General features: G+C 44.6%; 1 protein-coding gene across 5 annotated transcripts; it reads left to right on the top strand.

Annotated features, from left to right (window-relative positions):
• The first annotated feature begins 51065 nt into the window (after positions 1 to 51065).
• On the top strand, positions 51066 to 71634 carry LOC139530724 (fibronectin type III domain-containing protein 5b-like). 5 transcript variants are annotated; one of them, XR_011666109.1, is made up of 6 exons: positions 51066 to 51605; positions 62758 to 62873; positions 63456 to 63657; positions 69869 to 69976; positions 70331 to 70538; positions 71003 to 71112. XR_011666109.1 is itself a non-coding variant. In XM_071327380.1 (6 exons), exons 1-6 carry the CDS (start codon positions 51533 to 51535, stop codon positions 71092 to 71094), a joined length of 720 nt encoding a protein of 239 aa, XP_071183481.1. In that variant the 5' UTR covers positions 51066 to 51532; the 3' UTR covers positions 71095 to 71634. The 5 variants fall into 5 exon arrangements, 3 of the variants coding, with proteins under 3 accessions (XP_071183481.1, XP_071183482.1, XP_071183483.1); XM_071327380.1 differs by having other exon boundaries at positions 70331 to 70459; positions 71003 to 71634; XR_011666110.1 differs by having other exon boundaries at positions 51067 to 51605; positions 69869 to 69952.
• The last annotated feature ends 455 nt before the right edge of the window (positions 71635 to 72089 follow it).

The following is a 72089-nucleotide window of genomic DNA, read 5'->3' as shown; positions in this document are numbered from 1 at the left end:
TTGCTGTTCCCAGTCCATGTGGTCGTAATGCTGCTCCAGTTAAAACTGTTCTGCCTGCGGCTATGGAACCCTGACCTGTTTACCGGAGGTGCAAGTGTATGCAAGGGTATGCAAGTGTAGAGTAAATATGTACAAGCAGGCATGTAGACAGAGTGTTTACAGACATATTCAATCTCTCCCTATCCCAGTCTGCTGTCCCCACTTGCTTCAAGATGTCCACCATTGTTCCTGTACTTAAGAAAGTAAAGGTAACTGAACTAAATTACTATCGCCCCGTAGCACTCAGCTCTGTCCTCATGAAGTGCTTTGAGAGGCTAGTTAAGGATCATATCACTTCTACCTTACCTGACACCCTAGTCCCACTTCCATTTTCTTACTGCCCCAATAGATCCACAGACGATGCAATCGCCATCGCACTGCACACTGCCTTATCCAATCTGTACAAGAGGAATACCTATGTAAGAATGTTGTTCATTGACAATAGCTCAGCATTCAACACCATAGTATCCTCCAAGCTCATCATTAAGCTCGGGACCCAGGGTCTGAACCCCGCCCTGTCCAACTGGGTCCTGGACTTCCTGACGGGCCGCCCCCCAGGTGGTGGAGGTAGGAAACAACACCTTCACTTGGCTGATCCTCAACATTGGGGCGCCACAAGGGTGCGTGCTCTGCCCCCTCCTGTACTGCCTCTTCACACATGACTGCGTGGCCACTCACGCCTCCAACTCAATCATCAAGTTTGCAGACGACACAACTGTAGTTGGCATAATTACCAACGATGCAGAGACAGCCTACAGGGAGGAGGTGAGGGTCCTGGGAAAGTGGTGCCAGGAAAATAACCTCACTCAACATCAACAAAACAAAGGAGCTGATCGTGGACTTCAGGAAACAACAGAGGGACAAACTACCTGCCCTCCAGGACACCTACAGCACCCGATGTCACAGGAAGGCCAAAAAGATAATCAAGGACATCAACCACCCGAGCCACGGCCTGTTCACCCCGCTATCATCCAGAAGGCGAGGTCAGTACAGGTGCAACCAAGCTGGGACCGAGAGATTGAAAAACAGCTTCTCTCAAGGGCATCTGACTGTTAAATAGCCATCACTAGCCAGCTTCCACCCGGTTACGCAACCTTGCACCTGAGAGGCTGCTGCCCTATGAACATAGACATGGAATCATTGGCCACTTTAATAATGGAACACTAGTCACTTTAATAATGTTTACATACTGCTTTACTCATCTCATATGTATATACTGTATTCTATTCTACTGTATTTTAGTCAATGTCACTCTGACATTTCTCTATATAATATTTATATATTTCTTAATTCCATTCTTTTACTTTTAGATTTGTGTGTATTGTTGTGAATTGTTAGATACTACTGAGCTGTTGGAGCTAGGAACACAAGCATTTCAATGCACCCGCAATAACATGTGTGTGACCAATAAAATTTGATTTGATTTGATGTTTGGATGTGTGTCCTGATGTGAGGAAATGTTTAATTGTATGTGTGGATCTGCTGGCTCAATGTGCTATGATGGTGTGAGGTTAGCTGGTGTGTTGATTTACTGGTGTGTTGATATACTGGTGTGTTGATATACTGGTGTGTCAGCCTGGTCTCAGAGCACTTCCTTTTTTTTCTTCCATCCCGTCCCTAGGAGGGGTGCGTCACTTGAGACACTGAGTCACTGACGTGATCTTCCTGTCCGGGTTTGGCGCCCCCCTTCGGGTTCGTGCTGTGGGGGAGATCTTTGTGGGCTATACTCTGCCTCGTCTCAGGGTAGTAAGTTGGTGGTTTGAAGATATCCCTCTAGTGGTGTGGGGGCTGTGCTTTAGCAAAGTGGGTGAGGTTACATCCTGCCTGGTTGGCCCTGTCCGTGGGTATCGTCGGACGGGGCCAGTGTCTCCCAAGCCCTCCTGTCTCAGCCTCCAGTATTTATGCTGCAGTAGTTTATGTGTCGGGGGGCTAGGGTCAGTCTGTTATATCTTGAGAATTTCTCCTGTCTTATCCGGTGTCCTGTGTGGATTTAAGTATGCTCTCTCTAATTCTCTCCCTCTCCCTCCCCTTCCGGAGGACCTGAGCCCTTGGAGTCTAAGGACTACTTGGCCTGATGACTCCTTGCTGTCCCCAGTCCACCTGTTCGTGCTCCTGCTCCAGTTTCAACTGTTCTGCCTGCGGCTATGGAACCCTGACCTGTTCACCGGACGTGCTACTTTGTCGCAGACATGCTGTTTTCTACTGTCTCTCTCTACCGCACCTGCTGTCTCTAACTCAATGCTCGGCTATGAAAAGCCAACTGACATTTACTCCTGAGGTGCAGACCTGTTGCACCCTCTACAACCACTGTGATTATTATTATTATTTGACCCTGCTGATTATCTATGAACGTTTGAACATCTTGGCCATGTTCTGTTATAATCTCCACCCGGCACAGCCAGAAGAGGACTGGCCACCCCTCAGAGTCTGGTTCCTCTCTAAGTTTCTTCCTAGGTTCCTGCCTTTCTAGGGAGTTTTTCCTAGCCACTGTGCTTCTACATCTGCATTGCTTGCTGTTTGGGGTTTTAGGCTGGGTTTCTGTATAGCACTTTGTGACATCGACTGATGTAAAAAGGGCTTTATAAATAAATGTTATTCATTGATTGATAGTTGCCTGTGCAGCCTGCTAGAAGCATGAATTGTCAAACCAGGAGCCGGAGGCATGGTCAATCTTCAGTCTGAAATGGCTGTGATCCTTTGAACGTGTTGGAGGCGATGAAACAATGGCGCCCCATTCAATGAAGGGAAGCGAAGTGGGTGGAGGGGCGATTTGCACGTGGAGCTTGGAAAAAGAGGGCATGAATTGTTGACATAATTCTAATCCAAAATCAGCCTTCATTTATTGTTGTGACTCCAGTCAATGGATTCATTGGGCTGAGTGTAAAGGTGGGGAGGTGAAGCAACATCCACATTAGGAGAACATATTCTCCTGGCCAGACTAGACGGTTACATAACTCATAAGGGGATCATCTAAACTTTGACAAGGCTGAAATTATTTGGAATTATTACCTGTTTAATAATTCAACATTTCAAACCAAGGGCACCAACCGGCTTAAAAAGAGCCGTAAAATGTAGAACCACTCTCTGAGAGGAAGGTTTAGAAAGTTAATGAGATGTGCTCAGCCAGGCATGTACAGTACTCCGCAAGGGGTAACCCAAGGTAACTTCTTTAATGGCTCATCTGATATTAATGGTTCACTGTACATATGTGTGTGGAGAGAGAGAGATTCTTAAAAGAGTATGTGAGTTTCCAGGCGTCTTACATCTCCCAAAAGGCACTGCAGCAGAACAGCCGAGCCTTGTGGCGTCTCCAAGACACAGCTTGACTCCTCTGACGCACCCATACACAACAGACAGACACACACACTACTGTCACATACAGGAAACACATGCCTGTGTTAAACACACTACCCTCTACCCTGAGGAGGGGGGCTGGTTCTTTGAAGACCCACCATGGCATCTGACAAGACATACACACAGAGACACTGCTATATAAATATGTTCTTTCATGTTACTCTGTCAAATGACTTTGAAATGTACTATAAAATCCTTCAGTCACACACGGCATATAGCTTAGCAAGGTGTTCCACCTCAGTAGCCTTGGGTCAAGGGTTTGTAAGAACTAATGTACTGCTGATACAGAGTAAACCTCAAAGTCCAAAGGCCCAAAAAACACCTTTATCATAAGGAGCAGTAAGGAAGGCCATGGCGATGTGGAGCTAAAGAGGTTGTGTGGTTGGTTCCCCTGGTTTGATAGACTTACGAGGCCCATGATGCCTCCTGGCACTGATCACGTTATCCTGCTCAGCGGAGAATGACTCCGTACCTCGTAAAAAAAACACCCAGCGCTCCGCTTCAATAAACACCCCACACACTGTAAACGTGACGACTTCCGTCTTTTTTTACGACCTTGTAAAACACCAAGGTTTTATTCTCCTGGAGGACCAAATGTTTCCCAGGATCCCGAGCGGGCCCCCTTCATCTATAGAGAGCTGTGGCGCAAAAGCAAGGAGGAACGGTATTTGGAGGGAATTTCTGTTTGGATGGAACTACAGGGTAGGTCTGGTGAGCACCGCTCAGTTTAAAAGTTTTATTTTCCGCAGAGGCCTGTTGAGTGGAGCATAGGCATTCGTGATGTTAGATGTCAGGTTGAATTAAGATTGCTTTTGTGCAGCTTCCCATGGGCTGCACCACCCAGGCAAACAGGCAGATACTGCATTGTCCTCCACAGATAAAACATATATCCTCCAATCCGTTGTTGTTTACTCACTGTGAAAAGTGTCCTGTGATTTTCTTTTCTCTGTAAACCATGCACATCCCATAACCATTCTGCTGACTTCTTGGTGACATAATACAGACCAGCAGGCTAGATAAACCTTATATTCACACATCTTTCCACTTTTCCTTTATACATAGATGTTATTAGGTTACGTCAGTGTCTGGACTCTGTTACTCCTACTGACCCTGCTACGAGGTCAGAGGTTAGGGGGTAAGGGTGTCTTATCAGACACGATGGGATCAACCTGTCCTTTATTACAGTGGTCTGTCACCGATCATGACGTTCAAAGTACCCTTATCATACCCGAGGAGAAAAACTCCTGCCAATATTTTCCTGGTCAGACCATGTGATCAGCGAAAACTCCTGGCCCTGACAGGTAGACATGATGATAATCTGTGATTGGCCGAACTGTGTTGATTACAGCAGCTTCCTGTGAGGCGATGGCTCACTGGATCTCCACAGAGATGAAGGAACATAAACATTGGAGATGGTGGATGTGTTTTGCTACCTGGAAAGAGCTGTGGAGGAAGAGGCTAAAGAGGAAGAGGCTAAACTGCTCCTCCATTACTTCACAACAAGACAGGAGATATATTCTACTCACACTTCATGCCAAGGGGTAAAGAGAATGTGGAGGAGAACGTACGTGCTACTGCATACTTCATACACAGTACCTCACACATCCTTGGCATTTGCATATCAGTGTGTACACACACACACACGAGAGAGAGAGAGAGAGAGAGAGAGAGAGAGAGAGAGTGGGAGAGAGAGAGAGAGAGAGAGAGAGAGAGCGATAGAGAGAGACACTAACCCTTCTCAACTCACTTTCATCAGTGTCTGTACCTCTGATCCTGTGGAATCTTTGCGTCTGTGATCCTGGGTTGAGGAGCAGTTCTAATTGGTGCAGGCTGGGGATGGATATGTTCTCTGGGGCTGAGGGGTCGACTGGGTCACCCTTCATTAGTGAGGGAGCGGGACCGTTTCTAGTCTCCCTGTGGTGATTCTCCCATCTCCATCCACACAACCTTCATCTCTTATCATCTACCATGACTGACAGCAAGGATCCAATGCACGTACATGCGCATACATGTCTGCTTCATGTACTTGAAGTTAGTTACCAGGGCAGGAGCCATGCTTCGAAAGCTGCATTTCATGCAGAGTGACAATGATAAGAGGCAGTTGAGGAAGCTGCACTGTATATGATTTTAAATGCATTGAGATAGGCTGCTTAGTGCAGAGGCAATTACACCACATCCTACAGCAACCTGGTCTCAGAGCATTTCGTATGATTCTGTACGTAAATATGATACACTCCATTTAGTATGATATGTTACGTTTCGTATGGTATTTATTAATTTGTGGATGTCGTTCATCCATTTCATATGATATGTTACAAATTACAATTCGTATGATATGTTGCAAATTTGCAGTATGTTATGAATTCCAATTTGTTGTGGCTAACGTTAGCTAGGTGGCTAACGGTAGCATTAGCTAGGCTAGGGGTTAGGGTTAAGGTTAGGGTTAGGGTTAGGAGTTAGGTTAAAGGGTTAAGGTTAGGGGAAGGGTTAAGGTTAGGGTTAGTGGAAGGGTAAGCTAACATGCTAAGTAGTTGAAAAGTAGCTAAAAGGTAGTAAGTACTAGTTGAAAAGTTGCTAATTAGCTAAAATGCTAAAGTTGTACGTGATGAGATTCGAACACGCAACCAGGCTGCCCACAGAACAAAATTGTGTTATATCAGTATTTGTATCAGTAGGACAAGTACATTTCATTAGTCTATACCATCTTCTTGGGAACAACCAGAGCACTAGAGAAGTAGAAACACAGACCAAACCAACAGGGATCAAGCCTCTTTAAATTAAAGCAGACATATATCTTAGGGATTTTTCATCAATATTTCAAGAATGCTTATTAGCTGTGTCACTGCCTCGCTGAGCTGAGGAGCCAGAGTGATTATTTAACATGGATTCTCTTTCTGCTCCTCACAATACTCTATTCTGAATATTTCATCAAACAGACAACAATTAAAGAGGTGCAATATTCATTTTCTCTAGAGCGAAGATTAATCTCTCCACTTTCCTTCCCTCTCCTCTACCCTCTTTTTCTCCCCTCTCCTCTACCCTCTTTTTCTCCCCTCTCCCTCTCCCTTCCCCTCTCCTCTTCCCTCTCCTCTTCCCTCTCTCCTCTTCTCTTCTCTCCTCTCAGAGAATTCAAAGAGCCACATAGGCTTGGAAGAGATAAGTTCTCCCTACCACTTACTGGACCTAATTATAAAGTGTTACCAAATGCTCCTTTCACCTTGAACTGAAAGTGTACTTAGAGATAGGGTGGCAGACTTGTACTTACTTGTGCAGTCAGAGAACTTTCAGCAAAGCCCATATGAGGGAATTTATTACATTTCCTCCACAAAATGTTAAGCAGCACTCATGACTCAAATTGTGTGCGGAAAGACGAAGAAAGAGGAGCCATGCGCGTCTGACACAGAGTTAGAAAAACAGCCTGAGGATTCAGGTGTTGGGTAGGTAGTGACTGAAACGTAGGAATGAATGCCCCAGAACCTGTTTACAACATTCCTGCACGCTAAGGGAATAAGAGACATAGCTGAGCTAAACCCAGTGGATAACATCACTAACAATGTTAGATATTTACCTATTCATGTTAAATTAAAACATCCCCCCACCTCTCAGTCTGTCCTTTTTGAGGTGTGCTTTTGAATGTTTTCCCCCAGGCCTCTCTAAGTGATTTTGGACAAGTTGTTTCCATCAGTCAATATTCATCACCCAAAAAGACCTTTCATGTCTCAACCTTCTGCTGCTACAGTATGATTATTTTACATGAAAGATAAGTGGCTAAAATAGTGCTTCCAACGCCAGTACAGTTTCAGTTAACCTGTAGAAACGGCAAACACAACTGTCATGCCTCTAGCACAGGCAGCATCAGGCAGTCTCCCTTCACTGACTTGCCTGCCTGGAATAGATTGGAGCCTTAGTGGCAAAAGTGCAGAGGTGGCTGAAAGTGACTAGTTCAATGATTCCATATAAAAGCTAAGCTCTGGAGTGCTGTGTGTTATTGGGGTGCAGTGCTAATGGTCTGTTGCTGTGCTGTGGAGTGGAGGGGCTGGAGAGTTGGAGATGTGTCCCAGCTAGCACATTCGGTTCCTTGGAAGTTGTGGGAACATACGTTTTTGGTTTCCGATTGGTTCTGGGAACAAAGCCATACGTTTCCTGACCAGTAAAACTGAAAGTTTTTTATGTTCTGAGAACGGAAGAGAAAATTTGTCCTGTCCTGGAAACTTACATTTTTAGGTTGCAGGGAGGTTCCTAGAACATTTTACTATTGACCCCTGAATGTCTTCACACTCTTTTGCAATGAAGGTCTACAGTAGTCTCAACAACGTACTCTAGGCTAGCACCATTAGCTCTTTTGTCTAACTGTGTAATGTGTTGTGTTATTTATTTTGTCTTCCCAGTCAAATTCTGTCCTGCCCCCAGTGGAAACACTGAGCTCTTCTCCAACACAATCCATCTATCCTGTTTTTTGGTGTGTTTTTTTGGTACTTTTCACCCCTTTTTCTCCCTAATTTTATGATATTCAATTGGTAGTTAGAGTCTTGTCCCATTGCGGCAACTTCCGTATGGACTCGGGAGAGGCGAAGGTCGAGAGCCATACGTCCTCCAAAACACGACTCTGCCTAGCCGTACTGCTTCTTGACACACTGCTCTCTTAACCCGGAAGCCAGCCGCACCAATGTGTCGGAGGAAACACCATTCAAATGGCGCCCGAGATCAGCGTGCTTGCGCCCACGTGCCACAAAGAGTCGATAGAGCACGATGGGACAAGGACATCCTGGCCGGCCAAACCCTCCCCTAACCCGGACGACGCTGGGCCAATTGTGCGCCGCCTCATGGGTCTACCGGTCGCGGCCGACGACACAGCCTGGGATTGAACATGGGTCTGTAGTGACGCCTCTAGCACTGAGATGCTCGGGAGGCGATGAGCCTGTCCTGCACTGAAACCTATGAACACCTCAACCCCTGTCCTGCACTGACGTCAAGCTTCTGAACACCTTAACTCATGCCTCATACAATCACTGATTCAATCACTGCTGTGATCCCTTCCCAACACTGTGTGGAGGCTACTGAGGGGAGGACGGCTCATAATAATGTCTGGAAGGGAGCTGAACACACTTAACAAGATAGAGGAAAGAGACAGTTTTGTTGACGCTGAGAACAGAATTTTATATTTTTAAATAACATTCTTAGAATGTTCTTTGAATGTTACTAATGTTTTCTTGTGGTTTTGTTTTTATGCTTTTTTTGTTTTACTTTAAATAGAACCATGAGGAAACCTGTAAGAAACATTATGCTGAAGTACCAGACCTGCTATTTTCAACTCTTAATGATCGGCTATGAAAAGCCAACTGAAAATTATTCATGATTATTATTTGACCATGCTTGTCACTTATGAATATTTTGAACATCTTGGCATAGTTCTGTTATAATCTCCACCCGGCACAGCCAGAAGAGGACTGGCCACCCCTCATAGCCTGGTTCCTCTCTAGGTTTCTTCCTAGGTTTTGGCCTTTCTAGGGAGTTTTTCCTAGCCACCGTGCTTCTACACCTGCATTGCTTGCTGTTTGGGGTTTTAGGCTGGGTTTCTGTACAGCACTTCGAGATATTAGCTGATGTACGAAGGGCTATATAAAATAAACTTGATTTGATTTGATACTGAAATTCCCACAGAAGAACATTGTTTCTTAACGTTCTATGAACGCTCTGAGAACATTACTTTAAATAGAACCATGACGAAACATGTAGGAAACTTTATGCTGAAGTATTGAAATCCCCACAGATGAATGTTGTTAACGTTGTCTGAACTATTTGAGAACATTGCCAATGTCAAATCAGGTGGAGAACGTTCCTAGAACAGTACCAAAAATGAAATGAAATGTAACCATGTTTGAAGTAATGATATAGCAAGAAAAATATTTTGTCAAGTTCGTTGAATTTGTTGAAAATGATTCCAAAGCCAGTAAAGAACAAGAAGGCCCGCACACTGCTGAAGCTCCAAATTCACCGCTTTATTGACAACGTTTCCATCCAAAACGGATCTTCGTCAGGTCAAACAAATGTTCCAAAGCCAAGCAACTATCCTGCACCATTCCCAGAACGTTGTGGGAAGGTTGTATGCAAAATAACCATAGGACAACCACGCTCTCACCAAGCTCTAAGAAACATATGGTTCTCAGAACGTTATGTGCTACCTGGGGTCTCAGTGGTGGGTAAAATTGTCTAATAAAAGGCTCATTCTCTTTCCCCCTCTGTTTCAGTCCGCCTCATCTATCAATGGAGACAATCACAGAGACGATGTCAGGCCGTCGTAGCGGGACCCAAGAGCCTCCACGGTCTTGGCTAGGAAAACAAATATTATGCCATAGCTGGAAAGAACATGATGTATACTTTTATTGTTGTTTTAACAAAAGGTTTATTGTGTCGTGACCCTGCTTTCACATTAGGTCCAGTTAGGTGTTGTATTTGGACAAGGAGCAGCTTGGTACGGTGTGTGGATCACATGAATTTACTGTGTGCAGTGTGTAGAGTAGATCAGAGGCCGGGGCTCTATTCTCTCAGTAAGATCTCAAGGGTCTGAATCCTATATAGAAAACGTTCTGTGTGATAATTCAAGAACTGTATGTAGCCAAGAGAGATGAGAGTGTGTGTCTGGTACAATATGGTGGGGTGAAGGACTCAAATCAGGCTGGTTATTACTGTGGCGATGAGGAGCTATGACCCTCTGATGGCTGTTTATGGCTCTGGGCCATGCATCTCAAACAGCCTTGACCATTTCATCAGCCCACACACTCCAGAAAAGGACTCTCACGGTCACTGGAGGGCTGTGGAACCTAATGACATGATGAGATAATGTACAGCCACTGTAATATAATTATATAAACATTTCATCCACACTCATAACTTACTAGAACTCTATACTGGACAACAGGCATACGCCCACATAATGGGACTGTATGAAATGACGGTCACACTTTATGTGGATAGTCCAGATTTTCCATCTGTAGACTCTACAGATGGTCATACTATCAACAAACTATCTGTTGATAAGCAACTGCTTCCTAAGGTTACGGGTAGGGTTATGTTTAGAATGAGGATTAAGGTAAGCGTTAACGTTAGGGTTAGGGCTAGGGTTAGGGTTCAAATCAAATGTTATTTGTCACATGCTTCATAAACAACAGGTGTAAGCTAACAGTGAAATGCTTAATTACAGGCCGTTCACAACATTTCAAAGAGAAATAAGACAAGGAATAAATACACAATGTGTAATGATAACTTGGCTATATACACAGGGTAGCAGTACTGAGTCAACGTGCAGGGGTACGAGATCATTGAGATAGATATGTACATATACAGTGCATTCGAAAAGTATTCAGACCCAATTACTTTTTTCACATTTTATTACGTTACAGGCTTATTCTAAAATAGATTCAATTGTTTTTTTACTCGTCAAACTACACACAATACCCCATAATGACATAGAAAAAAACAGTTTTTTAAAACATTTTTGTGCATTTATCATTTAAAAAACACAGAAATGTTACATTAACATAAGTATTCAGACCCTTTACTCAGTACTTTGTTGAAGCTCCATTGGCAGCAATTACAGCCTCAAGTCTTCTTGGGTATGACGCTACAAGCTTGAAACACCTGTATTTGGGGAGTTTCTCCCATTCTTCTCTGCAGATCCTCTCAAGCTCTGTCAGGTTGGATGGGGAGCGTTGCTACACAGCTATTTTCAGGTCTATCCAGAGATGTTAGATCAGGTTCAAATCCAGGCTCTGGCTGAGCCACTCAAGGACATTCAGGACTTGTCCCGAAGCCACTCCTGCGTTGTCTTGGCTGTGTGCTTAGGGTTGTTGTCCTGTTGGAAGGTGAACCTTCGCCCCAGTCTGAGGTCCTGAGCGCTTTGGAGCAGGTTTTCATCAAGGATCTCTCTGTACTTTGCGCCGTTCATCTTTCCCTCGATCCTGACTAGTCTCCAAGTCTCTGCCGCTGAAAAACATCCCCACAGCATAATGCTGCCTCCACCGTGCTTCACCGTAGGGATGGTCCCAGGTTTCCTCCAGACGTGATACTTGGCATTCAGGCCAAAGAGTTCAATCTTGGTTTCATCAGATCAGAGAATCTTGTTTCTCATGGTCTGAGAGTCTTTAGGTGCCTTTTGCCAAACTCCAAGCAGGCTGTCATGTGCCTTTTTCTGAGGAGTGGCTTCCGTCTGGCCACTCTACCATAATGGCCTGATTGCTGCAGAGATGGTTGTCCTTCTGGAAGGTTCTCCCATCTCCACAAAGGAACTCTGGAGCTCTGTCAGAGTGACCATCACGTTTTTGGTCACCTCCCTGACTAAGGCCCTTCTCCCCCGATTGCTCAGTTTGGCCAGCTCTAAAAAGAGTCTTGGTGGTTCCAAAGTTCTTCCATTTAAGAATGCCACTGTGTTCTTGGGGACCTTCAATGCTGCAGAAATGTTTTGGTACCCTTCCCCAGATCTATGCCTTGACACAATCCTGTCTCGGAGAAATTCCTTCAACCTCATGGCTTGGTTGTTACATTTACATTTACATTTAAGTCATTTAGCAGACGCTCTTATCCAGAGCGACTTACAAATTGGTGCATTCACCTTATGCTCTAACATGCACTGTCAACTGTGGGACATTATATAGACAGGTGTGTGCCTTTCCAAATCATGACCAATCCTTTGAATTTACCACAGGTGGACTCCAATCAAGTTGTAGAAACATCTCAAAGATTATCAATGGAAACAGAATGCACCTGAGCTCAATTTCGATTCTCATAGCAAAGGGACCTACAGTGGGGCAAAAAAGTATTTAGTCAGCCACCAATTGTGCAAGTTCTCCCACTTAAAAAGATGAGAGAGGCCTGTCATTTTCATCATAGGTACACTTCAACTATGACAGACAAAATGAGGGGAAAAAATCCAGAAAATCACATTGTAGGATTTTTAATGAATTTATTTGCAAATTATGGTGGAAAATAAGTATTTGGTCAATAACAAAAGTTTATCTCAATACTTTGTTATATACCCTTTGTTGGCAATGACAGAGCTCAAACGTTTTCTGTAAGTCTTCACAAGGTTTTCACACTGTTGCTGGTATTTTGGCCCATTCCTCCATGCAGATCTCCTCTAGAGCAGTGATGTTTTGGGGCTGTTGCTGGGCAACACGGACTTTCAACTCCCCCCAAAGATGTTCTATGGGGTTGAGATCTGGAGACTGGCTAGGCCACTCCAGGACCTTGAAATGCTTCTTACGAAGACACTCCTTCGTTGCCCGGGCGGTGTGTTTGGGATCATTGTCATGCTGAAAGACCCAGCCACGTTTCATCTTCAATGCCCTTGCTGATGGAAGGAGGTTTTCACTCAAAATCTCACGATACATGGCCCCATTCATTCTTTCCTTTACACGGATCAGTCGTCCTGGTCCCTTTGCAGAAAAACAGCCCCAAAGCATGATGTTTCCACCCCCATGCTTCACAGTAGGTATGGTGTTCTTTGGATGCAACTCAGCATTCTTTGTCCTCCAAACACGACGAGTTGAGTTTTTACCAAAAAGTTCTATTTTGGTTTCATCTGACCATATGACATTCTCCCAATCTTCTTCTGGATCATCCAAATACTATCTCTCCTCTCTCTCCCGATGAAATCCTGCGACTATGAGGTCGGGCTGCCCAACAACCTGCCTGCTCGACCCCATCCTCCTCCCTTCTCCAGACCATCTCTGGAGACATTCTCCCATTCCTCACTCCCCTCATCAACTCATCCCTGATCACTGGCTGCGTCCCCTCTGACATCAAAATGTCACTACCCTCCTCTTGAAACCAACACCCGACTCCTCTGACATCAAAAACTACAGACCGGTATCCCTTCTTTTTTTTCTTTCCAAAACACTTGAGCGTCTCTGAAGAACTCTCTCGTTATCTCTCTCAGATCTTCTTGACCCTAACCAGCCAGGCTTCAAGACGAGTCACTCAACCAAGACTGCACTTCTCTGTAGCTCAACCTTGACAAGATGGAGCTGCTCTTCCCAGCAGGGAAGGCCTGCCCGCTCAAAACCTCTCTATCGCGGTTGACAACTCCACAGTGTCCCCTCCCAGAGTGTAAAGAACCTGCTCTGACTTTGCTGATAGCTCCTTTATTGAGTAAAAATGTACTTACTATGACTGCGATAGGTGGTTGTCCCACCTAGCTATCTGAAGAAGATAGGACTGACTGCTAAATGACTAAAATGTAATGTAAAATGCTTCAAAAACAGTAAGTGTAGAGTAACAGTGAAATGCTTACTTACGGACCCTTCCCAACAATGCAAAGAGAAAAGACACACACACACACACACACACACACACACACACACACACACACACACACACACACACACACACACACACACACACACACACACACACACACACACACACACACACACACACACAGCATGATGTCTCTGAACTCCTCTGGCTCTTAGATGTGGTTTTGCTGAGCAGCTGTTATAGTTTTATAGTGATGAAAGAGGGATGACAGTGGGATGGATGGATTGAAGATTGAAGAGGAGGAGTGGTGAGGGAGAGCAGACATTGGCCTAATGAGCCATCTGTAGTGGCCCTGTGTGTACCCCATCATCAAACATCAAGCCAACACATCCACACACCAGTATAGCTCCACATACTAGTATAGCTCCACACACCAGTATAGCTCCACACACCGGTATAGCTCCACACACCCAACCTGGTCTCATAGACTAGACGTAACATAGCACATGTAAATCCGGTACACTCAAATTAGTATAATATGTTACATTTGGTAGCACGTCCGGTTACAAGTTAGATAAGATAGATGGTTACTTAAGGCAAAAACGAAAGTAGGGTGGATGGTTGGTCGGGGTGGATGGGTAGGTGTATTACGCGAACTTCTAACAACCCAAAGGGTGTGAGTTTGAATCTCATCACGGACAACTTGAGCATTTTAGCTAATTAGCAACTTTTCAACTACTTCTAGCTACTTTGCAACTACTTAGCATATTAGCTAACCCTTCCCCTAACCCTTTCAGCTAATCCTTCCCCAAACCTTAACCTTGACCCTTTTAGCTAACCCTTCCCCTAACCCTTTAACCTAACTCCTAAACTTAACCCTAACCTTAACCCTAACCCAGCTAACGTTAGCCACCTAGCCAGAATTCGTAACATATCATACGTTTTGTAAATTCGTAACATATAGTATGTTTGCAATTCATAACATATCATATGAAATGGGTGATGGACATCGACAAATGATTACATACCATACGAAAAGCAACATATTATACGAAATGGAGTGTCTCGGATTTAAGTACAGAATAATAGGAATCAATCAATCAATCAAATGTATTTACTAAGCCCTTTTAACATCAGCCAATGTCACAAAGTGCTATACAGAAACCCAGCCTAAAACCCCAAACAGCAAGCAATGCAGATGTAGAAGCACGGTGGCCAGGAAAAACTAGTAGGGCAGGAACCTAGGAAGAAACCTAGAAAGGAACCAGGCCCTGAGAGGTGTCCATTCCTCTTCTGGCTGTGCCAGGTTGAGATTATAACAGTACATGGCCAAGATGTTCAAACGTTCATAGATGATCAGCAGGGTCAAATAATAATAATAATCACAGTGGTTGTAGAGGGTGCAACAGGTCAGCACCTCAGGAGTAAATGTCAGTTGGCTTTTCATAGCCGAGCATTGAGTTAGAGACAGCAGGTGTGGTAGAGAGAGACAGTCGAAAACAGCATGTCTGCGACAAAGTAGCACGTCCGGTGAACAGGTCAGGGTTCCATAGCTGCAGGCAGAACAGTTGAAACTGGAGCAGCAGCACGACCAGGTGGACTGGGGACAGCAAGGAGTCATCAGGCCAGGTAGTCCTGAGGCATGGTCTCGGGGCTCTGGTCCTCCAGGAGGGGAGGGGAGGGAGAGGGAGAGAGAGAGAATTAGAAGGAACATACTTAAATCCACACAGGACACTGGATAAGACAGGAGAAATACTCCAGATATAACAGACTGACCCTAGCTCCCCGACACAAACTGTTGCAGCATAAATACTGGAGACTGAGACAGGAGGGCTTGGGAGACACTGGCCCCGTCCGACGATACCCACGGACAGGGCCAACCAGGCAGGATATAACCTCACCCACTTTGCCAAATCACAACCCCCACACCACTAGAGGGATATCTTCAAACCACCAACTTACTACCCTGACACAAGGCAGAGTATAGACAATAAAGATCTCCCCCACAGCACGAACCCGAAGGGGGGCGCCAAACCCGGACAGGAAGATCACATCAGTGACTCAGTGACTCAGGTGACGCACCCCTCCTAGGGACAGGATGGAAGAAAAAAAAGGAAGTGCTCTGAGACCAGGCTGACACACCAGTATGTCAACACACCAGTATATCAACACACCAGTAAATCAACACACCAGCTAACCTCACACCATCATAGCATATTGAGCCAGCAGATCCACACATATAGTTCACTAGCCTCTCAAAGCACTTCATGATGACAGAAGTGAGTGCTACGGGGCGATAGTCATTTAGTTCAGTTACCTTTACTTTCTTGGGTACAGAAACAATGGTGGCCATATTGAAGCAAGTGGGGACAGCAGACTGGGATAGGGAGAGATTGAATATGTCCGTAAACACTCCATCTACATGCCCGCTTGTACATATTTACTCAACACTTGCATACCCTCACATTGCGCTCATTGTTCTCATTGGGTTCACAGTTGGAGAGGAAGCTTAAAAGGGAGATAATGAGAGGATAGAATAGAATGACTGACAGAGATGATCATATGCAGAGAGAGAGAGAGAGAGAGAGAGAGAGAGAGAGAGAGAGAGAGAGAGAGAGAGAGAGAGAGAGAGAGAGAGAGAGAGAGAGAGAGAGAGAGCATAATGGAGAGAGTAGGGACGTAATTGAACTTCGTGCTGTCAGTGAATTAGCGCAGTGAGTGTTAGAGCCGTGGAGAACATTCCTACATTGCAGTGTTTAACACACTCCAGAGGCCAGGGGTATATGACGACAATGGACTCTGACCATACATTAGTGTCTGAGGGTATATCATGGTGGTCAATCTATCTGTGTAAGTACACCACAGGGACACTCATATTGCATGCTATTCAATTCCATCTATCACTTGTGGGTGTACTCCTGTCAGTGGAGTCTGGGCTGTGGGGTGACTGGTTAGTGCAGAGTTTCTCTGTTCATTTGCTATACCGCCAAAGCTTATCATAGGTCCAATTTGTAGCAATAGTCGTTGTGCAGTTGGCAGTAATACCTATAACTACGTGGTATCTGTGACGAAAGGTGTTAAAACAACACACAGTCACAGTTCTGCAATGAATATGTGGATGCTATCCATCAGCTCTCAATTCCCAGATGGAGAGAGAATTTAGTAGCTTCTTGGAGTAGCCGTCTGTGAATAGAACAGACACCATTTGCTGGAGCAAACCTCTGTCTCCCTGCACAGCCTAATCCCAATGCTTGATGGCATTGTTTTCAAAGCCCTCCTAGTAGTGCCAATAGCCATGCAGAATTGTCCATGGTGCATACAGAGATTCCAGTGCCCAACGCACAAAAGCTCCCTAAACATTGGTATGTAATTCCAGACAATGTGTCAGAAAAGAATTCTACAGTCGCTTTTCCTTCAGCTCTGGCCAGTAGGAGAACAAGTGGAGAGAAGTAGGAGGCAGGAAGCTGAGAAAGTTAATAATGATTATCAATCAGCGACCTGTTGTAATGCTATAGGCACCACCAGCACCATGTGATGCTATAGGCACCACCAGAACCATGTAATGCTATAGGCACCACCAGCACCATGTGATGCTATAGGCACCACCAGAACCATGTAATGCTATAGGCACCACCAGAACCATGTGATGCTGTAGGCACAACCAGCACCATGTGATGCAATAGGCAAAACCAGCACCGTGTGATGCTATAGGCACTACCAGCACCGTGTGATGCTATAGGCACTACCAGCACCGTGTGATGCTATAGGCACTACCAGCACCTTGTGATGCTATAGGCACTACCAGCACCGTGTGATGCTATAGGCACTACCAGCACCGTGTGATGCTATAGGCACTACCAGCACCGTGTGATGCTATAGGCACTACCAGCACCGTGTGATGCTATAGGCACTACCAGCACCGTGTGATGCTATAGGCACTACCAGCACCGTGTGATGCTATAGGCACTACCAGCACCGTGTGATGCTATAGGCAGGGCAAACCCGTTTTGGTGATTTCTGGTACAGTATATCATCAAAACAACTTAATCACAGCACTCTTTTACCTGATTAACTTCTTGCGACTACAGGGGGTGCTGTTCCGAATTAGCATTTTGTCGTCTCCAAATTAAACTGCCTAGTACTCAATTCTTGCTCGTACAATATGCATATTATTAATTATATTGGATAGAAAACACCTTCTAGTTTCATACAACGTTGAAATTATGTCTGTGGGTGACCCAGAAAAATTTCTACAGCGAAATCCATGACAGACAGTGAAAGGTCTGAGAGCGAAGCTCTGGTTTCAGATCAGTTTTTAAGGTCTCTGTCTATCCTATGGCACGACACGAACTGCACCCGCCTTCCCCTGGATGTCAGTAACCAATGAGAAGTGGAATGGGCCTTCTAGGTAGCTCTCAGAGGTTATAAAACACCAAGGAGTGAGAGTAGCCCCCCTTTCGACGCAAGCCCTTACGCAGGATGGGACCTCCGGACGCCATTTTCACAGGCTCGGTTATCAACTTGAAATGTATCCGTCTGTAATTTAATTCGATATAGGACTTAGAAACATCATAAGGTAGTTAATTTAAACCGTTTTATAGCAATTTATATCCGTTTAGTGCGATTCTGAGGAATTTCTTTGTCGTGCACTTTCTAGCTTTGGGAACGTTTCGCGGTCTCGGTCGTTGTTAGTGGACATTTCGAAGGACAGAGGACATCTATCGACCAAAAGACGTTTATAACATAGAAAGGATACATTGCCCAAGAATATGATGGAAGATCAGCTCAAAGTAAGCAATATTTAATATGATAAACCGTGTTTCTGTCGAAATATTTTAAACGCATACATCGCCATTTTGTTTTGTATAGCTTCACTTGGCCAACCCTGTATTGAAAAGTAAGGATAATTTTAAAAATGTAAATCAGCGGTTGCATTAAGAACTAATTTGTCTTTCGATTCCTGTCAACCCTGTATTTTTTAGTCAAGTATATGATTAGCTTTTAATTAAACTAGATCACTCTGATAGATGACGTCAGACATATTGAGGCTTGATTTCCTAGTATTTTCATTGTGTAACCACGGTTTTGTATGGCTAAATATGCACCTTTTCGAACAAACTGTATATGTATGTTGTAAAATGATGTTACAGGAGTGTCATCGGAAGAATTCTGAGAAGGTTAGTGAAAAAATTAATATCTTTTGGCGGTGATTACGTTATAGCGCTCTTTGGCTGGAATCGATGCTCTGGTAACGTTTTCACATGTAGTATGCTAACTTATCGATTTATTGTGTTTTCGCTGTAAAACGCTTAGAAAATCTGAAATATTGTCTGGAATCACAAGATCTGGGTCTTTCCATTGCTATGCTTTGTCTATTCTTATGAAATGTTTTATGATGAGTAAATTGGTCATACACGTTGCTCTATCTAGTAATTCTAGTCGATTTGCGATGGTCGGTGCAATTGTAAACTGTGATTTCTACCTGAAATATGCACTTTTTTCTAACAAAAACTATCCTATACCATGAATATGTTATCAGACTGTCATCTGAAGAGGTTTTTTCTTGGTTAGTGGATATCAATATCTTAGTTGAGCCGAATTGGTGATAGCACCTGAAGGAGTAAGAAACTGATGGAGTTAGAATAGTGGTGTATTTTGCTAACGTGTTTAGCTAATAGATTTACATATTTTGTCTTCCCTGTAAAACATTTTAAAAATCTGAAATGGTGGCTTTATTCACAAGATCTGTATCTTTCATCTGGTGTCTTGGACTTGTGATTTAATGATATTTAGATGCTACTATCTACTTCTGAAGCTATGCTATCTATGCTAATCAGTGTGTGGGGGGTGGGGGGTGATCCCGGATACGGGGTTGAGGTTCGGTAAAGGTTAAAGGGTAGGAATCATGAGTTTTTTCTCACCAATGTAACAACACAGGTGGTCAAATAAGTAGTAATTTAGCTGTAGTCACAATCTGATTACCTATAAATGCAGACATAGTTATGTTTTTGGGTTATTACATATTTAGTAACATATTTCTGGATATCTTCTAAACTACCCACAATGCACTATTTCTCAACGTCTTATGGAGGATCTACTCTATGCTACCGAGTTCGTATGCTAGCTCGGTAGCTAGCTCAAGCTGGCTAACGTTAGCCACACCTCATGCTCTTCATGGACTATTGATACACCATCCAAAGTGGAAATAATAACTTCACCATGCTCAAAGGGATATTCAATGCCTGCTTTTTTTTTTACCCATCTACCAATAGGTGCCCCTTGCGAGGCATTGGAAAACCTCCCTGGTCTTTGTGGTTGAATCTGACAAAAGACATTTCAGCTTTTTAGGTTTAATACATTTGTAAAAAATTCTAAAAACATAATTCCACTTTTACATTATGGGGTATTGTGTGTAGGCCAGTGACCCCAAAAATCTAAATGTAATCAATTTTAATCCCACTTTGTAACACAACAAAATGTGGAAATAGTCAAGGGGTGTGAATACTTTCTGAAGGCACGTATTTTGCCCACTCACAAACTATTTCAACAATTACATCTATTTCACTCTCATTTAACCATTTAGAGAGTTAAAAATGCTCCCAAACACAATTTAACCGGGCGCACTAGACTAGAGCCTCCATGGTGTCTGTGCAGCAGCCTGAACATTTGACGTCACTATAGTGAGTTATGGGTGATACGACAGAATGAGGGTAATTTACTGTCTGGCAAATGTGATTGTGTATGTTTTTAATCAGGCCATAACTGGCCATCACAGACAGGCAGTAGGACTCAGTGTTTGTGGAAGTGGAGATGTAACTCGTTTGGCCATGTAACTAACGTAGGCTTTATGATTAAACACACATCCTAATTTAATGGCTCTTCCTCAAATGAACCGCTCGGCCGTGAAACAGCGTAAGGGCTCCCTAAAGAGGAGTCCCGGGGGGGGGGGCATTGGAAATGACATATTCAACACATTGCTATTCATGGTTTTGTCCCGTGCATTAATTACGTTCCAAAGCCTTCCAAAGCTGCTCCTGTGAAGAGTGGCTCCTCCACTGAAAAAATGTGTCCTACCCAGGATAAAAGCCTACCTCACCACCGTCCACAAAGTAATTAAGGCTCAGGCATTAATAACTCTAGAGAGAGGGAGAAATGAAATGAAACATGGGCAGGATTTATGCCCCACATTTCCACAGCTTTAGCAAGTCTGCTCAAACCCTCACACAGTCTACGTCTATTTTAAAATTGTTGCTCTTTTTTTCCCCAGAAGTGCCCAGCTGGCTGGTTATTACTTGGAGGAAGGGCCCCAAACTTCCCTGATCAATAAAGTGCCAGGGGAGGAAAATAATTATTTATTTTTTTCCCATGCTTTTTTTTTAGGTTCCCTTCGGCCAGATCGATGCCTTTCAATTTCACCTCTACGGCATCTCTGTCCAGAGCAATAAGGGCATTTCTGAGGTGGAGTCGAACCGGAGTGGAATACACTAATATTCCTGGAGTTAATCGATCAGGAATGGCATCCAACTCAGCATTAGCACAACAGCACAGAGTACTGATGAGGGTTGGGAATTGGCTGGTGAATTGGAAGTCCAAAGCACCAAACCCAATGCTACACTGCATTTTTCCCTGGTCTCTGTACTCTAGTACCTCATCAGGCCAGGGCCAGGAACCGCACCCCCAATGACACACAACACAATTCTCCATCTTCACACTACACTGCAATATAAAGGACTCTATTGATCCCCCTAACTACCATTATACTGCCCTATTGCAACCCGCATCACTGTCATTACTGACAGTCTAATAACTGGAGTTGGCTAGTGTGACGTGAGTAGGACCCACACACACACACACACACACCCTCTCTCTACAGTTAGGTTGTGTATTGGTCTTCAGGCTCTGTGGTCCGTCATTAGAATAGAGTCCTCTCAATCTTGTCCTAGGGCACCATCAGCATTCTGTTGGCAGGCTGGGTGTATGGTGGGGTGGGGTGGGGGGGTACACCAGAGCTAATGGGTGCTGACATGCTGACAATGATGAGGGGGCAATGGCATTATGTGATAGGAGGTCTGGGCCTGCAGCCAGACTGATCTGCAGCGCGGCTCACAGGTATACACACACTCGCACGCACACACTCACACACTCATACTGTACACACACACACACTCACACGCACGCACACTCTCACATACTCATACTGTACACACACACACTCACCTTGTCTGTAACACATGCAGGGCATACAACGTATGAAATATTACAGGTAAGCACACACATGCACGGGCTGTCACACCCTCTTTGTCACACAGTGAACACACTATCATTCATTAAAGTACATTGGTGCAGAGAAACATACACCCCATTGCTCACAGATACTGTATGTGTAACGCTCGTCGTAATCCTCCTCGTCTGAGGAGGAGCAAGGATCGGACCAAAGCGCAGCGTGGTATGTATCCATATTTATTCGAACACTTATTCAACACGAACAAAAACAAATAAACAAAACGAAACCAACGACGCTACAGTCCTGAACATGTGAATCTAGAAAACAAAGAACGCAACGAACAGGAACAATCACCCACAAACAAACAGTGAGAACAGCCTACCTAAATATGGTTCCCAATCAGAGACAACGTAAAACACCTGCCTCTGATTGAGAACCATATCAGGCTAGTTAGACAACCCTAAACCAAACATAGAAACACATAACATAGAATGCCCACCCAGCTCACGTCCTGACCAACTAAACAAACACTGAACAAAGGAAATAAGGTCAGGAACGTGACAGTACCCCCCCCCCAAGGTGCGGACTCCGGCCGCAAAACCTGAACCTATAGGGGAGGGTCTGGGTGGGCATCTGTCCACGGTGGCGGCTCTGGCGCTGGATGTGGCCCCCACCCCACCATAGTCACTACCCGCTTTCGTGGCCTCCTTTTAACTGCAACCCTCCAAATTAACCCCACTGGACTGATGGGCGCCTCTGGACGGAGGGGCAGCACCGGACTGGCGGGCGGCTCTGGCTGCTCCTGACTGGCGGGCGGCTCTGGCTGCTCCTGACTGGCGGGCGGCTCTGGCTGCTCCTGACTGGCGGGCGGCTCTGGCTGTTCCTGACTGGCGGGCGGCTCTGGCTGCTCCTGACTGGCGGGCGGCTCTGGCTGTTCCTGACTGGCGGGCGGCTCCGGCTGCTCCTGACTGACGGACGGCTCCGGCGGCTCCTGACTGACGGACGGCTCTAGCGGCTCCTGACTGACGGACGGCTCTAGCGGCTCCTGACTGACGGACGGCTCTGAAGGCTCAGGACAGATGGGCGGCTTTGAAGGCTCAGGACAGACGGGCGGCTTTGAAGGCTCAAGACAGACGGGCGGCTCAGACGGCGCTGGGCAGACGGGCAGCGCAGGCGGCGCTGGGCAGACGGACAGCTCAGACGGCGCTGGGCAGACGGGCAGTGCAGGCGGCGCTGGGCAGACGGGCAGTGCAGGCGGCGCTGGGCAGACGGGCAGCGCAGGCGGCGCTGGGCAGACGGACAGCGCAGGCGGCGCTGGGCAGACGGCAGACTCTGGCCGGCTGAGGCGCACAGTAGGCCTGGTGCGTGGTGCCGGAACTGGTGGTACCGGGCTAAGGACACGCACCTTAAGGCTAGTGCGGGGAGTAGCAACAGGGCGCACAGGGCTCTGGAGACGCACAGGAGGCTTGGTGCGTGGTGCCGGAACTGGTGGTACCGGGCTGGAGACACGCACCACAGGGCGAGTGCGTGGAGGAGGAACAGGGCTCTGGTAGGAGACATGAGAACAGCCTAACCAGCTCTGCTAGGGTGAGTAAAATGGTCAGAGTGGGGTGTTCTCTCATTTGTGTCTGGAAGTAGCTAGCAAGCTAGTCAATGTTAGCCAGCTTGGGTGCTTGACTACAGTTGTCTCGGATCAACCCTACTCATCGGCCAGTGTGCGCTCTGAGCGCTCCGAGAGCGAAACGCTCTGAATTTACGAACAGACAATCTGACAGCACAGTTGCAGTCACCAACGCTCTGGATAACATAAAAACAGCCTAACCAGCTCTGCTAGCGAGAGTAATGTTCAGTGAGCTGTTCTCTTATTTGTGTCTGGAAGTAGCTAGCAAGTTAGCCAGTTAGCTTGGGTGCTTGACTGTTGTTAGTACAGAACGCTCGGATCAACCCTTAAAGAGATGGATTGGGCTAAAGTTTAAGAGGGTGTGAACGATGCTGAATGGGTGTAGACAAAGAAGAGCTCTTCACTAGATACCAAAACATTCAAAGGACATTTTCTCAAAAGTGAGGTTACAAATTTATCAACTTTCAAAGCAGAATTACTTCCCCATTGTTCTTCAAATACAGTGTATGATATACCATTTTGTAGCTCAGTGTCTCCGCTTTTATCCAACGTAAATTTCAAATTTTGCTACATAAGACTGAATCAAGGTGGTCGGTCACATTAGGATGATAACACCCAAGTTTTGAAGCAGGTACAGCCAACTAGCGCCAGCTAACGTAAACAACCAAGAAAAAAAGTAAAGCCACAGTATCGATATAAAATCTGCAAAAATATTATTGTGATACTCTACTGTATCACCTTTTTCCCCCATCCCTATTAGTAGGGTGTCTGGAAAAGCCACGTTGTCTGCCTATTATTTGCAGATACTCATCAAATTTGAACTGTATCAGAATCTCAAGTTTGAGCCAAAGAGCCCGTCTAAAAACGTCCATCAATTTGAGAAAACAGCCAAAATAAGGAAGCAGATTCATCTATTTAATTAGAGAGCATCTGAGAGGCCTGCCGCTTGTCCATTCATTCATCTGGTGTCGCACTTAACAACAAGCAAAGCTATTTCATCCTGGTTAAAACACAAGGCCTTCATATCATCAGCAACATTTCTGTCCTCCCAGCAGTCTATTGGCGTTGTGTCACCACTCTAGAACTTTTCTCTGGACTGCAATTAAACAAAGCAGGGGGCCATACCGCAGCACTGATGAAATCATCAAACATGCTCTTCTCTAATTACCAGTATGTCATTTTGTTCTGCCAGTTTAATGTTGGGGGGACATTAGTATCAGTGTGTGGACAGATGAGAGCACGGGCAGTGTGTGTGTGTGTACAGTATAGTATAATATTTATAATGTAATATCAAATTCATTCTGGTCGTCCTCCTAGCTGATATGTATTCTACTAATGCATGAGGTTAAGAGCTGATCCCTTTCACATCCTTTATAAGCGGCTGCCATTCGATTATAAGGCCTTGCCAAGCCCACTTTTTGAAATTCACTGGCGAGTCATTTTTCTTCTTTATCGATCCATTGCCCTGGTAGGGGGAACACATCAATATTAAGCCACCCATCAGCTCTCCATCTGGTCAATGGCCATGTGGGGGGAAAGTGACTTATCGGTAAGCTTCACCCTCTCTGTGACACCTGCCACTCTGACACCTCAGGTGGGGGTGTGGGGTGTGTGGACGGGACAACATGGAGGAGGGACACTTTCACTAACTCAGGACAAAAATTTGACACCCGCGCATAGAGCTGTGTCCTGATTTGAGATATGTGTCATGTGTGTAATCAAATATTCTGTGTAGATATTCAACAGGAAGAAACAGATGTGGATATACCACATGAATGTTGCAGCCAGTTGAATATCACCTGACAGATTATTGTGTGTTCTTTGGCTGCCGTGGCCTGTCCTCTGTTTTCTCCAATTCAACTGTTCCTTTCTCTGTTGTGCCATTTCAGAGGCACACTCCCGTGTCCTCAGTTCTCCCTCCCATCTCCCGTTCCCTGCTCCCTATTCCCATTCCATAAATCATTTTAAGTGTGAGAGAATATCTCATCCGCGCCGCAGACAGAGATAGACTGCTCCACCCCTACTATGTAAGCAACGCCCATGTTAGATTTGCATATGGAATCGTCCACGCTGTCAGATGTCGAGCCGTGCGTTCCAGTGTCTCAGTCAGGATCAGAAAGGAAGGGACTGTATCCTGTCTATTACATTACATAAAGCTACTAGACACAGATAGGACAAATAAGACCAGTTCACAGGTTTACAGGTCATTATGGAGAATTACACAGCTCACCTGTAAAAATGTGTCCTGTTATCTATCTCTATCAGATACTGAAGACTAGTGCTGAATACCTACAGTGCTGAATACCATGCAGAACCAAACCAAACCCTTTCAAAACCCCCATTACAATCGCTAGTAGACGAACATCCAAACACAAAGCATCCCTGAGGTAGTCGTCCTGTAATCCACCCACCTAGTGGACTCCCTGAATGCTGCCTTATCATCTGGCTAACTATGAAAGACACTGTGTCATATCTGGGACAGGCATGTTCAGTAGAAGCTTCCAAATGGCCCCCATCTATTCAATTATTTGAGAGAGAATTAAGGGCTTTGTGCAGGTAACTGTGTGGGTTCTCTAACTCTCTGTTGCATGTTTGTATGTGTGTGTGTGTGGTGGGGGGGGGGGGGGGTCGTGTATGTTGCATTGTATAGGCTACATGTAGAGACAGAGAGGGTAGGCCTATTTAGTATTGGGCCAGTGTGTACTGTGTTACAGACAGAGAAAATAAGTAGTATTGGGCTAGTGCAGGGCTCTCCAACCCTGTTCCTGGAGAGGTACCGTCCTGTAGGTTTTCACTCCAACTCTAATCTAGCGCACATGATTCTAATAATTAGCTGGTTGCTAAGATTAATCAGGTTAGATACACCTGGGGTTGGAGCGAAAACCTACAGGAGGGTAGCTCTCCAGGAACAGGGTTGGAGAGCCCTTGGCCAATGTGTGCTGTGTTACAGACTGGGATAGTATTTAGTTGCTATATGTTCACAGACAGAGCTGGTAGGCCTATTTAGTATTGAGCCAGTGTGAGTGTACTGAAAGTTGTGAGCAGCAGCAGGAGCAGCAGCTCGAGGCTAACAGATGGAATGCGTCCCATGCCAGTCTGCTGGCTAATGAGTGGAGAGCAGCCAGAGAGCAGCCAGACACTGGCAGATGCTGAGCCTCCGGGACACTTCCTAAAAGCCTTTTTTGGAGCGCTACATTTTAATTCCAGCACATGGACACACTGTGAAAGAGGGATGGCTGATGTGGGATGAGGTGTTTGAGGTTCAATGAGAACAAATGGCATGTTTCCATGTTGCCATGTTTTTAACTTGGCTGACAGATATGCAGGCGCTTATCTATACAGGCTGACTGTGCTGAACTGGGAAATTACATGCATTCCTTGAACAAAGTGGAAAATTTTATCTGCTCAAAATACTCCCTAGAATGCTTTAAGTTGTGATATATCACACTATTTAAGGCCAGGCACCACAGGCTTAAATTGCATTGGCTGGATGTCGTTTGGGTGGTGGACCATTTTTGATACAGACCGGAAACTGTTGAGCGTGAAAAACCCAGCAGCGCTGCAGTTCTTGACACGCAACCGAGTGCGCCTGGCACCGACTACCATACCCCGTTCAAAGGCACTTTAATCTTTTGTCTTGTCCATTCACCCTCTGAATGGCACACATAAACAATACATGTCTCAAAATCCTTATTAAACCTGTTTCCTCCCCTTCATCTACACTGATTGAAGTGGATATAACAAGTAACATCAATAAGGGATAATAGCTTTCACTTGGATTCACCTGGTCAGTCTATGTCATGGAAAGAGCAGGTGTTCTTAATGTTTTATACACTCAGTGTATATTTTTTTCTTTGTTTATTATACTTGTGCAATCAACATTTCATGAATTTTAACCACATTAAAATGGTCATACGTCAGTCATTTCAAAGCTCATGATTTTGAATTACCTGTAATTTAAAAGCCCATTTCATAGATCATGTAACAAACTGGACTATATGTAGTAACTTACTTTGATGAGATGGTGATTGGGTCTAAATAGGTGTTTGGCGTTTGACAGTCTAAATTCAGTGTACTTGTCTTTTACTGCCATTTATCGAAAGTTACTCTTCCCACATGTCAACCCATTTTCCTCAGCTTCAGAAGCATTTGCTTTCACCAAATTATGTGAGGACCTTAGATATATTCTCGAGACTTGTCCAGAAGAATTGTTGATATGTTGTCGATTTTTTTTCTAGATATCATTTTCTTTTGAAAAAATGTGCCAAAAATGCATTTTACGAACATGGTTTTAGTATTTTACAGCCACCATCTGCTCTAAGTAAGTCCTGTCCTGGAGTGTCTTAACAAAATGAAACCAAAATATTTAGGGTGACTTAATCCAGTGTCCAGAAAAATGTGTTTGCGTGATATGCAAATATGCACATATTTTTAATACATACATACATATTTAATACATATTAAAAAAATATATATACAAAAAAGTATTATATTTCTTTCTACATTCAACTGGTAATAGTTGATTGAGATATAATTAAGAGGAAAACAATCCCTATTAGGGTGTGGTGCCTGGCCTTACATTTTAGTATTCAGGGAGAAACATCTTTATCTCCAAACATAATCTAAAATCACCATCGCAGATGCAACCTGCAATTTCCCAATCTGGCCTCTTCCCCTCTCTGAATAGAACCGGTGGGCACTCTCCTTCCATAAGATGAAGTTTGGCGTAGCATGCTGTTTCTGGGCATAAATCATACGCTTTATCCTTCCCCCAGTCTCAATAAAACTCCTCTAAATGTAAATGGGTTCACGCGCGGATGCCATTGCAGGCTTACTTTAAGAGAATAACCATATAAATCATGTTTGTTTAAGGGATACCGCGTAAAGAGCTTTCTCACTAGTGTGATGATCAAACACACCACAGAGACGAGTGATCCTCATAACCTGCCCAGAAAAACACATACAGTTGAAGTTGGAAGTTTACATACACTTAGGTTGGAGTCATTAAAACTCGCTTTTCAACCACTCCACACATTTCTTGTTAACAAACTATAGTTTTGGCAAGTCGTGTCAGGACCCGGTGCGAGAAACAGTCACTAAATCGGCAGAACCCAGAAGATGAGGCAGACACAGCAGTACTAGAGATGGTGGTTTAATAAAAAATAGATATCTTCCAAAATACAAAGAAAATCCACAAAGTGGTAAAAACAGCAAGGGAAAAACAAACCTTAAAAGACTAATCCAAAATACAAAAGAACAAAACCAGAGAACCTCTGGAAAATCCAACAAGAGAAAAATATATGTTCACAACAAGGCTTGGGCTGGGGCTGGGTGCTAACATACAAACACTGAGCAAGGAACTGAGGAACACACAGGGATTAAATACTAACAAGGGAACGACATACAGGTGCAAACAATAATTAGAGCAAGGGCAAAAACAAAAGGTACAAAAAAGGTGCAATGGGGACATCTAGTGACAAAAAACCAAAACAGTCCTGGCCAAAACCTGACAGAATCCCCCTCCTAGGAACGGCTCCTGACGTTCCTACCAGCCTTCTCAGGGTGGAGGGCCCTGAACTGACGAATGAGGTCAGGGTCCAGTATGTCCTTGGCAGGAACCCAGGAGCGCTCCTCGGGTCCGTAGCCTTCCCAGTCCACCAGATACTGCCAGGACCGCTGCACCCGGCGGGAGTCCAGTATCCGGTGGACGGTATAAGCCGACTGGCCTCCGATGACACGGGGCGGAGGGGGAGGTCTGCCTGCCGGAATAAGGGGAGAAAAAACAACAGGTTTTAATAAAGAAATGTGAAATGTGGGATTGATTTTAAGGGATCTGGGTAAGTGCAGGCGAAAAGTAACGGGATTGACTCTCCTGGCAATCTTAAAGGGTCCGATGAATCTCTGGGACAGCTTGCGAGACTCCACCCGTAGCGGTAAGTTTTTTGTTGAGAGCCATACTCTCTGGCCGGGGTACAGGGTAGGACCGGGACGGCGACGTCTGTTGGCTTGTCGTTGGTACTGCTGTGAGGAACGCAGAAGATTAAGACGGGCCTTCTTCCACGTAAGCCGACAGCGTCTGATGAACCTCGAGGCTGAAGGCACTCTGACTTCTGCCTCTTGGTCCGGGAACAATAGAGGAGCATAGCCAAACTGACACTCGTGCGGGGATATACCAGTGGAGGAGGAGCACAAGGTGTTGTGCGCGTACTCAGCCCAAACAATGAAGGATGACCATGTGGATGGGTTGTTGGAAACCATACATCTGAGGGTGGTTTCCAGCTCCTGATTCATCCTCTCAGTTTGGCCGTTGGACTCCGGATGGTACCCTGAAGATAAACTGGCCGTGGCCCCTATGAGTTGGCAGAAGGCCTTCCAAAACCTTGAGGCGAACTGGGGACCTCTGTCGGAAACCATATCTTGCGGGATGCCAAAGACTCGGAACACATGGTTAATCACCAACTCAGCTGTTTCCTTGGCAGAAGGTAATTTGGTCAAGGGAACAAACCTGGCCGCCTTAGAAAACCTGTCGATGATGACTAGGATCGTAGTATTACCATGGGACGGAGGAAGGCCAGTAATAAAGTCCAGCGAGATATGGGACCAGGGTCGGTGGGGAATAGATAAAGGGTGAAGGAGTCCTTGAGGGCGGAGGTGAGAAGATTTGCCCTGGCAGCACACGGAACAGGCCTTGACGAAAGTGGCAACGTCTTCTTTTATGGTGGGCCACCAGAACTTACGCTGGATGAACTCCAAGGTGCGACCTACGCCCGGGTGACAGGTGAGGCGAGAGGAGTGCCCCCACAGAAGGACTTGGGACCTTGCTGCCTTGGGAACAAACAACCGATTAGCAGGACCTCCTCCAGGGCCCGGTTCGATGGCTTGAGCTTGTTTCACGGTATCCTCCACTTGCCACGAGATCGGAGCCACGATCTTAGCGGCAGGAAGAACAGTCATGTCAGTATCTTCTCGAATGGCAGGAGAGTAGACTCGTGACAAGGCATCCGGTTTGAGATTCTTCGACCCGGGTCTATAGGTGAGAATAAACTGGAATCGGCTGAAGAAAAGAGACCATCGAGCTTGTCTGGAGTTCAACCGCTTCGCCTGCTGGATATACTCCAGATTTTTGTGGTCCGTAAGCACTTGAAACGGTTGAGAAGCCCCCTCGAGCCAGTGTCTCCATTCCTTCAATGCCATCTTAACCGCTAGGAGTTCACGATCCCCCACATCGTAATTCCTCTTGGCCGGGGTAAGCCGGTGAGAGAAGAAGGCGCAAGGATGAAGCCTCTTGTCTTCACCCCTCTGAGACAGGACAGCTCCAACACCAACCTCTGATGCGTCTACCTCCACCACAAAAGGTTCATCCGCCGTCGGTAGTGTCAGGATGGGAGCAGAGAGGATGCGCTGCTTGAGTCCTTGGAAGGCCGTCTCAGCTTCTCTTCCCCACAGAAACCTTGTGTTGTCACCCTTGGTTAAAGCTGAGAGAGGGGCTGCCACCGAGCTGAAGTTCTTGATGAACTTGCGGTAGAAGTTAGTGAAGCCCAGGAAACGCTGAACTTCCTTAACGGACTTGGGGGTGGGCCAATCTGCTACCGCCCCTACCTTCTTGGGGTCCATCTGGACTCGACCGGGTTCCACTACAAATCCCAGGAACTGTACTCGAGAGGAATGGAATTCACACTTTTCCGGCTTAATGTACAAATGGCTGTCTAGGAGGCGTTTGAGCACTTGTCTGACATGCTTAGTGTGTTCTTGAAGGGAGCTCGAAAAGATGAGGATGTCATCCAAGTAAACAAACACGAAAATGTTAAGCATATCCCTAAGCACATCGTTTATGAACGCTTGGAACACAGCCGGGGCGTTGGTCAGGCCGAAGGGCATCACCAAGTATTCGTAGTGACCAGTAGGCGTGTTGAAAGCGGTCTTCCACTCGTCACCGGGTTTGATCCGCACAAGATGGTATGCGTTCCGCAGGTCAAGCTTAGTGAAGACCACTGCTTCCTGGAGCAGCTCAAAGGCTGTGGCCATAAGGGGTAGCGGGTAGCGGTTACGGACGGTTATGGCATTAAGTCCCCGGTAGTCGATGCAAGGACGTAATCCCCCGTCTTTTTTGGCCACAAAGAAAAACCCTGCTCCCGCCGGCGAGGTGGATGGACGCATGAGGCCTGCTGCCAGAGCGTCCTTGATGTAGGTATCCATAGCAGCTCGTTCGGGAGGAGATAGGGAAAAGATCCGACCCCTGGGGGGGCAGGTGCCCGGAAACAGGTCGATGGGGCAATCGTAAGGTCTATGGGGTGGTAGTTTGGTGGCCCTCTGTTTGCTAAATACCGGTTTGAGGTCATGGTAACACTCGGGAACTCGGGACAGGTCGATGGATTCTAGAGACTCGGGAGGGGAACTCGGGGAACTTGGGAAGATACAAGTGGCTTGGCACGTAGGACCCCACTGCTTGATAGTGCCCACAGACCAGTCGATGTGAGGGTTATGGCTGTGAAGCCAGGGGTATCCAAGGACGAGAGGGAACTCGGAACACGAGGTCAGATGAAAGTTCATCACTTCCTGGTGTTGGGAAACTGAAAGACGCAAGGGGGTAGTGACACGAGTGACAAGTCCAGATCCCAAAGGGCTTCCATCCAACGTAGTAACCCTTATGGGGTCACTTAGAGGTTCAGAGGGAACGCCATTCTCCTTCGCCCAGACACCATCCATGAAGTTACCTGCGGCTCCAGAGTCTACCAAGGCTTGAAGGGGAAGCTCGTGGTTGTCCCAGGAAAGGGTAACTGGAATGAGCAGGCGGGAGTTGGATGGATGAGAGGAGGTTATGTTTCCCGTTACCGTCCTCCCAGGCCTGCACGGGAGAGTGCGTTTTCCCTGGAGCCCGGGACACGTGGAGAGGAAATGGCCCGGTTTGCCGCAATATAGACAGCATCGCTCCCTCATCCGGCGGTCTCTCTCAGCCTGGGAGATGCGTCCAACCTGCATGGGTTCCGGTGGAGTCAGCGGGGATAAAGGTGGAGACTCGGAGCTGGGACCGATAGGAGCTAGGGTGAGAGATCTACGGTTGAGCTCTCTCTCTCTCAGACGCTGGTCTATGCGTGAAGCCAACTTGATCAGGGACTCGAGGTTGTCCGGTGGTTCCCGAGTGACCAGTTCATCTTGGATGGTGTCGGAAAGACCCTTCAAAAAGCACACTGAGCGCCTCGTCATTCCAGCCACTCGCTGCTGCCACCGTGCGGAACTGGATGGCATAGTCCGTCACGCTGCGCCGACCTTGGCGGAGAGTCAGGAGCTGTTTGGCTGAGTCAGGACCGCTGGTAGGACCTTGAAACACTCGCTTGAATTCTTCAGCAAAGGTAGAGTAGCTGGCACAGCAGGGACTTTGGGCATCCCACACAGCAGTAGCCCAGGCTAGGGCTTTTTCCGACAGCAGGGTGATGATATATGCTATCTTGGACCGGTCGGTGGGAAATGACGAGGGTTGCAGCTCGAAGGAGAGAGAACATTGGGTGAAAAACCCCTTACAACCACTCGGATCACCTGAGAACCGTTGGGGAGGCGGCAGACGAGGTTCAGCCAGGGGGTTAACTGCCACGGGCACTTGAATCTGATGAACTGGAGCAGAAGCGGTTGCAGGAGAAAGTTGATCAGAAATCTGCTTTATGGAAGTCATCATCTCCGACAGAAGTTGAGAATGTCCAGCCATTAAGGCCTCTTGCTGAACCAGAGCAGCTTCGTGACGTTGGACAGTCCCCTCGTGGTGGGACAGCATGGGAAAAAAGTCCTGGGTACTGGCTGCCTCTGGGTTCATTTTAATGGCTCAGTGTTTCTGTCAGGACCCGGTGCGAGAAACAGTCACTAAATCGGCAGAACCCAGAAGATGAGGCAGACACAGCAGTACTAGAGATGGTGGTTTAATAAAAAATAGATATCTTCCAAAATACAAAGAAAATCCACAAAGTGGTAAAAACAGCAAGGGAAAAACAAACCTTAAAAGACTAATACAAAATACAAAAGAACAAAACCAGAGAACCTCTGGAAAATCCAACAAGAGAAAAATATATGTTCACAACAAGGCTTGGGCTGGGGCTGGGTGCTAACATACAAACACTGAGCAAGGAACTGAGGAACACACAGGGATTAAATACTAACAAGGGAACGACATACAGGTGCAAACAATAATTAGAGCAAGGGCAAAAACAAAAGGTACAAAAAAGGTGCAATGGGGACATCTAGTGACAAAAAACCAGAACAGTCCTGGCCAAAACCTGACAAGTCGGTTAGGACATCTACTTTGTGCATGTGTCACGCCCTGACCGTAGAGAGCTTTTTATGTCTCTATTTTGGGTTTGGTCAGGGTGTGATTTGGGTGGGCATTCTATGTTCTATTTTCTATGTTTTTGTATTTCTTTGTTTTGGCCGGGTATGGTTCTCAATCAGGGACAGCTGTCTATCGTTGTCTCTGATTGGGAACCATACTTAGGTAGCCCTTTTCCCTCCTTTCTGTGTGGGAGGTTAACTTTGTTTGTGGCACATAGCCCTTAAGCTTCACGGTCGTTTTTTTATTGTTTATTGTTTTTGTTGGCGTCATTTTCTTAATAAAAGGAATATGTACGTTCACCACGGTGCACCTTGGTCCGCTTCTTACGACGGCCGTGACAGCATGACAAGTAATTTTCCCAACAATTGTTTACAGACAGATTATTTCACTTATAATTCACTGTATCACAATTCCAGTGGGTCAGAAGTTTACATGCACTAAGTTGACTGTGCCTTGGAAAAGCAGCTTGGAAAATTCCAGAAAATTATATCATGGCTTTTGAAGCTTCTGATAAGCTAATTGACATAATCTGAGTCAATTGGAGGTGTACATGTGGATGTATTTCAAGGCCTACCTTCAAACTCTGTGCCTCTTTGCTTGACATCATGGGAAAATCAAAAGAAATCAGCCAAGACCTCAAAAAGAAAATTGAGACCTCCATAAGTCTGGTTCATCCTTGAGAGCATTTTCCCAATGCCTGAAGGTACCACGTTCATCTGTACAAACAATAGTACGCAAGTATAAACACCATGGGACCATGCAGCCGTCATACCACTCAGGAGGGAGAGGCGTTCTGTCTCCTAGAGATGAACGTACTTTGGTGCGAAAAGTGCAAATCAATCCCAGAACAACAGCAAAGGACCTTGTGATGCTGGAGGAAACAGGTAAAAAAGTATCTATATCCACAGTAAAATGAGTCCTATATCGACATAACCGGAAAGGCCGCTCAGCAAGGAAGAAGCCACTGCTTCAAAACCGCCATAAAAGGGGGAGGCTTGCAAGCCGAAGAACACCATCCCAACTGTGAAGCACGAGGGTGGCAGCATCATGTTGTGGGGGTGCTTTGCTGTAGGAGGGACTGGTGCACTTCACAAAAGGGAGGAGGGAGGAAAATGATGTGGATATATTGAAGCAACATCTCAAGACATCAGTCAGGAAGTTAAAGCTTGGTCGCAAATGGGTCTTCCAAATGGACAATGACCCCAAGCATACTTCCAAAGTTGTGGAAAAATGGCTTAAGGACAACAAAGTCAAGGTATTGGAGTGGCCATCACAAAGCCCTGACCTCAATCCTATAGAACATTTGTGGGCAGAACTGAATAAGCGTGTGCGAGAAAGGAGGCCTACAAACCTGATTAAATGTCAGGAATTGTGAAACTGAGTTTAAATGTATTTGGCTAAGGTGTATGTAAACTTCCGACTTCAACTGTAATTAGCAAGTAGATATTATATCAGATACACAGAAACAAACACTGGCTGGGGAAACGTCTTTCAACTTGGTGGAATGAGAAGTTTTGGATCATAATGTTTTCGAGAGAGAGAGATATGAGGCTAGCTGGTCTAGTCTTTTGAAGTGGCAGAGAGATGCCCAATATAGAATCAGACTCTGTGTGTGAGGGCTGGGGCAGAGGGGGACTTGAATGATTAATACCGTCTATTATAATGTTGAAATTGTGTTATAAGTAATGTTCTCTAAAACCATTTCTCACTAACCATTTCTCAGTAAAAGTAAGTGATTTTTCCCTCCAGTAAATGGGGGTACTTCTTAACAGATTTCTATTTCTGATTGATTTATCTATTTGATTATGTAACTCTGATCAGGAGTGGAGAAATAAAAACACTTAGCATTTTGCAAAGAGGCCTCAGCCTCCCCAGTTAGGTAACTGGTTCTCTGCTCAAAAAAGTGGTTTGGCCTAGTCTTTTTTAGGACAGAGGTACTGTACATTTGAAGCAGCTTTGTCTTGAGCTACAATTCTGCATGTTAATGTTGTGGGATTACAAAACAGTATAGTCGGATAAGGGGAATCACTGTTGGATTATTAATAACCTCTTAAGGATACGCCCCTTTAAAAAAAATGTTTTGCCTAAAATGACATACCCAAATCTAACTGCCTGTAGCTCAGGCCCTGAAGTAAGGATATGCATATTCTTGGTACCATTTGAAAGGAAACACTTTGAACTTTGTGCAAATGTGAAAGGAATGTAGGAGAATATAAGAAAATAGATCTGGTAAAAGATAATACAAAGAAAAAAACAACCGTTCTTTTGTATATTTTTGTACCATCATCTTCGAAATGCAAGAGAAAGGCCATAATGTATTATTCCAGGCCAGGTGCATTATAGATTGTGTCCACTAGATGGCAGCAGTGTATGTGCAACGATTTAGACTGATCCAATGAACCATTGTATTTCTGTTAAAAATGTTGTATCAAGACTGCCCAAATGTGCCTAATATGTTTATTAATAACTTTATGTTAAAAATTATGCACTCTCCTCAATCAATAGCATGGTATTCTTTCACTGTAATAGCTACTGTAAATTGGACAGTGCCAACATCTTTAAGATAGGCTAACACTTCTCTGTATCCCAATAAACCATCCAGCAAACATGACTGCCCCGTGTGGGTATTCGGTGGGCCATGTGGGCACAGGTTAGCCCACACCAAGACAACAACAGTCCGACACAGGCAAGACCACACACCAATCCAACATCAACCAAACACAGGCTAGCCTAGCATGAGCTAGCCCACAACAGCCCAAGACTGGCTAGCCTACACTAGCCCAACACAGGCTAGCCCAACACAGGCTAGCCCACACCAAGCCCACAACAGCCCAACACAGGCTTGCCCACACCAGCCCAATACGTGGGGTGGAAGGTCACAAAGCTCAAATAATTAAATCACTTAAAATGAGAGAGCAGTGAAGAGCTGTCAGAATTAAACATCCCGAAAAGGAGAAATAATATAGTGCTTGAATATTCGTCAAACCTCTGAATGTTAGCTAAAGTGGTCCGCTTGTCCACTCCTCAGAGAAAGCAGAATGTGAACAAAAGGATATTTTTCATTAGGGAGAAAGTCTCTTCATTATCACAAAGGACCCTGGCTCTTTGTTTTCCCTTGTTCCCCTGCTTCCTCCTCAGCTCTGCACGCCTCGGCCTCATTAAGCTCGTTGCTGATGAAATGGCCTATCTGGGAGTGCTGATTAAGCCATCATAGAGGTGCTGCCTCGCCTCAGTGTCTGGGGAACGACGTGCTTCATTAACACAATTGGACCAGATGGTGGAGACTGCATGGGCAGGTCCAGTCCGGGTGCTTAGAGGTGATTGTCTGCTGCCTAGACCACACAGAAACACAACGTTTTACCTCAAACTAGTTAAAGATGTGACTTGTTTTTTACTCCTATTCTGATATTGTTTCCTGTCATCCTTTACCTTCTACTGTGCTCTTTAAGGGACTTAGATCAAAACCTGCAAACCAAATGCAAACCATGGCGCTAATTTAAAACCCTGAGGCAACTTTCACATATTCCTCTGAGAGAAGAAGCCCATCAAACATCCAAGGAATCTCATTATGAATGTCAGTCATTCAACTAGATAACTCAGCAACCGACTACCATCTGGCCATAATGTCACCAGTTCACCATCAAAACTAACTTCAGAACACTCCTCCAAGTATCAAAGAAACACATGAATGAATCTAAAGTGGTAAACATCGGATGACAGGATCATGTCCTGTTAACGACCAGCTATCCTCAGTATCATCCTATCACAATGAAGGCGGTAGTCCCATCCAAGTGGTTGTGTTGGAGTAGTTGGCCAGGGTCAACAACCTGGTCTCTCAGCCAACAACCATTACAGTTGAAAAAACCAGTGAATCTGTGAAGAGTCCCCAACAGGGTCAGCCTGAAATGCTCTTAGCACCTCCCTAAATGTTTAGGTCCCCCATGTGGGTAAGTGAATGAGAGTTAAGTGGGTAGGTGATGAATGTTGCCTTTATGGTGCGGTTAGACTGTTTATGAGAGATATTAAAGTGAGCTGCACTTATAACGGTTAAGAACACTCAGTGTCATCCATCAATGTGTATTGAACACTTTATGGAGTCCGGACACTTTTAATATACTGTACTTCCTCTTTGCGACAATGAATCTTCAATACCTCAAAACTTTAGAGAGCACCACTCTTCCTTAATTGTTTTATTGCTTCTTTCATTTATTTGCATATTTATGGTGTACAGTATTGATTTCCTACGTTGTAATAGTTAAGGCATGTTGAGGAATGCTTCCATTCAATGCTGCCTCACTACATGCGAATTTGAAAAAATAAAATCAAAGTTTATTAGGTGTGTACACATTTGTAGATATTATCGCAGGTGCAGCGAAATGCTTGTGTTTCTAGATCCAACAGTGCGGTAATACCTAGCAAAAAAACATAAAACAATATACACATAATCCAGAAAAATTAAGAAATATCAGAACGAGCAATGTCAGTGACCAGAATATAAATATGTACATATAATGGTGTGTAAAGAAAGTATGGACATTATATGAATAGAAAAGGTGTGTACAGCAGTAGTTATATAGGATGAGCCTTGACTAGAATACAGTATATACATATGAAGTTGGAAGTTTATACAGTTGAAGTTGGAAGTCAACCCCTCCACAAATTTCTTGTTAATAAACTATAGTTTTGGCAAGTCAGTTAGGACATCTACTTTGTGCATGACAAGTCATTTTTCCAACAATTGTTTACAGACAGATTATTTCACTTATAATTCACTGTATCACAATTCCAGTGGGTCAGAAGTTTACATACACTAAGTTGACTGTGCCTTTAAGCAGCTTGGAAAATTCCAGAAAATGATATCATGGCTTTTGAAGCTTCTGATAAGCTAATTGACATAATTTGAGTCAATTGGAGGTGTACCTGTGGATGTATTTCAAGGCCTACCTTCAAACTCAGTGCCTCTTTGCTTGACATCATGGGAAAATCAAAATAAATCAGCCAAGACCTCAGAAAAAAACTGTAGACCTCCACAAGTCTGGTTCTTCCTTGGGAGCAATTTCCAAACGCCTGAAGGTACCACGTACATCTGTACAAACAATAGTACGCAAGTACAAACACCATGGGACCACACAGCCGTCATACCGCTCAGGAAGGAGACACGTTCTGTCTCCTGGAGATGAACATACTTTGGTGCGAAAAGTGCAAATCAATCCCAGAACAACAGCAAAGGACCATGTGAAGATGCTGGAGGAAACAGGTACAAAAGTATCTATATCCACAGTAAAACGAGTCCTATATCGGCATAACCTGAAAGGCCGCTCAGCAAGGAAGAAGCCACTGCTCCAAAACCACCATAAAAAAGCCAGACTACGGTTTGCAACTGCACATGGGGACAAATATCATACTTTTTGGAGAAATGTCCTCTGGTCTGATGAAACAAAAATAGAACTGTTTGGCCATAATGACCATCGTTATGTTTGGAGGAAAAAGGGGGATGCTTGCAAGCCGAAGAACACCATCCCAACCGTAAAGCACGGGGGTGGCAGCATCATGTTGTGGGGGTGCTTTGCTGCAGAAGGGACTGGCGCACTTCACAAAATAGATGGCATCATGAGGGAGGAAAATTGTGTGGATAAATTGAAGCAACATCTCAAGACATCAGTCAGGAAGTTAAAGCTTGGTCACAAATGGGTCTTTCAAATGGACATTGACCCCAAGCATACTTCCAAAGTTGTGGAAAAATGGCTTAAGTACAACAAAGTCAAGGTATTGGAGTGGCCATCACAAAGCCCTGACCTCAATCGTATAGAAAATTTGTGGGCAGAAGTGAAAAAGCATGTGCGAGAAAGGAGGCCTACAAACCTGACTCAGTTACACCAGCTCTCTCACCCAACTTATTGTGGGAAGCTTGTGGAAGGCTATCTGAAACGTTTGACCAAAGTTAAACAATTTAAAGGCAATGCTACCAAATACTAATTGAGTGTATGTGAACTTCTGACCCACTGGGAATGTGATGAAAGAAATAAAAGCTGAAATAGGATCACCACTTTATTTTAAGAATGATCTAACTGACCTAAGACAGGGCATTTTTACTAGGATTAAATGTCAGGAATTGTGAAACCCCAAGAGACTTGCAGCTGTAATTGCTGCAAAAGGTGTCTCTACAAAGTATTGACTTTGGGGGGGTGAATAGTTATGAACGCTCAAGTTCTCTTTTCTTTTTTGTTTCACAATCAAAGATATTTAGCATCTTCAAGTGGTAGGCATGTTGTGTAAATCAAATGATACAAACCCCCCCAAAATCTATTTTAATTCTAGCTTGTAAGGCAACAAAATAGTAAAAATGCCAAGGGGGTGAATTCTTTCGCAAGTCGCTGTACTGTATACATTATGCCAGTAAGATGGAAGTGTGAAAGGGTGTGTGTGTGTGAAAGAAGCCATTACATCCATATGAAGGAAGGACACATTGGTGAGTAGAAAGACAGCCTTATGACCAAAGGGCAGAGCAAACGTCACACTTTTAAATATGCATTATTGCTTTGCCCACAGACCCTTCCTGTTGGATTGGTTCCTGGAATATTAGGCTGCTTTCTTATCACACTCAGATCATGCAAAAATATGACTTGAAGCAGTGCCAAGCCTATTGCAAGAGTGCGCATAGACAACTTAAATGTTGTTTCGGCATCAAATACACAGCCAATTCTAAAGGAACATTCATGACAAGACATAACATATATTTCTCTGTCCTGTTGACAAAAAACACACTGTTTCCCCCCGTGCCAACCAGCCAGGCAGCCAACCAGGCAGCCAGAGCTGCACATATGGGGCTGCTCAGCAGTCGGCAGTAGCTGGTAACAGAAACACAAAGCTGTCAGAGCCCCGTCGTCCTTTTCCATCTCCCCCAGAAATAGAGTTTATTACAGCCCGGTGCAAAGTTTCTCAGTTGGGCCTTCGGCCCAATGGCTGCTGGCAGGAAATCTCTCCTTGGATATTAATAGTTGTGGTTAGTGGGCCATTTAATTGAGAGAGGTAGTGAGTGGTAGGTGAAAAGGATGATGGAGAGGCTCCTGCCAAGCCACAGTGGATATGTGGGATTGCTGTACTGCATAAATGCACTCAATTTACTGGTCTGTCACTAGACTTGGGCGGTATACAGTATATACCGTATACAGGGGTATTTGGAAATAGCCACGGGAGGATTTTTCAATAGCGTCAATACCATTTAAAGATGTTTGAAAATGTTTTGCTACTTTTTAAGTAAATACCTGAAGTAAACTTGAGCAATACTTTAGGAGATAAAGAAGATTGTGTTCTTCATTTCACCTGTCACATAATTTTTCATTATGAAGCTTACCGGTAGTTCCCAGTCATGTGGTGTTTGTTTACCAGAGACTGGAGCCTTGTGAGTCACTCACTGTTGTTCACCACGTGCCAGGTGATCTAATTAGAGTATGGAATTCACAACTAAATGTTTGCCAGCTAGATATCTTATAACTATTAAGTTAACTGTCTAAAATGTGCTAAATGCGCTGCAGTTGTGCATTTGGTTTTCTAATTTAGTAGCGACAGGTAGCTAGTGGTTAGAGATGAATCCCAGGTCTGACTGGAGAAATCTGTCGGGAAATGAGCTGGAAACTGGAGGGTTGCTGGTATCAAATCCTAGATGCATTGCATGCAGTTGTGCCCTTGAACAAGGCACTTAACCCCCCACAGCAGCAGCTCCCCGCACCTCTCCAAAAGCCTGTATATGTATGTGTGTCTTTTGGAGGGGTTGGGTTAAAAGCGGAAGTAACATTTTGGGTGGCCCTTGTGTGCAATTGACCAATAAAGTGATCTTCATCTCTTAATCTAGCTAAGTGGCTAGCTTCTTCCAAAATCAAGCTTTGCTTGGTAACAGCAGAGAATCCACTCTTGGATCAAGAGCCTTGCTGTCTAATATTTGTTTTGTGTGAGTGCAGCAAACTGTGAGTAGCATGTCTGAGTTACTTGTATAACGTTATGAGCTAGGATGTCAGTCCTGAAAAAAGTTTAGGTCAGAGACTGTATAAAATGTTCGCAATGTGCTCGTTAGCATTTAGTTAGCATTCTCTATGGGATTTTACATGAACATGGTAGCAACATGGTAGCATTGCTAACCTTCGGATTACAGAGTGGCGTTTTGCCCCTTGTGTTCAGTGCCGGTATTACCGTATTTACCGGTAAGGCACAAGGTCGGTAGGTACAGTATGACAATTTGAATACGGCCCAAGCCTGTCCTTGGGCTTACCATAAAACAGCTATTTTTATCAGACAGCAACACACGTTACTGCTCTATCAGTGGTGCTGGTCACTTTTGATTGGGAAGAGGCAGAGTATCATATAAGGAAAACTCACACATCCTGTCTACAAAACATTTAACTCTTTTTTAAAGCTACAGTATGAGACAGGCCAATGAGCGCAGATGTATGCAAATACAAAATTTTATCAGCAAATCAGTCCTCCCACATAACAACTGTGTGTCATCTCCCCTGCAAGGCTACGTTAGTCCGTACTCCTTCTGCCACAGCGATTTTGACAGCCCTCTCTGTGCCAAGGAGGTGACCTCTGTCACTGTGCCAATGTGTGTACAACTTGTGAAATGTGCACTCCTCCCCTAGCACATCTCCTTTCTCCCCTCTACTCTCTCCTCCCCCATCCCCTCCCTACCCTGATCTCCTGGTCTCTCTCTCTCTCTAAAGGCACAAGGAGAAAAAGGTCATCCCACTGCAGAGAGGACATGCATGACCGCCCACCTCTCGGACACCATGTCCAACAACGAGGTCACCGGCACCATGCAGTATCACAACCGCATCATGAATATTCATGGGTCTGGGAAAGGTGGTGTCAGCCATTTTCCCTGCAGTGGTTTTCCACAGTGGTTTCCTGGAGCGATGCATGGAACTTCAATGACATTGCAGGCCTGAACATCAATGACATTGTAGCCCTGGGATTTCTCTCTAAATCAATCGCTCTTATTCATCTGAACTGATCTATACACATCTTGCAATGAGGTCTTAGAGGAGGTGGATTTAGAGCTTTCTGCTTTGATGACTGATGCAGAAAAATATAGGAAACTTGTCAAAATAAGGCGCGCGTGCGGTATAGTGGATGAGATCCACCAAGGCTGGGAAAAAGAAGAGACTGGCTTGATAAACTGACTGAGCAAGTTTGACAGTAAATAATCGAGGAATCGCACCTCTCACCACATTCAACCCCCTAGAGCAGATTCCTTTGCTCTTTTATGGATTTGTGTTATTTCAGGGATTTCAGTGAGGTATTCTAACACAATGCATTCCTGTGCCAGCTTCTGATGTCCTTAAGGAATTGCTCCATCTTGGATCTAAAAGGAGGTATTTATGATTGAAAAAACAAAAATGGAATAGCACTCACATACTGTGATTGATTGAGATAAACTGGGCATTTCATGCAAAGCAGCACTAAGCTTTTCTGATGTCCCTTGACCATCTGCTACAAAGCACTGCCTTTCATTCGGTACGAAAAGGGCATCCTTTGAATTTAGGCACAACCAATGCATTCGCCTTCTTTCATAACTTAGTCACACTTTCACGCCCTGACCTTAGAGATCCTTTTTATGTCTCTATTATGGTTTGGTCAGGGCGTGAGTTGGGGTGGGCATTATATGTTTTGTGTTTCTATGATTTTCTATTTCTATGTTTTGGCCGGGTATGGTTCTCAATCAGGGACAACTGTCTATCGTTGTCTCTGATTGGGAACCATACTTAGGTAGCTTTTTTCCCCACCGTTCTTTGTGGGAAGTTGACTTTGTTTAGGGCACATAGCCGTTGAGCTTCACGGTTTGTTTTGTATTGTTTATTGTTTTGACGGCGTCATTTCTAAAATAAAGAGAAAAAGTACGCTCACCACGCTGCACCTTGGTCCTCTTTTTCCAACGGCCGTGACACACACTTCGTTGTGATTTTTCCTCTACTCTGATGCGTTGTGAGCAGATCATTGTTCCTCCTGCATCATTTCATAATTGTTTCATAAAATTAACATTACTTCTTCACAATTAGGTTGGATATTAAACTGTAGATAAATTGTGGTACCGTATTCCTACGAGGTCTGCAAAACGCTCTCATAAACGACGGAATAGAACCACGCTCTGTTATGCGGAAACATTCTGATTAAATGTACTTTTCCACTCAAGTGGCAAATGTCCCATCACACTATAACCATGGAACTGAATGTAAAAAATAAAGTGCTTTAAATGTTGATTGAAAATGTTCTCTGTTACCCCTGAAAATATCCTATTTGATCATACATTAGAAAACAGGGCCCACACTATGATTGACATTGAATAAAACTGCATAGACTACAACTAGAAGCTCTGTCTGTGGTCCTGAATGTTGACTACAACTAGGGACACTATCCATGGTCCTGAATCTCTTCAAGTTTCAACTTTATTGTTCCATACAGTGGTTTTGCAGCAAAGGAGCATAAAGAACAACATTGAACATATAAAATAGACATGGATCACAATGACACAGACCTTCTACAGTACATCTGCATTGCTTGCTGTTTGGGCTTTTAGGCTGGGTTTCTGTATAAGCACTTTGTGGCATCTGTTGATGTAAAAAGGGTTTTATAAATACATTTCATTGATTGAGTTATAGTGAATACAATGAGCATAGGGCTAACAGCCATCAATACGAATATATACAGTAGGCCTACTAGTGATCGATATTAGCAGCAGCACAAAAGTATAGCAAAGTTGTCTAATAAGTAAAGTGCTCTCTGCATTCCTAGATTATCTCGTCAACAACATATCATCAGTGTGCTGGCAAAACTAAAATGACCATCATCAACATATTACCATCATCATCCGCAACATCATCATCATCCCTAGCCTACCTCCTTCTCTTCCCTGTAATCAAAAGGACAACGGACATAGGGGTGAAGGAGTGCTTGTACCTGTTAGACTTAACAGTGGGGAATCTACACTGGGAGCCAGAGGGTAGGACCTGGAACTCATGGTGTAGGGGGTGGGTACAGTCAGACAGGATGGATTCTGCCTTCCTCACCACTTGTCTGTTGTACAGGTCAGACAGACTACTCCTATGATCTTACTGACCACATCACTATTCTAGCTAGTGCATTGTTTGCTTTTACACCAACGTTGCCGTACCAGCAAATCAAAGACAATGTTAAGGCAGACTCTATGTACGACTTATAAAAGAGAGTAATCAAGGTCCTGTCTACCTGGAACTTTGCCAGTTTCCTGAGACAAAAGTGTTGCTGGCCCTTCTTCCACAACATGTCACTGTTACACTCAAATTTCAATGTATTCTCAATCATTGTGCCAAGATACTTGTAGTTGTCTACCGTGTCTACCACCTGGCCCTTGATGACAGTGTTCTGAGGGGTAGGGGGTTGATGCCTGAAATGAACAGACATCTTTGGGTTTTGTCACATTCAGTTGTAAAAATGCACGGTCACACCAAAGTGGCTCAATCATTACCTGATTCATGGGTGCAATTATTCGGGTGGACTGTCTCCTTGCCTGGCTGAATTAGCTCTGACTGAGGGATAGCTCTAAATTCTACTGCATTGAGACCCTTCCCATTGTGGGACCAAGTATGGACATCCATAAAGACTACTGAGATTGCGCCTGCCACTCTATAGTAGGTAGCATATACACTGGATATAAACAAACAGAGAGAGAGATTAGTCCTAGAATGCCCTGCAAATGGTCAAGGAGAGAATTAGAAAAACATTGAAATTCATTAATTTACCGGTCATTTCTCAAAGTGTGAAAAATCAATTGCTCTGGATGTAGGCCTAGTGGTGGGGGAGATATAGGGTGGGAGAGTGAGGGTGGCTGGGAGCTGAGGTGGGCTACCCATCACAGAGCAGATAACTCTGGTTCTATTCATGGCGAAGCTCCATCTGTCCCATGGGATGCAGTCTCCTCCATAAAAGAAGGGTCATATCTGCTGCCTGCCTCCACAGATTTAGGGTCCACCAGCCTTAACCCTCATCCAGAGCATCTGGTGTCGGCACACACTCACACACTGCCACAACCACACGCACGCACAAATGCACGCACAAATGCACACAACCACGCACACACAGAGTGGAGTGGATCCACTGTATTCAATCATGCTCACACTAAACTGATGCACTTGAGTGACCCTGCGCTAAAAGGACATTATGTTCGCCTTTACACAGTCAATTTCAATTTCAAGAACAAGACCATGACCTTATGCAAGGAAAGTGTGCTGCTGGCTTGCTTGGTTCTTATGTTGTATTCCCAAGCATGTGATTTAATTTCTGCCATCAATGACATCCGGGGTGAAAGTAGATATCATTTCTAACAGTGTTAGCAATCTATAAAACGGCCTCATCTCTCGTGTTCTGCCATCCGAGGCTTTGAGTCGGTGTGCGACTGCCAGTTCAGATTTTCCACTATTCAGACGGGAGCATGTCTCAGCACAAAGCGGCAAATGAACTCTGAATTCAACGGAGTCGTAATAAGATTAGGACCGGGAAGTCAACCATTCAGAGGACCACTTTACATGTGAGCAGAGGCGAGCTCATCCATTTGTGCAAAAACATTGTCCGGGCCAAGAAAACACACGGCACAGGAGCGCTGAATGAGAACATGAGAGCGCTGCTAAACATTATTTCAGCTCATATTATACATTTGCAGGTGTTATTTTGAAACTGTTCAGAGCTGTTCCTAGAGAGATAAAACCAAAATTTGAAATCTAAAATCCATTGATTCATATTTTTATGACTTGGTTCAAAGTGTGACACAATGATTTGAGGTAATTTAGGCTACCTTCCTGTGAACTCCTTTCTTTGTTTGAGTCATTGTCGTCAACATCATCGTCATCATCATCACCACCACACCAAACCCATACATCTGTTTTAGTGACCCAGAAGCTGGCAATCGTCTACCCTTTTCCCTTCCTAGTTTTTTTCCTTCACTATCCCCCTTCTCTTCCTACCCTCTTCCCTCTCCTCTCCTTATCTCCCAGACCATTTTCTCCTGGTGCTCTGGCCAGCTAGCCTCACATCGCCTGGGCCAGCATCCCAATCCTGTCAGCCTGGGATAGGAACAAAGGCCTCCTGTTCTGCTGCTGCCTCCGCTGGACCTCCAACCACAGTAGCCCTGCCCCGTCTCCCCTCCACCACCCCACCACCAGCTCTCCAATCCCCCCAGGACTACTGGCTCAACCCTCACCTCCCCATAACCTCCAGGAGATTAGATTTTACAGCTCATCCAAAACTCATTTTGAACTGCAGGATAGTCCCAGGTAAGTCAAAATGTAATATCAGGAGATACTCGTGTGTTATATATTCATGCTCAGGTTACTTGTTTGCTTTCCCCATCGTTGTAAAATGCTGATTCAGGTTATGAATTTCAACATAAAGTTTGGGAATCAAGTGTGCTGGGGGATTTATAATCCATCCCTTACATCACATGGTCATCATGACACATGTTCATTCAGAACAGATAGATACGTATACTGTAAATAGAACTTTTTGTCCTCAAAATATGACTTCTGCCTCAACAACTGAAAATGTCTGCAGGTTTTTACCAGGGTAAATGCACTGATCTATATCCACCTACTAATGATAATCAAAATCAACATCTCTGATCCACCCAGAGAAAAACAGCCATGTCACCAAATCAATAGTCCCTCAGCTGTTATTTTCAATGTCCCTACAATATTGCTATCTGTCAGGAATGACTGAGCCAATTCATTCTGTATGCAAACACAGAGGCATTGGCTTCAACAGCCTCCACAGCCACATGGACAGGGGCAGCTTGGGTCCTAGCAGATTGGAAAACTTCAAAGGGTGGGAAAATCCACACTGTATCTTCAGTAACTCCATGTCTAATGGTCCACTCTACGGCCCTCTTCTCACTGTGAGATGATTACAGCGACCACATCAATCCTCACACACACACACACACACACACACACACACACACACACACACACACACACACACACACACACACACACACACACACACACACACACACACACACACACACACACACACACACACACACACACACACACACTGTCAAAGTGGAACCTCGGAGAGGATGGATACACCACAACTTCCATAAAAACAGCTCTGATTTATTAGTGATTTTCTGCTTGATCTGTGTTTAATGTGGTGGACTGTGAGGTATCAGTGAAGCCCTTTCCAAAAGCAAATTACGCGCTTGGGCTGAGTCCTTTATGTGTTTGCAGAGTGTTGAATTTAAAGCCCATTAATATTTTATTGGCCGTAGACTTGAGAGATACCTTTGCAATTCCTCTGTTTGGGTCGGGTCAACAATCCACTGTGCTGTCTTTGTGCTGCCCACGCTTCTATTGAATGAAATACATCTCAGTCAACTATGGCTGTGGAGCAGGGTGTCATGTTTTGTCTTTGATCATCATGTCTTGTCCCTGTGCTTCCCTCTGCTGGTCTTATTAGGTTCTTTCCCTCTTTCTCTCTCTCTCTCTCCTCCTCCCTCTCTCCCTCTCCCGCTCTCTCTCTCTATCGTTCCGTTCCTGCTCCCAGCTGTTTCTCATTCTCCTAACGACCTCATTTACTCTTTCACACCTGTCCCCTATTTTGCCCTCTGATTAGAGTCCCTATTTCTCCCTCTGTTTTCCGCTTCTGTCCTTGTCGGATTCTTGTTTGATGTTTGCTGTTCCTGTGTCCTAGTTCCGCCCTGTCGTGTTTTTGCCTTCTTCAGATGCTGCGTGTGAGCAGGTGTCTATGTCAGCTACGGCCTGTGCCTTCCTGAAGCGACCTGCAGTCTGTGGTCGCGTCTCCTGTCGTTCCTCTCTACTGACGAGAGGATTTCAGTTTCCTGTTTTGGATTTACCTTTGATATATCCAGGAGAATCATTGTTTGTTTGATACTGGAATAAAGACTCTGTTTCTATTACGTCGCTTTTGGGTCCTCATTCACCCGCATAACACAGGGTTTTGCTAATGGGATTGTTAGAATGCAACACACCTGACCAGTGCTGGATTGAGTATCAGACAGTATAAACACGAATAGGGTTGCAAAGCTACCGGTAATTTACTAAAGTTACCAGAATCTTCAGTCATTTTGGAAATGAACAGGTATTCTATGGCAATCTATGGTAACTTTGGTAATTTATAAACATTTTGCTCACTTAATTTTTAAAAATGTATATATATAGTATAAAGAAATAATTATCTGTGTCCATATTGTCCATGACTTCCTAGTGGGTAGACCATATGGATCAAGAGAAAATAGCCTAATTAATAAAAAAGGCTCTTATCAACAATGGCATAATTTTCAATTAACTCTGCAACTCTTCCAACTATTGACTTTTTTCACAAATGCCAACAGTTTGGCACCAAAACATTTACAAAAAAGACATGGACATAAAAAAAAAACGAGTGTGTAAATAAAAATATATAGGATATGTCATGCTGAAACTCTCATATTAAACATCAATGGTATTCACTAAATTGATGTTTAATATTTAGGAAACATTTTGTCATCATTTTTTAAATGTTGAAATCGTTTTATTTGATTATTTTATATATGTAACGTGTGATAAGGCCACACAGAGGGCCAGCGTTAATTACAGGCACCTGTGATAATCTGACGTGCCCAAAATGGCCACTAGATTAAACTTGAAAGTGATCTAAATTCTGGTAGTTTACTGGTAAACTTCGAAAGTTTTACACCCCTTTGCAACTCTACACACAAGTGACATACTGAGGCCTTTGCGCCAGAGCAATGTTTGCATATTTGCACTGGTGTACATTGTACATCTTAAAATCTTGGCAACAAGTGACAGAGTTTTACATTTTAATGTTGCAACTCATAAAAATGCAGCTAATTTCTTTGGACAGTATCTTCCTCCTTGCCTTAAATGTGTGAGGTAAAAACCTATACGGAATTGGCTAGGAAACACCTAATTTCATGACTGCAGAGCTGCAAAGGACAATGACTCACGCACACACACTCGCAAACTCCCCTTAATTCACTCATTCTCTCTCACACACACGCCATCACCCAGCCAGATGCTGTGAAGCTGAAGTAGTGGGTGTAGTGTCGTTGCAGAGCGGAAACAGTTTTTGGGGACACAGAGGGCATTCGCTAACGTTGCTTCTCAGTTGGGACGGTAGCCCGACTCCGGACGGGCGCGCTCTAAACTCGTGACGAAGCTTTCTTAAAGTGAACCATCCCGGCCATGACCGCACACATCTTGCAGCGCCGACTGATATAGGTAGGCTACATACAGGCAGCTCAGGTAAGAGAGACTATCTTGTACTATTTATGTATAAAATAATTATCTGCAGTTTTCTTTTGATGCAGTAAATGATCTATTCAAATAGTCAGAGGGTGTGGTGATGTGGTTGCTTAAACTATAGTGTATGGACGGATATTTGCGGTTCTAAGTGGTGTTCGAGGACAAAATCATTTATGACGCGAATCTATGCACAGGCGGCAGTTTTTTTGCATGGAATTGTACATGAATATTTGATAGTGGTGTGGTCGAAAATCATTCTGAGAACTGTCTTACCAAGTATGGTAAATGGATGTGGCCGGGTGTCGGTGACAGAGTGCACTCAAACAAATGACGGAGGAGTGACATGTAGGCTCAGGACCTTGAACTTGACCAATGGTCAGAGACAAATGGGAAGTCAGATAGATAGATTCAGCCCATGTGTAACTATACAAATGGAAATTATAAAATCCAAACTTTACACTTCATTGGAATGCATTTTTTATTCTATTCTACTGGCCTGGTATTTTGTCCTAGCCTTTAATGTACCATGACAATTGTCTATAGAGCAATAACTAGGCTACTGTTGGTGCTCTTATGCAAACTTGACATATGCCACATAGCTTACCCCACCCACTGCTGTATACCAAAATGCAAGTCTGAAATGTCTGAATATTCAAGCTTCAACAACTGTACTCAAGATCAAACTTTATAAATCATTTCATAGCCGAAATATACCAGAGACACTGTCTATAGCTGAGAAAAATATACATGCACTTTGAGCAAAAGTCAAAGTTATCCGGTTTAGTGTAGCCAATATCAGTCTGTGAGATGCTTTCATACCTCATTTCATCATAATTAATAAACTCTCCGTGTGGACATTATGTGTGCATAGAGGTATAACTGCAGCGCATATGAATAATAATTGGAGCATAGACTGTATGCCTGTGTGTGTGTGCATCTCTCCCATGACTATACGCACGCGAGTGTCAATTGCAGTGTGCCACGGGCAGTGAGAGCAGCGCGATCACGTTTCTGTTGAGTGCCCCTAAGCACCACCCGACTTCAGGGGCACATATGTACACGGTGCGAAACTCGGCCACAGCCACAGCCACGGACCAACACTCATCACCAGGACTTCATTTATGTCTGGTCGTCGAGTTTAATGTCTATAAATATCTCTCGTAGCTGAGGTGGAGCAATGAAGAGCGTTCGTGGGCGACACACACGTACAAGGTCCGCCGCATGTTAAGCTACTGTTGCATGTAGGTGGGGGAGCACTGTCGCTGTCCCAGGTGCTGAAAGCGCTCGTCAGTCAATCTGCGGCAAGCCAACGAGACAGTAAACGGTTTTTGATCGAGACAATATGCATGGTCTGATGTGAATGCTGAACAATAGCAAGGCAGTCAACATAGCTCTAGTCAGAGTAAATGGATCTCACGTCCTCTAATGTTTAAAGGATGAAGAGATTTTTCCTGTCAACCGTGCCACTGCTAATTCTCAGCTGTCTAGGTGTCTCTCGCGTCTTTGCGGGTAAGTTAATGCTTATGTACTGAAAATATTTATTTGTCAGCAATTACTCAACCATGCATTCACGTATTTGCTTTGTAGTGGGAACTCTAAGGTTAATGTGTGAGCATTAAGGGGACTGCATTGGTATCCGTGCAAATAAAACAATGGGAAAAAGTGAATGTTTGTGCTAATTTGTTTCTAATTGGCATTTAGGCTATATTCTGCGCGATGAATGAGGAATCGTGTGTGTGTGTAAGAATCTGTATTGATACAATGCTCCAGACATTATACTGGTACTGATCTATACTGAAACACTCTAAACAGGCCATGGAACATGAGCAGTTATGTTTCGGGATTTAAAGGCTAAACAAATGCTTTTGCAATAATTCAGCACCAGTTTTATTGCCTACGTTACGTTTCAGTATGTTTTATTACTGTAGCCTGGTTATATTTACTACCGTATCAGCAAGAACAACACTAGCCTTTGATCCAAGCAGTTGTTAAGTGCTTACATTCATAAGATTTAGACTGATATGACGTTAAACTGACTTACCCAAAACAGGTTTATAGATGTGTGTGTGTTCCAAGTAAAGCTGACCTTTGCATGTAATTAAGTAGTACATGGTACAGGTACAACCCCAATGTCTCTGAAAATGAAATAGCTTTAATAATGTTTTTTTTAAATTTATGTTTTACTTAAAAATCTGTAATTAACTGTTATCACAGAATGATGGAGGATAACAAATATGTATTTCTTCTACACACATTTTCAAAGTAATATGTGATATCTATACAGCAGGGACCAAACTAATATCCATTAGGATCATGGCATTACAGTGAATGTACTGTTGGCACAGCTTGGTGTAACATTTGAGGAGGAAAACAACCATTTCAAATTGTTCCTCGGAAAGCTGCTGAATGATCTATGCGTGAGGTGAGAGTGAACCCTGGGAATAGACTGAAGAGAACCCCAGCGGAATCTATCACCCCGTAATGTACGTTCCCTAAACACTTGAGTGCTGTAGCTTTCACTGCTCAGCGTGATGGAGCGCTGCACACCACACTACTGCAATCAGAATCCACCGCCTCTACAGTGTTTACATTTCAGCTGGATTGCATCTCTCTCTCTCATAAATAAATACACACAGACACTTAGGACGTGTCTACACTTGACACCTACATGTGACATCTGCTATCAGAATACAAAAAACGCTTTGTGTTCTGACTGTGTTTCCCGATCTGGCTGACCAGGGGGCAACGTCATCAACAGTCCTCCCACATGTCTCCAGAAAACTTGTGTTTTGAGACCGAGAGGCAACTTTTCATTATAACGTTGGAGGAAATACGCTCCTAGCATGTGAAGAACGTGTTTGCTGGCCTCATAAATGGTAGCCAGCTAGCTAATATTTAGAAAAATACTAGAGTTATGCTAACCTGTTTGCAATCCCTTTAGCATTGAGTGCTAGCTACAGAGATTAGCTGGCCAGTTAGCTACAGCCATCAGTTGTTGTGGTGTTATCATATTTAGCCTATTCCACCATTTGTAAAATGTTTACTGGCATTTAAATATAGCGCGGGAATAGGGAATCTGGACACACTGTGGACACGGTAGACACATTTCTGTAGGTGTAGATGCATGACACGTTCGGAATTCCATGAACAGAACGCTATGATCAGAATTCTAAAGCTGCATGAACTGTCACGTCTAGACACAGCCTTAGACATAGTCTAGACACAGACACACATGCATGCACACTTGCACGTAGGCAACACACACCCTTACCGTGTCAGCAAATCACGTTTCGCCGAAAGTGGGGTGCACATATGGGTTCTGTGGGCTCATAATTGTTTCATACATTCTGATTGTGCGGGGGCGATTGAATAAAACATTGATTAATGAGCCAGTCCTGCTGGCAGTGCAGAGAGAATGTTCTTCTAATCCCTCCTCCATCTACATCAATCTCCTTATAGCCACAGCAACATATACCTAGTGTATGATGTCATCTCACTAGACAGTACTGTACTAGAGAGCTAACACACATACTGTAGCAATGCAGCCAGATCGTGGATCTAATGGTGTTCGTCAATCCACTGGGCCTAGGGATATACAGTGTGTGCAGGCTTTTGTTCCAGCCCAGTACTAACACCCTGTGGTTGTCCAGGACCAGGTTGAAGAACACTCCGACAATCAGAGAGACCATTAAACCTCTTCCTCTTCCATCTCCTTAGTAGAAGTGTTGACTGGAGAGAGTCAAGGGCACTTGTGGATGGATATTTGATTGAAGTAGACATTGCACTTGTCTAAGATACTCTTAAGAATGTGTTACTTCTGAAAAATCTTCAGAAAGCCAACATAAAGAACACAGAAACAAAGGAAAGCATGACAAGTAATCAGAGGAGCGAAGCTAGGTCCGGAGTAGGATGGATAGATTGACAGAAGCGTGTGGGTGTGTGTTAACACACTGTAAACTTTACATTTGTGACGTCCTTTAATGCGTTTCTGTTTATGGTGAGTCATGAAGTATCTGTCACCCTGGACGAGGAATGTAAAGCTAATGTTTCCATTTAAAATGTAAATGACCTTCAACACCATCATAACGAGGTGGTAAATTCCACCAGCCAGTCCCTGCTCCTCGACAGACTCGCCATGAAACACAATAAATCAGTCAGTCAACCCATCAAATCAACCAATCAATCAAGTAGTTAAACAGTAACCAATAGAAAAGCCCAGCGTAACCTTAGAGACCCTTTCAAGTTCTGATGAAACGAGTAACTATTCTAAAAAGCCTTGTTTTGTTTTTACTGTAAAACACAGCATGACTATTACACTCCCACTATGAGGGTTCTAACGCGGCCAGCCAGAGGAGTCCTGCCACTCCCCAACCCTGCCACAGATTCTCAGTAGCAGCAGTATATTAACTGTCAAGTGTCAAGTCATCACACCATCCCACCCGTAGGAGTTACAGCACCCAGACAGGGGAGCCAAAGGTCGTTAAACAGACTCATCAACTCCAGTCTACTGCCAAATCGCTAGCTTGCTCAAAAGCTCTTTGTGGAATATTTACTGGGAGGTGGTTTCATCAGAAAAACACATCATCTTACAGTATGTTAAACAAACTAGGGGGACATACACTGTGGTTCCTGAAGGTCTGTATTCATGGAACAACAGTATTTCCTTGATGCCACCTTTTCTTTCTTCACTTTAGTCTACCGTTGTTCTCCTTTATGCTAAATAGACATTTTTCATCTGTTAGATTCTGTGAATCTTTTGAAATAATACGTGATAACAAATACAGCCCACAGCTACCTGTTTTGGATGTCACCTGGCTTAAGTGCTTTCTCTAAAGGCCTGGTTGTTATGTAGGCCAGCCACTTATTGTTGGATGAATCATCCCAATTTCAAAAGAACAGTCTGTTTGGATTTAGATAGTTTACCCCGCAGACAGACACAACCAATGGAGCAGGAAACAGAACATGCATGAGGTTACACAGCAGAGGCTGGATATCTTCCACTTACCACATGTATGAGGTCTGCTCCGACCAGAACGGCAAAGAGAAATGGGTGTTTGGAAGCAGAACATTATGATATAAGTAATGGAGTGTGTGCTTGTGTATGTTCATATGGGTTTGTATTACGTGCATGTGTGTGTGTGTTTGTGTGTCAGTGTGTTTATGTGTGAGTGGAAACAGATTAATAGTATTCATTCATTGGCTGGCTGTATTATTGAAGTATTCAATTAGTTATTTGGCAGTAGATCTGTAGACAAAAGGAGAGAACAGACGAAGGCACAGAATTCTCTCAAAATGGCACTTGCAGCTCAGCACACACATACATTACAGCCATTACCAGCACTAACACACACTAATAAAGCCATGTTCCCCCTGTTAATCAAAAAGAACAGCCTTAATGACAGGCTGATGGTATTTTCAAACACAGTAGGCAAACACAATAGAGACAAGGCAAAATGTCAGCGAGCATGAGAAGTGCTGCAGCACCAGCCAACAGCAGCAAAAGAGACAAGTGGAATCTTCCTCAGAATGAGTGTGGTTGGTTTTGCCTGAACTCAGACACTGTAGACAGAGGGGCCTTAGACCAGATACACACAGGGCTCCTGATGCTCTGTTGCCTGCTCCTGCACATGACTCACAGCGCTAGAATGCACAGATTAAGACAAAGGACTAAGCCTTGTTTGCGTTCCTGCTGGCTTCTGTTGAGTAAGGTTGACTGAAATACAACTCAACCAAACAGCATCTGTTCAACATCTTTTCACAGTGGAACTCATCTTAGCAGCTTATTTTCCAACCAGACCATGTGTGATTGATATAGTCAATTGCTAACTTTTTGTCATACTCCATGTCTACTCCACTTGTGATCTCTCAGAGAGCTGAGATCCATGGAAATGAATGGATGTGCTTGTCTGAGGGGCCTTGTTGCTGTCATTGGGAACACACATTAATCAAATCAAATCGTATGTATCACGTGCTTCAGGAAACAACAGGTGTAGACTAACAGTGAAATGCTTACTTACCAACAATGCAGAGAGAAAAAAAAAGAAAAATAGTCTGAAAAATAATAACAGAAGTAATAAATACACAATGAGAGACTAGCTCCTGGCCATCAGGCCTGTGAGGTGGCACTGCCAACAGACTGACGTGTCCCTGCCATGTCTCTGACGCAGTCTGGAGTCTGCTCTGACACCCTGAGTGGCAGGTGGGGAGGAGGATGGCAGGTGGTATTGGTGGGGGGCCAAGCTGTTGAGCGGTGGGGGTCCAATCTGCCATTTAGAGCCAATGAGTACAATATGATAATGGTGGGGTGGTTGCGCCAGAGACTGTTATGGTGCTGTATATGTTCCTGGCCCTAACACAGGAGTGTGCGTGTATATACACGCACACACACACACACACACACACACACACACACACACACACACACACACACACACACACACACACACACACACACACACACACACACACACACACACACACACACACACACACACACACACACACACACACACACACACACACACACACACACACACACACACACACACACACACACACAGCCCTTGGCAGCTCGCCAGAGCATAAAAATACTGTTTTTATTTTCTCCTCTCTGTTAATATCCTAGGGGATAACCCAAATGGTGTGAGTTATGCTAGAACTGGCTGTGGAGACACAGGTGTGCCTCCAGTAGTTTACCTGTAGCCCAGTCTCGCTCTCTCTCTCTCTCTCCTCTCTGCCAGAGCTTTGCTTCACCAGTCCCAGTGCTAATCCACTCTGCTGCTGCACAATCTAAAACTCTCATTCTCCCTAGTCCTCCTGACGTGGCGCGTGTGTGCATGAGACACACTGTCTCCTGGGGCTGTGGCCAAATCCAGTGTAAGAGCTGCAGGCCTGGTGACATTCAGGAGGGATAGAAGCCTGCCTCTCACCACTACAGGCGCCTCTCAGAGAGGAACCGTCACGCTCACCAGGAGAGAGAGAGAGAGAGAGAGAGAGAGAGAGAGAGAGAGAGAGAGAGAGAGAGAGAGAGAGAGAGAGAGAGAGAGAGAGAGAGAGAGAGAGAGAGAGAGAGAGAGAGAGAGAGAGAGAGAGAGAGAGAGAGAGAGAGAGAGAGAGAGAGAGAGAGAGAGAGAGAGAGAGAGAGAGAGAGAGAGAGAGAGAGAGAGAGAGAGAGAGAGCAAGAGAAAACACCAACTGGGCACAGACGTGAATTCAACGTCTATTCCACAATAGCTGAACGTGGAGTAGACGTGGAAACAACACTGATTCAACCAGTGTGTGCCCAGTGGGCAAGAGAGGGAGTAAGGAGACCAAGAGTGTGAAAGAGAAAAAAAGTGACCGAAAAATGCAGAAAGACTGAGAGAAGGAAAGTGAGAGAGAGATGGAGAGAAAGCACCATAGAGAGCCAATGCCGACCTCTCTCTCTCTCTCCACCATCTCCCTCCCAGTGCCATCCTTCCAAGGAGGCAGACAGACTGGCTAACACTCTACAGGAAGAGAGGGATGAGAAAAAGAGAGAGAATGAAACAGACAGGAAACGAGGGATGAGGAGAGAGAATAAAACAGGGATGGAGAGAAAGACGATGAGAGAAAGAGAGCGAGAGAGTGGAGTAGGTAACAGGGAGAGAAAGGGGTGAGTAGGAGACAGTGAAACAAGGAGAAGGGGAGAATAGTGAAAAACCCCATCATATTTAAGTGCTGTGTGTATAATGTGCCCAGCTCTACTGGGATATTGATTGTGTAGATATTACCTTGGTTTCCTGGCCCGAGGAACTTGGATGGGAACTAGATTTCATTTGTAGTTAACAGACGAGCAGTACGGCGGCTTGTCAAATAATCAACACTGCCACCTGTGCTCCTTTGCTTTTGAATTAGCTGCATTCTCAGATGCGATACTACACAACGCAGCATTGATTTTCATACTCTGGCTTTTTACATTTAATTACACAAGTGAGGGGGAGAGTGAGTGGGTGAGAGAGTGAAAGTGAGAGGCTATTTTGGCGCTCACATCTTTGCAGCTCTTTAGGCCAGCGGGTTGGAGAATTATTTTGGCAAAAGTAAATAACTAATGTCTCCTCAAAAGAGGAAAGCCCTGGAGGTATGTTTATCATGGAGCATGGCGAGTGAAAAGCCATGGAAAAGACACACACACACACACTGTTCTCTGCGGCTTTGGGAAAGGGGCTTGAAGCCACACTCCAGTGGTTCGCTTTCTGGGTTGTACATTTCCACAGTAAACTATAGACAGTAATATTTTCTATGTTAAATGATTTTAACATAGCCCCTAATGAGCTCCTGGTTGGGATGAGTGGCAACCCTGATTAGAAGCACCTGCTGCTCACCGGTTGTTCTCTACAAATGCTGTTTTGAATTCAAATAAAACTGTATCTACACACTGAGGAGGGCGGTAAAGCCGAAACGTCTGTGTCCGCTATTCCTGATGCAGTAAAAAATAATACAAGTGAATGGAATAATGAAGTAAGCTTTATGCAACATCTTTTTGAGTGCGAAACCAGTACACTTTGTTGTTTATGGGATCTCAACCCCCTCTGTGCCCCTAGAACTATAAATGTAGGGTAAACCTGGACTGTATCTCTACCCATACTGTACTTGTTCTGACAATCAAAACCAGAGAGTGCATAGTACAAACCGCGCTAACAGTATGAAGTGAGTCATAGCGTGCTGTAGTGGAGAGGCTGTGGATTGATATGGAGGTGTTGGCGGGAGATGATGCAGAGATGATGAGGGGGTGGGGTAGGGGTAGGGGGTGCCAAGCCTGAACTCTTTCCTTCTATTGTCTGAAGTGGAGGAGGCAGTGAGCAGCTCCCACAGAAGTGTCAGTCAGCCGGAGCACCGTTTACACTCCGGAGGACTAGGAGACTGTCTGCAGCCCACCTGTCAGGAGAGGCTCTACTGGAGAACGTCCACACAACCAGATAGATCGGAGACAGGTAGAGATGCCGAGAGAGAGCGTTTCAGAGATTTGAACGAGTCAGCTAGAGAATGAAAGAGAGAATGGCTGAACGAAAGCAGAGGGAAAGAGAGAGAGAGAGAAAGACTATAAGAAAGATGGAAAGAGGAAGAGAAAGAGTGACCAAGAGAACAGGAAAATGTTTTGTTTCTCTGCTTCCATCCAGGGACAATAAGCAGTGAAAAATAGACTGAGGCTCGATAAAGGCTGTAATGAAACAGGTGATAACGCATTCATAATTGAACATGGCATCGTGTTATGGCTCCCAGTCTCGCCCTGTACACCTAACGCAGACATTCATTTTTCAACAGCTGTTTAAGATGCCAAATGAAACACATTAACTCTATTGTTCCAACTCTCCTTTAGGCTTTACTGCTGTTTCTTTAACTGCTGTGGGTGTGAGAATGACAACATGAATATATGCCTGCAAATCAGTGTGTGTGTCTGCATGCATATGCATATGTATATATATATATATATATATATATATATATATGTGTGTGTGTGTGTGTGTGTGTGGTGTGGTGTGTGTGTGTGTGTACTGCACAGTACAGTAAACCTGAGGAAGAGTAGGAATGACCTGAAAGCACAAAGGGAGAAGTGGTTGCCCTTGCAATCTCAATGACACGTTTGGGGGGGGGGGGGGTATTGAAAAGCCACTTGTGATTCCCCCAGCATGCTCGTTAACGTCAGGCGAAGACGTGTTAATGAACATGTGCTAATTTATTGTCCAGCAGGGTCGGCTATCGCTTAGAGACAGCAACCCAAGGTTCACTTCATTTGTCTATTTATGGTCTCTCATTGCTAATGCCAGAGAGAAGCACCACAGTATTGGCCCACTTTGATATTCTACTCCCCTCGGGCCATTACTGCCAGCATGCAGACTATATGTCTGTCTGTCTGTCTGTGGGATATTTACCCATGAGATGAGAAGGGTGTCTTTGATTGCTGAGCAGTAAGTGCTCTATGAGCACAGAGGCATGAAAGGATGAAATGCTGCAGGACCAGACCAGGGTCTTAGATCAGGCAGAGGCAAAGCAACTCAGTCAGACATCAGCCTGCGTTCAACACTCAGAGAGAGCAGCTATACAGATATACAGTTCACAGGTTGAGGGGGGAGTGCTACTGTCTTTCCCAGGTCAGAGGGTCTGGTGGTCTGGGGGGGGGGGGGGGGGGGGCTGGTATGAGTTGAGAGAGAAGGGCCTGTGGAGGCCAGAGAAGAATGTTCATTAAATAATCATAGGCTTTATTGATCAAGGGCAGCTGGAGTACTGTGACAATAAGACTAAGCAGATGACGGGGTTTGTGTGTGCGTGCGTGCAAGTTAGTAAAGGCTCTTAAAATGGTGAGGGGAAATAGTACGTACAAACTGCAAGCCAACAGTTTCAGTGTTTTATTTGTTTGTTGTCTGTAGGCTGGACAAAATCTAATTTAATGTGCACTGTACAATTAGTTTACTAGCAAACACACACAGACACCCATGCAAACATACTGCCTCTCTTTATATACCCCCTCTCTCCTTGAAAGACTGCCGAGCTGTCACCCACTGAACACTGTCATCCTCATGACACGGCCCAGCACGCCACACACTACCTCCTGTCCCTCTGATGACTTCGCTAACAAAGACATGCTGGTGTCTGCTCCCTCCCACACACACACACAGAGTTCTGAGTCAAAGTCATCCCCATCTCTCATCCTGTGGTCCTGGCGGTGTGTGTGTGAGTGAGAGAGTTTATGGAGACATCTGTCTGCTGTTTCATTAGTCCTGACTCACACTTCACGTCATGGGGATATATGAGAGCTTCCTGTCTTGGCCACCGTCCGCCAAGGAGTACATCCCCCAATTACTAGGCCATGATTTACACTGCCTAGCTAAAAACAAGAGTGAGCGCTAAAACGCTCAATAACTCATCTGAATACATCTGCAGCACTAAATAGATTTATGTGTCGGGAATTACGTAACATGATTATGAGTGTCCACTCTCATTTATCTGTTCCCGTCCCTCCTGTGTCTCATCACACAAACCCATCAATCCTCAATGTCTCAGACTGTTTACCATACTGAAGTGTACGTGTGACACGGAGGGGCTAAGAGACAGGGCGCCCTCCCTCTGACAGTGAAGGAACATGGAAGATTGCATGTTCATTTACTCTGCAGACACTCCCCCATCACATGAGTCATCACCACCAAAGCCCTCTGATCATTCAGGTAAGCCCTGATAATGATTCTCCCATTCACTATCTGGAATGTATGAATTGAAAGTGTCATTGAAGAACAGTTGGCATGTCCCTGCTCCAGCAGAGTTTGGATCTCTCATTCATTTGTAATCACAGCGTCATATGCTCACTTATTCGATTAAGTATGCTGCCAGGTGTAAACATCTGAATACAGTACACACACACACACACACACACACACACACACACACACACACACACACACGCACACACGCACACACGCACACACAACTAGCATGCACGCACACAAAACTGTAAATGTATTGCACAGCAACAAATCATTACTTTGAAGTGATGTGGCACAAGCCCTGATTAAACTGTCAATGGTTTGCAGCACGCACAACATATTATTACACTGAATAATAAAAAGTAATCCAACTCTATATACACTGGAGTGTACAAAACATTAAGAACACCTGCTCTTTCCATGACATAGACTGACCAGGTGAATCCAGGTGAAAGCTATGATCCCCTATTGATGTCACTTGTTAAATCCACTTTAATTAGTTTAGATGAAAGGGAGGAGACAGGTTAAAGAAGGATTTTTAAGCCTTGAGGCATGAGATTGTGTATGTGTGCCATTCAGAGGATGAATGGGCAAGACAAAATATTTAAGTGCCTTTGAACGGGGTATGGTAGTAGGTGTCAGGCGCATCAGTTTGAGTGTGTCAAGAACTGCAAAGCTGCTGGGTTTTTCACGCTCAACAGTTTCCCGTTTGTATCAAGAATGGTCCACCACCCAAAGGACATCCAGCCAACTGTACACAACTGTGGGAAGTATTGGAGTCCACATGGACCAGCATCCCTGTAGAACGCTTTCGACACCTTGTAGAGTCCATGCCCCGATGAATTGAGGATGTTCTGAGGGCAAAAAGGGGTGCAACTAAACGTTAGGAAGGTGTTCCTAATGTTTTGTACACTCAGTGTACATGTACATTATTTTAAGTTGAGTGTAATTTCACTGAATATTCAACTGACTCTAAATGTGAACCTATTCAAAATTCAACCCTTAATTGCGGGGCCATTTAAAATGCAACCCCTACAAACCGCTCCACTCTAGATTTGATTGCACTTGTATTTCTTATGAGTCCTAATTATGCTGAATGGATGTGAATACTGAATCAGGCCACAGCTCTTCCTGGGTGAGTAACAGTGAACAGTGAAACCAGCTGTGGGGGGTTGCAGTGATCAGAGGCCTCCGTTTGTAGTAAGCACCAGACTCCACAGTCTGATGGCCAATCTGACTGTCTAGAATAGCCAAGCTCTCCTGTGGAGTAGCTTACTAACCACTCTGTGATTGTAGGGACTGTTTGAAGTACTATATTGAGTCCATGTAAATAATACATGTACCCATTACCGTACCTACTGTATCCTACCCAGTACCCACTAGACAGTAAACTTCATTTGCTTCATGTGTATCTTTTCTCTCTCTCTCCCTGTCTGTGTTTGCAGACAGTTTGGCGGCTCCTGTCAATGTGACCATCAAGGCTCTGAAGTCCAACTCTGCCGTGGTGACATGGGACATCCCCGAGGGGGACCTTGTCATCGGCTTTGCCATCACACAGCAGGTGAGAGCGAGAGGGAGCGCAGTGCGGGGGGGGAGGAGACCCACCCGCACACAGAAACACTCACACTCTCGCCAATAGGAGATCAAATAGTATCTGTCACCAATCCCTACTCACCGTCTCTCCATTGCGTCCCTGCGTTGCTGGCCAGCGGCTTGTTTTGCGGAACCGTTGTGTCACGGGACGCTGTGTTGCCAGGACGATCCCGTCAGGGTGCCTGTCTCTTCGACAACAGCAGTGGAAGATGGCAGCTGTGTAAAGAGGGAAAGCAATAACATTTCCCACTTGCACACAGTCACTCTACCCTGCACAATGGTTAGGCTCCATTCTAGCCAATCAGCAGATGATTTCCTGGTCCCAGAGGCCCAGCTAAGAGCCCCGGTTCTGCCCATCTCCTGACTGCTGCTCCCTCTCTCCACTCCTCCACACAGTCTATTTCTGTCTGCTATTACTGTACAGTATGTGATAACTGGGATTGAAGTTCACCAGGGCTCAATGCTGTGTGTGAGACTTCTACTCAACATCAGTGAATAGTTTTGTGTTACACTGCTCACTAAACGCACCTCTGTGATGATGTGCCAACAGAAGAAGGACGTGCGCATGCTGCGCTTCATCCAGGAAGTGAACACCACCACCCGATCCTGTGCATTATGGGACTTGGAGGAGGAGACCGACTACATTGTGCACGTGCAGTCCATCAGCATGAGTGGGCCCATGAGTCAGCACAGCGAACCCCTGCGCTTCCGCACGCCCAAGGAGTCTGAGACACAGGCCTCGAAGAGTAAAGGTAAACAACTCTAGAATCTCACACACAACTTTAGGATAAGACTGAAGCTAATACATAAAGTATCTATGGAGAAAACAAAGTTCGAAGCACTTCTCCAGGTTCCTTTACCTTGCTGTAATACAGGTACAGTGCCAAAAAAGGCAGAGGAAACCCTGTGCACAGCAGTATGTACACATACAGTGCCGAGAGTAAGGCTTGCAGTTGGACTGTTGACAACTTTTGACTGATTCCATAAAGGCCAATACAAATCAATGGGGACACAAAGCGTGAAATTAAGTTTCACAACAGAATGCTCTTAAACATCAAGCGCTCTTACAACAATTTATGAATATAACACCTTCAGGGTATAGTTTGTGGTATATTGATGTGCCTCTATGCATTCACCCCCAACTGCCCCCCGGGCCTGCCCTGTGCTCTATCTACAGTAAGGGTAATGCATTTGTCAAAGTGGTGATGAGATATTCAGGGCAGCGTGATGCAAATCGATGTGCTTTTGGCTCGCACCCTTCCCTCACCCCCTCGCTCCTTTACTCCTCACAGACACTCACAGCCTGACTCCTTCACTCACAGACACTCACACCCTGGCTCCTTCACTCACAGACTCCTCACAGACACTCACACCCTGGCTCCTTCACTCACTGACTCCTCACAGACACTCACAGCCTTGCTCCTTCACTCACTGACTTCTCACAGACACTCACAGCCTTGCTCCTTCACTCACTGACTCCTCACAGACACTCACACCCTGGCTCCTTCACTCACTGACTCCTCACAGACACTCACAGGAAGCAGAGGCAGGGGGCTTGTGGTTCTGGGAACATTTCACAGTCACAGTAGCAAAGGCTCTTTGGGCACACACACTAATCCCAGGTAATTTAGTTGGGATATTGTCAGGAATCTCAGCTAGGAGAAACTAGCACAAAGGGATACAGAATGCTACAAACAGCCTCATCAGACACATACAGACCTACAGTCCCTAGGCTCAGACCAACCCAGAGCTAGATCCCTATAGGTGGATGAGATGAGACGAGAACCTGTGCAGCGAAAGTGGTGTTAGTGTGTGAGTGATGGCTGGGCTGAGGTGAGATAAATGTGCGGGTCTCAGAGAAGTGTTTGTTTCCTTGTGTACAGCCAGGCAGCCACTGTGATAAATGGCTACAGTATTAAGGCATGACTCAGCGCCGGTCGCATAATGATGCAGCCTCCATATCCCTCTCTATCCCTCTACATCAGTGGTATTCAAACTTTTTCAATGGGCACCCCATTTTTTCTGCAATAATTTCTCGGGACCCCATTTTTTTCACAAGAATTTCACACAACCCCACCCTAAATATAATGACAGAACCTTAAAATCGGTACATTTCGATTTTTACAGCTACAAATAACCTTCAATTCATTACATTTATCTCTTATCAAAATGAAGAAACGAATAAATATATTTACTGAATAAAATTATATGTTTTGTAATTATCTTTCTCAAAAGCGTATTCACACCCCTTGACTACACACAATACCCCATAATGACGAAGTGAAAACACGTTTTTATACATTTTAGCTAATTTATTCAAAATTAAATATAGAAATAACTATTTGACATAAGTATTCACACCCCTGAGTCAATACTTTGTAGAAGCACCTTTGGCAGAGATTACAGCTGGGAGTCTTTCTGGGTAAACCTCTAAGAGCTTTCCACACCTGGATTGTGCAACATTTGCCCATTATTCTTTTCCAAATTCTTCAATCTCTGCCAAATTGGATGTTGATCATTGCTAGACAACCATTTTCAAGTCTTGCCATAGATTTTCAAGTAGATTGATGTCAAAACCGTAACTCAGCTACTCAGGAGCATTCACTGTCTTCTTGGTAAGCAACTCCAGTTAAGATTTGGCCTTGTGTTTTAGGTTATTGTCCTGCTGAAAGGTGAATTCATATCCCAGTGTCTGGTGGAAAGCAGACTAAAGCAGGTTTTCCTGTAGGATTTTGCCTGTGTTTAGCTCCATTCTGTAAAAATGTTTATCTGGAAAATCTCCCCGGTCCTTAACGATTACAAGCATACCCATAACATGATGCAACCAAAGCTATGCATGAAAATATGAAGAGTGGTACTCAGTAATGTGATGTATTGGATTTGTCCCAAACATAACATTTTGAATTCAGGACAAAAAGTGAAATCCATTGCCACATTTTTTGCAGTATTAGTTTAGTGCCTTGTTGCAAACAGTTTTGGAATATTTTCACTCTGTCAATTAGGTTAGTATTGTGGAGTAGCTACAATGTTGTTGATTCATCCTCAGTTTTCTCCTATCACAGCCATTAAACTTTCTAACTGTTTTAAAGTCTCCATTGGCTTCATGGTGAAATCCCTGAGCGGTTTCCTTCTCTGGCAAATTAGTTAGAAAGGACTGTATCTTTGTAGTGACTGTGTGTATTGGTACACCATCCAAAGTGTAATTAATAAGTTCACCATGCTCAAAGGGATAATCAATGTCTGCTTTTTTAATTTTTTATCTACCTTCCAATAGGTGCTCTTCTTTGCGAGGCATCGGAAAACCTCCCTGGTCTTTGTGGTTGAATCTGTGTTTGAAATTCACTGCTCGACTGTGGGACCTTACAGATAATTGTATGTGTGGGGTGTAGAGAAGAGGAAGTCATTCAAAAATCATGTTAAACACTGTTATAGCACACAAAGTGAGTCCATGCAACTTATTATGTGACTTTTTAAGCACATTTTTTCACTTGAATATATTTTGGCTTGCCATAAAAGGGTTAAATACTTATAGACTCAAGACATTTCAGCTTTTCATAATCAATTAATTTGTCCAAATTTTCACAAACATAATTCCACTTTAACAATATGGGTTACTTTGTTTTGGCCAGTGACAGAAAATCTCAATTTAATCCATTTAAAACCACAAACTGTTGAAAAAGTAAAGGGGTGTGAATTCTTTCTGAAGGCACCGTATGTCCGCTGCAGAGAGACATGAGAGGATGAGAAAAGAAGATGACGAACAAGCTATAGGATGAAAAATACCAGAGTTTTGGCGCAGGCAGTGGCAACCCGTCATTCAGGGCAAAGCCCGACTTGTTAATCTAAACAGAACAAAACAAAAAGTGGACATTCATTTACTTATTTTTGCCTGTTTTGCATATTATTTTGGCATTAATACGTGTCACATATCAGTTTGCAAACAATGTAAAAAAAAGTAATAATATTTGAGTTAATAAAGCCACACAAATATGACCTGTTTTTCCTTTTCTTGAGTAAGGCAGCTCCAAAATGCACGTGTTTCAACCTAGCTCAGAGCTTTCTGTGGTGGTGGGGCAGCCAGCGGAAAATACGGAGCGGTTGTTAATGTTCTCTAGTTGCGCCATGATTGGCTCAGTATTCTGTCACTGAAAAAAACATAAAAACGTTATTTAGATTTAAATATATATATATATATTTTTTTTTTATACTGAAATATCAAGTATTCAGACCCTTTACTCAGTACTTTGTTGAAGCGCCCTTGGCAGCGATGACAGACTCAAGTCTTCTTTGGTATGATGCTACAAGCTTGGCACACCTGTATTTGGGGAGTTTCTCACATTCTTCTCTGTAGATCCTCTCAAGCTCAGTCAGGTTGGATGGGGAGCGTCGCTACACAGGTCTCTCCAGAGATGTTCGATCTAGTTCAAGTCTGGGCTCTGGCTGGGCCACTCAAGGACATTGAGACTTATCCCGAAGCCACTCCTGCGTTGTCTTGGCTGTGTGCTTAGGGTTGTTGTCCTGTTGGAAGGTGACCCTTCGCCCCTGTCTGAGGTCCCGAACACTCTGGAGCAGGTTTTCATCAAGGATCTCTGTACTTTGCACCGTTCATCTTTTCCTTGATCCTGACTAGTCTCCCAGTCCCTGTCGCTGAAAAACATCCCCACAGCATGATGCTGCCACCACCATGCTTCACCATAGGGATGGTGCCAAGTTTCCTCCAGACGTGATGATTGGCATTCAGGCCAAAGAGTTCAATTCTGGTTTCATCAGACCAGAGAATCTTGTTTCACATGGTCTTAGAGTCCTTTAGGTGCCTTTTGGCAACCTCCAAGTGGGCTGTCATGTGCCTTTTACTGAAGGGTGGTTTCCATCTGGCCACTCTACCATAAAGGCCTGATTGGTGGAGTGCTGCAGAGGTGGTTGTCCTTCTGGAAGGTTCCCCTAGAGGAACTCTGGAGCTCTGTCAGAGTGACCATCGGGTTCTTGGCCACCTCCCTGATCAAGGCCAAGAACCCAATGGTCACTGGTCGCCCGGCTCAGTTTGGCCGGGCGACCAGCTCTAGGAAGGGTCTTGGTGGTTCCAAACTTCTTCCATTTAAGAATTATGGAGGCCACCTTTCAATGCTGCAGAAATGTTTTGGTACCCTTCCCAAGATCTGTGCCTCGACACAATCCTGTGTCGGAGTTCTATGGACAAATCCTTTGACCTCATAAGTTGGTTTTTGCTCTGACATGCACTGTCAACTGAGGGACCTTATCAATGGAAACAAAATGCACCTGAGCTCAATTTCGAGTTTCACAGGAAAGGGTGTTTTTTTTTCTTTTTCGATTTGTCATTATGGGGTATTGTGTGTAGATTGATGAGGTAAAACATTTATTTAATCCATTTTAGAACGAGGCTGTAACGTAACAAAATGTGGAAAAAGTGAAGAGGTCTGAATACTTTTCAAATGCACTGTATGTGTTTGTCACCCAAGACCATAGCTATAGAACCAGCATTTGGTCTGTGACCAAGACTCTTGATGATGGAGGTTTTCTAGCTAGACCAGCGGGACAACTCCCTCCTGGATGTCTGCAAAACTGTGCTGCAGTAAAACAGGTGTATTACACTCCAAGACTATGTCTTTACTCATATAATCCTGCAGCTATACAGCATACAGTTTACCATGTCCCTGAATGCTCCTACCTGCAAACTTCCTCCTCTACAAACAGTACAGCCCCACCTCTCCCTGCAGAGGACTCAACCTGACTCTAGGATTGGAGACAGTCTTTGACATTAGAACTGACCTATATTAGCTATATGGAGGCCATCTGGCAGCGATGTCAGGAGCCCCTGGCTTTCCAGCTTGGATTGGTTAATGTCAAGGTACATAGACTCATCGATTGTCTGAATCAGTCATTGGGAGAACCTGCTGGAGCGTGGTGAAGCTACCCAGGTACATTAGAATTTCAGTGTCTCTGCCTACTTCTGTTTGGTCTTTAAATGGGGGGCACTTGTGTGCTGAACTTTAGCCAGCTCTCTACTGAATTCATAAACATGTTGCTTTGTATGAGTGGACATTGAACACACACAAACACACACTTCTCTGATCTTTTTTGGCCCTTAGGACTATAATAATGATTATTGAGTTCTATTTAGGCCCAACTCAATCGATCGTGGCTGCTGTGATTAACTCTCTCTCTCCAACCCCTTCAGAGTGGGGATCCCCACTGACCCTGTCTCAGGCTTATGTATTCTCTTCATGCCCAGCTTCTACTGAATACTTTGACACCATCAGCCTCTCTCAGAAAGTGGGCAAATTGAGGCATTGTGCTGTGCGGTTCCCACATAGCAGCGCTCTTCAATGAGGAGATAATTGTGGAGGCTGTGCACAAGTTGTTAGGGTTGAGTCAGAATCACCTGGAATCATGAAAAACGTGGCCTGTTTAAAGCAGTGCTAGCTGACAGAAAGACAGTGGTGAGTGGCGCCATCCTGGGACTGAAGAAGAATAGAGAGATCAGTCTACACAATAGGGGGTGTCAGGAGCTAATGGTTCTATCCAGCTGACACAGAGCAGACCTACTCCTGATTATGTATAATTACAGTAGAGACCAGTGGAGGCTGCTGAGGGGAGAACGGCTCACATTAATTGCCCGAACGGAGCAAATGGAATGGCACCAAACACCTTGAAAGCATGCATTTGGTGTATTTGATACCATTCCACTGATTACAGTCATTAACACGAGCCCGTTCTCCCCAATTAAGGTGCCACCTCCTGTTGTAGAGACGAGGTCTACTGGACTGAAGTTCTGCCCGGCATATTCACTTAGCAGATGACGGCTTTCACCCCAACACTCCCCCATCATTAGACTGACCTGTCAGGAGAACCTGGGTTTAATAAGCTGCTAGTTACCAATAATAACTCTGATGATAATGTTGCCATGGTGATGAACTGATTGTGCTGCTGTATTTGACACTCCAGACGAGGTGACCATGGAGGAAGTGGGAGCTCAGCTGAGGGCAGGGGAGTTCATCATTATCGTGGTGGTGCTGATCATGTGGGCAGGTGAGGGGTGGAATGTTTCAAAAGGTCAGAGTGCTACCCACACACTAGGGTTGCAAAATTCCAGTAAATTTCGCCAAATTCCCAGGTATTCCAGAAATCCTGGTTGCAGGAATCTGGATTTCCTGCTTATTCCCTTCTGATTCCGGGAACTTCCAACCAGGATTTCTTGAAAACATGGTATTTTGGGAAAAGTGACTGGAATTTTGCAACCCCACCCTCATGAATGTAGAAAAAAATAAAAGGTATTTTTAAACAAATATGGTCCACAACTTGATGTAATTTGTCCATGCTAAATGATTTCCGTCTGCTTTTCACTGCGGTAATGTGGTTGTTATTTACGATCTTTATGTGTATGCCCTTTTCTCCTCTCTCTGTCAGGTGTGATCGCTCTCTTTTGCCGTCAGTATGACATCATCAAAGACAACGAGCCTAACACCAACAAGGACAAAGCCAAGACCTCATCAGAGTGCAGTACTCCAGAGCACCCGACGGGGGGGCTGTTGCGCAGTAAGGTATAACCCCTTCTCCTCCCCACTGAGTCCCCACCGTCACCGGGCAGGTGAATCGTCCCAGCGACTTAAAAAAGGTCCACTTTCACCAGCAGTTAACACTCCCATAACACCATTAGAGCTACGCCCACCACATAACAGAATATGCATTGATTTACTAGCATTTATGACAGCACTTCATCCAAAAAATAAACTGTTAAAATGCAAAACATGCATCTCCAGGCCATAAATTATAACAATGCTATAAATCCAAAGCCTTTCAAATCAATGCATAGACAGCCCATACGCTGGCATGATTGTCCCATGTCCATTCGCTCCTCTCCATCTCCCTCAACAACTGGCTAATGCCCTCTGCCAACTAAACCAATTGACACTAAAATGATCAAAATACCCCATCTCCCTTCCAGAGAGAAAGCATCATAACCCTCCCATTCTGTCCAGGCGCTCCATGCTCATACACTAGCAGAATTATACTTTATTCCAGGTTTAGAGACTGGCCTTCATCTTTTTCATCACTGCTGTTTCCCTTCTTCCCCTCCAGTTCCCCAAGAACAACAACAACAACAACCGGGCGCCATCTGTGAACATCATCGAGGTGTGACGGCCAGAACACTCTCTAATCCAAAGGATTGAGTGTATTCTAAACAGAGCAACCAAAGGGCCCTTTATGCCCATCTGCTTGTTAGGATGAGGCTGGGACTGTGGGTCGTGGCCAGCCCTTTGGCATGGGGCCTGGGTGTGAACTGGGCCCTCAGGACTCCAGGGTCCAGGTCTCAGAGGAGAGGCTCTAGATGTGGTAGCAGGACTGTGGCTGTCACTGCTCTAATTATTGCCAGAAGGTCAAGGAGATAAGGGCCAAATGGGTTCAGCTATGAGTTGAGAGAGAGGAGAAATGAACATGGCCAGGGGACTGCATATAACCAGGGCCAGAGACCCTCTCTCTCAGCTTGTTGTTAATGAACTGAAACACACTGTCCCGGCCCCTGTTCCCCATACTGCAACCAAGGCTTGAGCACTGTGCACCGTGTGAAAATGAACTCCCCCTACTGCATCTCCTCTCTTACAGTGTTTATTTATTTGCCTCCTATTATGCTCATTTGCTGTAAGGCACATACTGTACTCCTTACTATTGTTTACCTCCTTTGACATATTATACCTCTTATTCAAATTATATATCACTGTATCTGTTTCATTTTTTATCAATCTATTCACGACAACTTCTTATTGCTAAAGTACCAGTTTTATAGATCTCCTTCTAGCTAAACTCCCTGAAACCTCCTCTGAGATGTGTTTTCATTCGATCAGAGAGCTAGTTAGTTCCCCTCTCAGGGAATCCAGACAATACAAGGCTAATTTTGGAGGCCTTTCTGAAGCAAGCTGGTGGCTATGACGTCAGAGCAAGATCAAAAGGAGCACTCAAGACACCCGTGCGGCAGAATTCTCCATTTATCTGGCGAATTAAAGCTTGTTAGCTCTGACAGCAGAAAAGAACGTTGTCATTTATAAACAAATCTGGTCTCTACATTTATCATTGATTTACCTTAAATATAACCATTTCCTTTAAAGGTCCAATGCAGCCATTTTTTTACCTCAATATCAAATCATCTCTGGACAACAATGCTACTGTG

The sequence above is a fragment of the Salvelinus alpinus genome, chromosome 9, assembly GCF_045679555.1.
Source record: "Salvelinus alpinus chromosome 9, SLU_Salpinus.1, whole genome shotgun sequence".
NCBI classification, from domain to species: Eukaryota; Metazoa; Chordata; class Actinopteri; order Salmoniformes; family Salmonidae; genus Salvelinus; species Salvelinus alpinus.
The sequence above is the reverse complement of the archived record's forward strand: the minus strand, read 5'-3'. Positions and strand labels throughout refer to the sequence as shown.

Excerpts from the sequence above, each read along its gene's own strand:
- LOC139530724 (XM_071327380.1), top strand. The coding sequence starts at position 51,533 with ATGAAGAGATTTTTCCTGTCAACCGTGCCACTGCTAATTCTCAGCTGT. Across the intron at positions 63,658-69,868 it reads ACAGGCCTCGAAGAGTAAAG|ACGAGGTGACCATGGAGGAA; the intron begins GTAAACAACTCT and ends TTGACACTCCAG. Across the intron at positions 70,460-71,002 it reads GACGGGGGGGCTGTTGCGCA|TTCCCCAAGAACAACAACAA; the intron begins GTAAGGTATAAC and ends CTTCCCCTCCAG.